The sequence below is a fragment of the Plodia interpunctella genome, chromosome 6, assembly GCF_027563975.2.
Source record: "Plodia interpunctella isolate USDA-ARS_2022_Savannah chromosome 6, ilPloInte3.2, whole genome shotgun sequence".
Lineage (NCBI taxonomy): Eukaryota > Metazoa > Arthropoda > Insecta > Lepidoptera > Pyralidae > Plodia > Plodia interpunctella.
The window spans coordinates 10337948-10391116 of record NC_071299.1 but is presented as its reverse complement, the minus strand read 5'-3'; the positions used below and the strand labels follow the sequence as shown (position 1 = coordinate 10391116).

The window sequence follows — 53169 nt, the reverse complement described above, 5'->3', positions numbered from 1 at the left end:
CCATAAAAGTATTTGTTACAAATTCATATAAAGGTTTAAAGCATGCAGGATTGGATAAGAGTTCCTGAAGCGAGCGCGGGATTGCTTCAGAATAATTATAAATTTGTGTTAGGCGGTCGACTAACACAATTCTTTGCAAACAGAAATTGGAACATTCGTAAAACAAATGATGTAAAGTTTGATCTGCAATGTTGCAATAATTGCATATAGGAGAAGACAAAAGTTTAAGACGAAACAGATGAGAATTAAAACGACCATGGCCAAGACGAAGACGACAAACTATAGTATAGAACTTTCTACCAGCAAAATCTCTTCCTTTTACAAACCAAGGTCGACCTAATTTATTATTGATTCCCGCATACCATAAACCCTTGCAATTCAATTCCCAAGTCTCCTTCCATTGTTTGTCAAAAAGCTGTGATATATTTTGTTTTAATAAAGATAGAACATCTCCCGCTGGTAGTGAGCAAGATTTTAATTCAATGCAGTTACCATAACGCACTATAGTTTTGGCGAAATAATCTACACTTTCGTTACCCTTCACACCTATGTGTGATGGAGTCCATAGTAATATTATATCCTTATGATGATTCTGACAGAGATCATAGTACTTTTCTCTTATTTTATGTGTTATAAATGAGGTGGTAGAATCAAATTTTGGATTATTAAGCGAACTTAAAATACCCATATTATCAGTAATAATAATCCAATTATCATAGGAATGTTGAGAAATGTATTCGAGAGCTGAAAATATTCCAATTGACTCTGCCGTATAAATGGAAGCATTATTAGGGAGTCTACACCCATGACCCGTTTTGGCTTCTAAATCATAAATAGCCATTGAGACAGCTGACGTTGACGTATTCTTTGAACCGTCTGTATAAATTTGCTTGTAACCTCTGTATGATTCTAATTTGTTGTAAACATCCTCTTTAAATTCAAGAGATTTATCTATAACAATTTTAATAGGATAAAATTTGCTTTCGTAAGAACCTGAATAGCATGGCAGGATTACACTTTCATAAAGATTATTTTGAAGTTTGAATTCGACAGCTTCTTTAAGACATTCTGTTAAGTTTGAAGAAGAATTTACTAACTTAGGCATTAAGGGGTGACCTGTTGAAGAACAAATTTTGAGCAGAAATTTATAGTTAAGATAACGGAATCTTATGGCTAAAGGAGGTATGTTACATTCAACTTGCATTGAGATAATTGGCGTAGACATCATAGCACCCAAAATAATACGAAGACCTTTATTCTGAATTTTTTCCAGCTTATCTATACTTTTCTGATTAGCATAACAAAAATATGCATATTCGAAATGACTTCTAACTAGGGATTTATACAACATTAATAAAATTTTGGGGTCTGAACCCCAGTAAGTAGCAGATAATGTTTTAAGAATATTAAGAGCTCGAAGACTCCTGTTGGCTATAATATCAACATATTTATTAAAATTATTATTGTTTTGAAACATGACTCCCAGAAATTTTATTGACGAATCAGCAGGCAATAAATTACCCTCATACATTATACAAATATCCCTAACTTTAATAGATTTTTTTGAAAATACAACCACTTTACTTTTTTGTTTGCTGATGCTCAGCTGGAGATAGGTGAAATATGAGTTCAACCCAGCCAGGGCTGAATTCATCTTTCTGTTTATGTCTGACATATTATCTCCTTTGCAATATACAGCCAGGTCATCAGCAAACTGTAAATTATTGACATCCAAACCTAGATTAATATTTAAGCGATGAATATACAACACAAACAGCAAAGGACTCAAGATTCCTCCTTGACTTACACCTTTATATGAATATCTTGGTCCTATAAGATTATTATTAAACTTCACATATAATTTCCGTTCATGAAGAAAATTAAAAATCCAATTTACAATTTTTTCAGGAAGTCCCAAGCTGATTAGAGTGGCAGAAAGAACATGCAAGTTAACATTATTAAAAGCACCAACTACATCAAAGAAGACACAAGCCAGAATTTTATTGTTTGATAAGGCCTCCTGAATGTCCAAATTCAAGTGACACAGACTTTCTCGAGCTGATCGACCACGGCGAAATCCAAATTGATTATAAGGCAATAAATGGTTACTCTCTACATAAAATTCAAGACGTTGTTTTAATAACTGTTCAAAAATTTTGCCAACACATGAGGTCAAAGTAATAGGACGATAAGAGTCTGGATCATTAGGAGCTTTATCTGGTTTTAGAATTGGAATAATACAATCCATTTTCCATTGTGAAGGAATTAAGGAGTTCTGCCATAGCAAATTTAAAATTGTTAAAAATGTTTGTTTATTAGAATCATTCAACAATTTCAACATTCTGTAAGATAAATAATCTAGACCTGTTGAAGTATTTTTTCTAGAGTTAAGGGCTGATTGTAATTCTTGCATAGAAAAGTCCTTCAACAAATAAGAATTATTGGTTGTGTGAATAGAGGGAACAGTAAAATTATTTTCAACTGTATCTGGGGTGTATTTATGAAGAAAGTCAGTTACCCAATTGTATTCAGAAACAAAATTTGTGGAAGGAGAGTATGAATTGTTAATTTTTTTAATTTTCTTCCAAATTTCACTCATAGAAGATAAACGATTTAGTGAGGAACAGTATTGCAACCAACTGAATTGTCTTTCGCGTCTTAAAATAACTTTTTTAATAGCCTGAACACGTTTCAAATTAATAAAATTTTCTGTAGACGGACAAGTTTTAAATAAAATATAAGCTTTATGAACATTTTCAACTGCTTGAGAACAAATGTGATTCCACCATGGCAAAGATCTACGACTTGCATTGATGCTGGGTGCAACAGAATGTTTAGCTTTGGGAGCTGAAGCTTCAACAGTACTAGAAATTATAGAACAAAAACTATTATAAGAATTGATGGGATCCACATGATTAACATTGAAATTAGACAACAATAAATTGACCTGTGCTTCATAAGTCTTCCAATCAACCAATTTTAAATTAACATGTTTTAGCAAATTTGAAGAGTTATGAAGCATATTATTAGAATTTGGTCCTAGACACAACCTTGTTAATGTAGGTAAGTGATAACTTCCAAGTGGGTTGTCACAGACCTGCCAATCACACTGTAATACTAAACACGATGAAACCATGGTGAGATCAAGACCATTAGGTCTAGCAATATTTGAACCAATTGTAGTAGGCACATTGCTGTTTAAGAGAACCAAATTATTTTTATCTATAATATCTAGAATGTCCCTACCACGAGCATCAGTAGAATGACAACCCCAATATGGGTGATGAGCGTTAAAATCTCCTGAAAAAATAAAGGGTTTGGGTAAAGAAGAAATTAAATTATTCAATTTATTACTACAGAATCTAGGGGTGCTAATACTAGGACAATAAACACTAACTATGGTGACAGATTTACTATTTAATTGAAGAGAAATTGCCACAGTTTGTATTGAGTTATCAGATGCAATAGCAAAATTAGAGAAATGAAAAGAGTTATGAATTAAAATAGCTACCCCATTGTGATCATTGCCAGAGTCATTTCTTACAACAGAGTAGCCTTTAATATTAAATTTGTGGTGTGGTCTTAACCACGTTTCTGATATAATAGCAACATGTATATTTTGATCATATAAAAATTTCTGGAAGTCAAGTCTATTACTTAATAAGCTTTGTGCATTCCATTGACAAATATTTATTATACCTGTGAATTTTCCGAACAAACTGAATTTGTCTTAAGTATATCCTTAAGAGTGTCTGCAATAGTTTTAGTATTTACAATAGTGTTATTATTGATTTTATTGTGTGTAATCACCTTTATGATTGCTTCAGTGATGAAGCTGAGCATTTTAGTGTCAGAGAGAACAAGTTTTTGGAATTCTTGTGAATTTTTTGGATTAGTAAGTGATGGAAAGGCGTTGTTTTTCAAGGTTTCAGAATAGGATTGTGGAATAATCTTGTTTTTATTTTCAATAATTTTTTGTTTTTTTACTGGACAAGTGCCTGAAATGGCTATATGATTGCCTTTGCAATGAATACAAACTGCATTCGCTAAAGAAACATTACAATTTTTGAAGCTATGGCCTTCAGTGCAGATAGAACAACGTTCTGCATTTTTACAAAATTTGGCAAGATGGCCATAACGTAGGCACCGGAAACATTGTTTAATCGGTGGAATATATGGCAGAACAGGTACACGCCACATTTTTAAATAAACATAATCAGGTAAAGACGCACAAGATGCAAACGTAATCGCCACGGTCTGAGTGGGTTGTAAGTTATAAGATTCGCCTTCTTTTACTTTACGCATTATTCTACGAACACAAATAATTTTTTTTGTTGTAGTAGAAAGAACTTTAAAGATTGTTTTGTTTGACAAGTCTGATGGAACATTAGTTATAACACCAGTTATTTCTGTAACCGCTGCCGGAATAGAAGCAGTGATGCGATGTTCTCTATGGAAAGTAGCATTGTCCAAGAATGAATTAGCCATGTTAGGATTATCGAATACAACCCCCATTCTATATTTGTTGACTTTTTTTAAATATTTTATCCCTTTTACAAAGCGAGTGAAACTATTACTTAAATACATCATATCTCTGGAACCTATTGGGACATTTTCATCCGAGCTAGCTATGAACACGACGTGCTCATGCCCTGGACTATCTTCAGGATATCTACGACTATAATCGGCGACCCTATATGGTTTGTATTTGTCCAGTGGCGACTCTGACGCGTCAGAGTATTCTGAGTCACTATCAGAGCTCTGGATTACCGAATTGGTTTCATATTCTTGCTCCTTCTTTTTCCTCTTCTTGCCGCCCATCGCTGGAAAGGTAAAAACTTACCCCGACCTCAGCAACACTTTATACAAAACAGACTATAGAAAATATATAAATAACGAAATTATATACAAAAGGAAAGGTATTTACAACAAGATTTACAAATATATACAGATTTTGCACAAATTTAAATTTTCCCAGAAAAAAAGACCGCCGTCGCTTCCAAATTCCCGCGCTTTTTCCGCATTGAAAAGACAAAATGACACAATCGATTTTCTTAATGTGTAAACTTTCCTTTGAAAAAAAATTCGTAACATTGTCTGTGGTAGGCTATTGCTAGAATATTAAATGAAATTTCCCTTTTAGTTACAATAAACGTTATCATAAATTATAAAATTCATTGCATTAATTCGTTTGTTTTCCCTTAACTCAATTCAACATTATCAATTAACTGTTGCAAATTAAATCCACAACAATTCTGTAAACCAGAAAGCTAAAGGCAGAAGCATGTTATGTGCAAGCAAGCAAGATGTCATGTCAAAATGTTAAATTACCTACATTACGCATGACACGAGTTAAATGATACTCGGAATTTTAAACAGAGTAAGACTTCGTTATATATTTCGTTTCGCCCTTATGTGAAAGAATAATACGGATGTATGAATATTTTAGAAAATGACAAAAAGCAGTAAAAAGCGCTTATTTGTCCCCATATAGACTTTATTGTTCCGTAATTGTCTCTCATCGTGTGATTTTACAAAGCTTAATCTACTATTTGTGTTGGGTTGGCTCTAATCTAGTCTATTTCGTTTGGGTAAGTTCTCGTCTGCAGCTTATTTTTTGGGTCATATTAAATGCTGGCAACTTTAGAACCTGCCATATTTGTAGTTGCCAACTGATATATGACAAAATCTGTCAATTTCTTTCTGCCATTGTAAAATGGGCCCAGGCAGAGGGTGCTGATTAAAATTTAGCTTTTTATCTTTATTTTATTAAGATTTCTTCAAATATCAGTTCAAAATGAGCGTTTTTAAATCAGCCATGGGCTACTTTAGTTCTAGTGGTGCCAATGGTGGCAGTGATAATGATTTTGTTGGTCAGTTTGTGGAAATCGGAAACATGAAATTGAGAGTGAAAAAGGTGATAGCAGAGGGTGAGTAAAAGTTTTAATTTTGATGTTCGTTTCATATATTTTATTCAATGCATAGGGACTTTACAATATGTAAAAATATGATGCCGGGGTCTACCACAATGGACCCTAACATCATATCTTGTACTTGCATATGGGGGCGTATGGTGCGTGCATCGATGTATGCTTGCTTTCACAAAAAATGGATGTGCTTATGGTTTTTCATATTTCGTACGTATTGCTGTGGCGAGTTATTAGGTATATAATAATAATTTTATCATTTTAATAGTCTTTATTCCTATTAGCAATTACTTGATTTTTGTTGATTGCTGGAAAGTTTGATGATTCGTTATCTACGTCATTGATAATGATATATTTACAGTATGAAATTTCCTCTTACGGCTATTAGTAACAGTAGAATATAAATGTTAAATTATGGATAATGTGCAAATGCAGATAGCATTAGTACAGACACAATTATAAAATCATAATAATGAACATTTCAAACTCAAGTGTATATAATTTAGTAGTTTTTCGTTATTGTATGGGCAATAAGGTATGGTTAATTAAAATTTTTGTAAAGAAATTGGCATTTTCACATCGTAAATCCCCCACAACTTTCACTTTGTGTCACACAGGAAGCAGTGAGTTACTGTAGTGGAACTTGTCAGATACAATGGTTAATATTATGGTGATTCTTGGTGGTCTCATTATGTGTTATTTAAAACAACTTGGTTGTCTGAAAATGCTTCATTAAACTTATCAATATCATAATGTTTTTTTTTCTTATTATTAAATAAAGGAAATATTTAAACAAACAATGAAGGAAACTTAGATAAATATACAAAGTTATTGATTGAAAAGCTTAGAAAATGTATGTCTATTTTCAACATAAAGTGTAAAGGTAGTAGGAAAAACTGTTGGGCACAATGTACTAACTTCTATTTAGAAGATACTTGCAATAATATAGGTTTGTTTGATTTTCAAATGAAAATAAATCAACTGACATAAGATGAATAACACCGTTTTCATCATAATTTTAGTTTTATTAATTATGTCAGCTTTTATTTTAACATTTTATAATTTGCAGGTGGTTTTGCATTTGTATTTGTTGCTCAAGACGTGTCCTCTGGAACAGAGTACGCCCTTAAAAGGCTAATGGCAGCTGACGAGCAAGCTAACAAGAATATAATTCAAGAGATTAGCATATTAAAGAAGTTGTCTGGTCACCCTAATATAATTAAATATATAGCTGCTTCCTTTATTGATAAAGCTAAGACTGCCCATGGAATGGGAGAATATTTGTTGTTAACGGACCTCTGCACGGGAGGTAGTCTTATGGAGGCGTTGCAGAATAGAGGCCAGGCTTTCCCTCTGCAGACTATACTAAGGGTGTTCTACCAAATGTGCCGGGCTGTGCAACATATGCACGCTCAAGTGCCTCCGATAGCCCATCGTGATCTCAAACTAGAAAATTTCTTAATATCCAATGAAGGTAAGTGATACATTTTACTTTACATCATAAGTAACTATACATTAGAAAGGCTAAATTTTTGTTAATATCTTTGGATAGTGTTTATAGAATCCATGTTTCTTTCCACATTATTTTTTGCAAACTTTTTCCCTTTTTTTTCTTTATGGTTGTCTTATGTCTGGCAATTTTTGCAGTGCAAATATTTGTACTGCAAAAATTGCCACCTGGGTTCTATAAAATTAATTCAATATGTGTTACATAAGTTATGGTCTAGGTAAACGGGAAGCCCTCTATAGGTTTCGATTCCCTTGTGAAATCGCAAAATAAGTTTGTACATCTGTTATAAAATTCAAATTGAGGCAAGAGGTCCTAGAAAAAAGTTCTTGACTATGTGTACAATGAAATTTTTTGGATTGATAATTTTCTTTCATAATACATGCATAACATATAACTCTTCAAAATTGGATGCCTACTTGTAATATTATCTACTTTATAAATGTAGTTTTACGCATCATGCCGACTGCAGAATCAGACTATCGTAAGTCTACTAAAGAATCCATATGAATGTCAAGGATTAGGCTATTAGTGCCCTAATAGTTAACGTTTTCGTGGTTATGGTCAACGGCGCGCCTATTCTTTACTCATCCGTTTTCCTAGTTTCTTCCGCAGCTATAAGGCGTTTTCCGGAGACGAGAGAGATTTTAAAATTCAATTTTAATCTTATGACTATGATTAGTTGTATTAGATGAGAAATGGACATTGCTAATGAAAATATGGTCACTCACGAGAGGATTTGATCTTGATTTCTTCATTCGTACGGACTGTTCTTATTTCATAGACCTCCGTGGCATATTGGTCACCACGCCCGTCCGCTATGCGGAAGTCCTGGGTTCGGATCCCCAACGCGGGATTTTTCTGTTCTGAATGAAGAATAAATCGGTCAAACCAACCATGATTGGTTGGTTTAACCGATATATTTAAAAATGTCTTCTATGACACTGAAACTATAGTCGACTTTTCCGTTGATAATCACCCGTATTCTCATTAGCAATTACTGTGATTGTTTATCTGTGATGTTGTTTGCCAGGTACAATCAAACTATGCGACTTCGGGTCAGCCACAACCGACATCTACTCCCCGAATCCCTCGTGGAGCGCTAATCAAAGGAACATGTTAGAGGAGAATGTAAGTTTATCAGTTTGTGTCAATTTTTCACGTCAAGTTTTAAGTGACCATTAAAAAAATAACATTGAAGATTATTGGCATGGTTGGGTTTTTTGGTCAGAGGCTCAACATTACAGTGCAAATACTGCGAGCCCTTTGGGCATTTTGCCGCAGTACAACGCGCTTGATGGGCTATATAATTTGTAATATATGAAGTTGCTGGCATCTTATCTCGTTTCAATTCTCGTTTCAATTTTTAAAACTTTCAAATAAAAAAAAAACTAGATGAAAATTGGTACAGCTGTCAGGCCGTTACGATGTGACACACACACACACACACGTTAAACTAGTAACTCCATTCCGTAGTATGGGGTTAAAAATACATATGGTCGACATCAAAGAAATTAATCTGCTACATAAAATAGAAAATTAATTTCGAAAATTACAACAAAACAAAGGAGTTACAACCGTTACAATGTTTCACATGAATATTTTGTAATAGTATTCTAATTATGTTTGATGGTAATATAACATCTGTAAATTATCAAATTTACAGGTGTTTGCACGTATTTTTCCGTACGTTTCGGCGTAGCTTGCTATAATTTTTCAAGCTTTCATATGTTTTTATTTAACCTGCTGCCCTGCCTCGACCGTTTCTATCGAATCTCGCAAATTCAATCTAATTTACTTCCACTTGTTCTGTGAGTTCTTGAGTTGAAGTTGTCTACGTCGTCTCAGTTTCCATGACGATGCGTTAGATATACATGACCTGATGGTGCACTAATGGTCGTCTCTCAAAGAAGGGACTCCTTGTCTGTAGCCATACGGTACAATGCAACATGATCTCAATGACTTAACACTTCTCTCAAAGAGAAAGGTTTTCTAAAAAAACTTATATATAATAGCTTCATTATATTAGTTAGTTGTTTATTGATCTATTTAGACACACTAATTCAGACGGATACGGACGCGAATCAATATACAATGCTTAGTTTGTAATGTGAGCTTTGTATCAACGCAAGGAATGACCAGCAACGTATATCGAATTATATGGTTCTATTTTTTTTGCCAATAACAAAAGTCTTAAGATTTAAAATAAAAATTGTGTGATTAATTGTGTCTACGTAGTGACAAATGGAGTGTTGGAAGTCCGTTGGAAGTCAGTTGGAAGTCTCAATTATTATATCATCAAGTGACCTGAGTGTGTTTGCCGTTATACCACAAAAATATTTGTGCAAATACTGGACATTTTTATGTATCTTTCGATTTTTTTTTCGTAGATTCTCAAATATCAACAGTCTTTTTGTCTCACGAATATTATGAAGTCTGGATGTGAGTGGAGGATGTTTATTACTCAATCAAGTCAAAATTAACTTGACGGATTTCGATGAAATTTTAAACGTGCGCAGAATATAATGTGAATTATAACATATTTTTTTTTTATCGCGAAACCGAGGCGCAGCTTTCAAAATATAAACAGCCCAAATCCATTTCAGTTGGCGCAATTCACAACACCAATGTACCGCGCGCCAGAGCTCCTAGACACGTGGGACAACCGCAAGATCGATCACGCTGTTGACGTGTGGGCGTTGGGCTGCGTATTATATACTCTGTGCTTCATGCAACATCCGTTTGAAGACTCGGCCAAGCTGGCCATTCTCAACGGGAACTACAACCTGAATCCGAATGATCAGAAAAATAAATGCTTCCACGAGATTATACGTAAGTGCTACTTTATTTTGTTTAACTGCTAGATTTGCGGCTGGATCTGCATTAAAATGCGGCTAGCGTGCCAATAAAACTTGCCTAGCGTGTCAGTAAAACTTGCCGGAAGTAATGGCGATTTGTCAATTCTTTTATTCATTTGTTAACAGTTTGCCTGTTGATTTGTTTGTCAATTGTGAACAGGCTGTTTTGTCCCTATTTCTTTAGTAGTTTGATGGGCATTTTCTAGTTGGCCTGCCTTTTGAAACCTCTGAAAAAAGTAATGAGATAGTCTTAGGATTAAGAACAGCAGACCATAAGTTATCTATAAAACGCTGAGTGTGTGAATTCGGTGGCCTAGTGGTCGTCATGACCGCTAAATCGGTGGTCCCGCGGATTCGATCTCTGGACAGGTCAAGATATGTGTTAGTAGTTGACCTGCGCCTTATGTAGTGTATTATAAACATGTAGTAACGTGGTGTAAGAATCTCATAACACAAGAGTTGAAAGTTAGTACAAGTTCTGAAGAGTTTGTTTCGTGCGAGGTCTAATAAAAATATCATTCTTATTATTTAATTGACAACACGTGATAAGATGTGTTTGTCCTCAGATGGCTGCCTAACAGTGAACCCCGAGGAGCGGCTGACGATAAACAGCGTGCTGGAGCGACTGGCGGCCATTGCGGAGTCCAACAATGTCAACCTCAAGCAACCACTCAAATTTGAGCGTAAAAAAGTTGAACAATCCGTGGCCACTAGCTCGCCAGGTAACAAGAAGTCAAGTAAATATTACACTACCATATCCTAAGATACTAGATCCGCGCGGGAAATCTTCGTATTTGTGATAAAGTTGTTAAAATACCCGCGAAAATGATAAACAACGCGCGCGTACCTCCCCCCCCCCCCACGGCGAAAAAGCGTTATGTTATTTTTGAATTTCGAATTTTCGAGCTAAAAATGGTCAAGTATTATTTGACTTTTTACACTCAAATTTTTATTTTCTTCCGCATTATTTGTTTCGGACTGAGTTCCTTTTTAGATAGAGAGGTTATTTTTGTGAAAAATTTTAACATTCCAATGTTGATTTATCGCCAAATCGAACGTCAACCAAAGGTAAGGCAATGTTGAATGAATTGTTCCAATAAGGTAGTATAGCGTTTATTTGACTTTCGTATTTATTATTATCATATAGCGGTATTTCAAAATTAATATTTCGTTGCTTCGAAGCTGAAGTGCTCATGTTAGTTAATTTAGATTTTGTATATATTTTTTTTTTAATCCCAAAGTGAATACGCTCAGTGAAATTAATTCATCAGTGCAATACTTTAGCAAACTTTAATCACACGTATTTAAAAAATACAAAAAATATATGACAGCTTTAACTTTATACAAAGTCTGATAAGGAAAGGCAAAGTCATTAATTAGGACAGTAAGATAATTAAAAATGACTTTATGAGTAGAGTTGTCAAAAAAATTTAATCACAAAATGTTTATTACCAAAAAGTCATAATTATGCATTTCTAAAGTGCATATTACTAGCTTCTAATAGTGTTAGGTACTTGTCGCTAGCTAAGTATAGTTCACAAATGTATATTTTAGGAGATTTTTGTTGAAACATTCCTGTTCGCAACGTTTAAACCCATTTTTCTAAATATTTTATATGTATCATAGGCGTCTACATAAAGGTATGTGCGTTCTCAGAGGCACTACAGTATTTTCTGAATATACCTACTCTCAATGTAGATTTATTAACAAATTTTTTATCACAACTAACTTGTGGGATAATTTCTTGTTGTATACTAACAGTTGGGTGCAAGGAGCTTATTAAAAATGGATTTTTCGAGATGTGCAAAATTGTAAATATTTTTTTTTCATTCGATTTTTTTTTAAACACAGAAGTATTATTGCCAGTTTTTAATTGAAAAATCATAACCCTCCTTTTCGCTTCGCCGTTGTGTAAATAGTGATAAATACTGATCGCCATAGATCGCTTATATATTTTATCAATTTCGAAAAGTCCATAGACTAAAACTCCTTGGGTAGCTTGGTGGAAGCGCACGGTTGAAGATAAAATTTTTGGCCTTCAATAGTTTAAAATAAAAATATTTAATTCGGACGACTGTGTACAGCTAGTCTTCGGCTTAACAGTGTGGTAGTATATTGAGATGTTGATATAACTGTCTTAGATCAGTCCTTCCCTGACAATATAAGGTGTTACGAGGTACAAGTATTAAAGTTAGTCTAGATTATATTATAAGGTCTTGACCGCAGCGGTTATGTGGTCTTGGCGCGTATGACGTGCGTTGTAGTATTTTTATCACCTATGTTATAAGTTTAACCTTCTGGGGTATCAAATATATGTTTTTTGACGTGACAACGTCTTAAATTAGGTTGCGGCTGGGAGTCACTTATGAAAAAGTGTAACGCCCGGTAACGTTACGATGAGTCACCGTGGGAGAGAGACGCAAGGCATTCGGCGGGCCTCTCTCTCGTTCGTATATTCTACCGAGAAAAAGACGTTGTCACGTAAAATCTTCGCCCGTAAAACCGACTTTACAGGCAACCATTTTTTTTTTGTGCATATGCTGAACTACTAACTATAACCAATAGATTTCTTTCGTCTTTACATTAATTTACTCTCTCATTGGGCAAATTCAATTTTATACATGAAAATTAAAAAGTAAAAAATGTAAAATTAGGCTTTATGCTGTCGACGAGCGTAATATTTACGTCGTTTCTGCAAAATCAAGCATTTTGATCAAACTTTGATAAGTAAGTATAAACTCCTGGGTGAATTTTCGAGCGTTTTATCCTTCTTAAAATTTTAACAAAGACAAGAAACTTTTTACAATTCTAATTTAAACATTATAATCTGTGTTGGGGGTAGTGTAAAATAACATTTGATTTTTTAGATTTTAGAATGGTTCTTTATTTTGAAGGAGGATAATGACGGCGTTCAAAACGCCCGAAACTTCACCTTCCTATAGTATGATCATGCGATACTAAACACTACATCTACGCAGATCATACAGCTTCTCGCCCACGTCGAATACCGCTGTGGTCAAGCATAAATGTAATAATTATTTCCATTCCTTGTCTTATTTAACCAGTATCACTTCACTTGGCTAACTGAATTAGCCGCGCCGTACGAAAGTAAACCAATAAGATTATTTTGTTAAATGACTCAACAGTATGGTGACTGAGGTGCGATCGAAATAAATTGTAAAGAAAAATGAGGGTTTTACAAAAAATATATATTCTTAATTTACCTTTTTTTTGGTAAACACTTGGTTTATACTTTATTCATAGCCATTTAATCTTTTTAAGTCAACTTTTCATCTTAATTTTTTTTTAAATAATTTATTTCAATTGGTACTGGCCAGTCATAAAAGTCACCGTCTCATGTATAGCTTTGAATCCATGTAGATATAATGTCATTATTGTTTTGTGCATATAATTTAGGTTTGATGTCGGAGCTTAGATAAATAAATGAGTATATTCTTCACAGTTTTACTTTGTTTTTATTTCATACGCATTTCGAGTCTGCACACTGTATAATACATGGCCTAATTTGGAAATGGGATTTTTAAAAGGTAATTTCTTTTTTATTCTAACATTCAGCATTTTGTGTGATTTGTAACAATGTGTGTTTAATCAGCACCTAAATGACGCTATTTTGTGACTAATTTAAATTTTCTGCTTGTGTTCAGTCTTATATTACCTAGGAAAATTTTTGTAGACCTTTCATTATTTATTGTGAGGGTATGAACCTCACAATAAATAATGATGTCCTTACGCTTACACTGATGATATGATCATAAAGGGTTGATAGTAATGTTGAAGGTTGAACATTGGAAACAACCGAATAGAGTTAATTATAATGAATGACATAGTCTAGTAGTAAATATGCATTAAAAGCATATTGTGTATATTCCGTGTTCCGTATAATAATATACTAAGTACAAATTTTGATTCAGTCAATATTAATGTGAAGCAATAATGCAATTAAGTGTTACATTAATCGATAAAACTAATCCATTCCTTGTTTTTACGAATTTTATTTTATTTAGTTGAAAAATAAATCTATTCATTTATTTACAAGAAATCTATGGTTATTGTATGAAAATTAATATATTTATACATTTTCATACAATGGCCATAGATTTCTTGTTTTGACGTTAAAATTGTCGTGATTTATCTTTCTGGCAACTACCCAATATTAACAAAAAGCCATTGAAAAGACCAAAGCATAATGTGATCAAATGATGTATATATTACTAGATGTTGCCCGGGGCTTCGCTCCCGTGGTAATTTTGAGATAAAGTATAGCCTATAGCAATATTGGATAATGTACCTTTCTAATGGTGAAAGAATTTTTGAAATCGGTTCGGTAGTTTCGGAGATTACCCGCCTCAAACATACAAACTCACAAACGCTTATCTCTTTATGATAATAGTATAGATTAACGTCGTCTCTTCTTAGATTTTTTTTCTGCTTTAGTTACACTTACACTAAATCTTGAGTGCCCTGTAAGTGCCCAGCACTTACGGTCACGAATTGTTTAAAGTTTTTCTAATATATTTTTTGTATATTCCGGATGGTCTATTGATCATGTCCGATGTACAAAAAATTCTCAAATCGTCTGTATACAGACGCGGTCTGGGATACACTTTACAGTTTAATTATATCCTTCTAGCCTTGAGTAAGACTAAGGAAAACAGAAAATGATAAATCCCTCGAAGTATTTTGAAACGGGTACGACATAAAAAAAAATACAAAAGAAAATATTTTTTTTATTATTTTGTAGGGGGGGTACTGTATCTCAAAATGTAAAAACTGAATCTTTAAAATCCCACTTCAACGGTTTTTACATGTTAATAAAAATAATTTTGCAACATATGTAAATACTAGAGAATGAATTAATAATAAAATATAATAACACATTTTCACAAAGGCGTAGTTGTATAAAAACGAGTTAATTCATTGCAGCGCTAACCTTGGATGCGTGTTCTAATTCAGTGTTCATATTTGTAAAGACCCTTATACACACTTCATTTTAATTTATAGCAGGCTCTTTCACTCATAGTTATGTATAATAGCTCTATTTCACTCTCGGCCATTTTATATTATATTCAAAATAATGCTTTATTGGTATACATAGAAAATAATAGTATTTATTGATTGCACACACACGCATACACACACACACACATAGTATTTATTGATTGCACACACACACACATCAATACACTTATAAATCAAACTTTTTCATACAATGAAATACAAAAAGTAAATATAACAATTTGGCTTTTGTTATTAACTGTTAATCTAATTTAAATTGACACTAATACTAGATGCCTTTATGTTTTTAGTAAATAAATATGCTGAGATTAAATATTGCAATTGATTGAGTAGGTAGAATAACTACAAATTTGTTATATAATTTCTTTCAAAGTTTTGGAACGATATTATAAGTATAATAAGTTTTTTTTATCCCGGAAATACTGAACGTTCTGATTTTAATTAATAATTTAAATTTATTTCCTGGAAATATTGTTAATAAATATTTTAATTTTGAAATATTCATCCTGCAATACCTTATTGTTGTTTTTTAACGTTAAAAATGTTTTGTACACATTTGCCTATAAACTGCACCAAGGTACTAATATAATTAAAAAAATATAATTGAAATAATAAATTTAAATTTCATGAATATATTCAATAAAAATTTAAGACATCTAATTATCATGTTATTGAAATTAATGTCAGCATTCTTTGAATTTAACTTTTTTTTTCGAATTTGTGTCGACGTACAAATTTTCTGAATTAATATAAGTTTACATTTGTGCACGTCGACTTTCTGAATGAACAGTGGTATCTTTGCCCTATTTATTACGGTAGCTCATATTTATAGGCACTCTGTTATCACATCTAGTATCTTGTGACTCGATAATTGGTACTCATAGGAATTTTACTGATTGACGCTTAAATACTTATCAGAAATAGAAAACTAGGATCTATATGTCGTACATATATTGAAACTAGTGATAAATCAATACATGTAAGAAACGTAAAATAATAAGTTGATTTTTTATTTTTTTTTTAAATATCAATTACTAACATCAGAAAATATTTATTTTTAAATAACACAGGCCGAATGAAACATAACAATCGTTCATCTATGGTCTTAAATATACTTAAGTTTAAGCGGGGTATATACCTTACCTACTTACTATTACAATTAAATTGTTTTGTGTCAAACACGAGTCTGTGGTGACCAACGTACACGAAATATGATTTTCTATATGATGAATAAGAATTTTCATAAAGATCTGTACAAAATTTAATCAAGATGTTTGCTAATATGTATAGGAAATCGATTTGTTTCATAATAACTCCCTTAACTGGAATTATCTTTTGTGAATTTAAATGATAAATGTAACTTTATATATTTTTTCACCGTTATAGCGTGTGAAAAAATAAATGCACTTAAATTATGTGAATTTAATCAGGCGTGTGTTTCGAACTGTGTTTATAATGATTTTACGAAAATAGAACATTTCGTCAATTATTTAATATTGATATATTTCCAATATGAACGATTGTAGTATAATTCTTTACGAACACATTTGCATGCTCCGTTTTTTTTTTTCGATGTAGATTCAATGCTTCATTTTTGTTTCATTCGAATGATCATAACTCATCGCATGTCAGTGTATGCGTTATAGAATGAAAACCTACGCCTTATATCATTACAGTAAATTATCTAAAAACCCTTATTATTTGCAGCCAAGCTAATTTATAGGCGATAATTATTTTTATTTAGCTTTTTATTTAAGGGTTCCACTTTGTTCTTCTAAAAAAAAAATTAATCAAACAATGTTTTGTTGAGTTATCATAAAAAAATTTAAAAGGGACCTATATAGTATTAAAATTGCCAATATTAATAGCCTAAAGATAGCCTGGTCGAAATAAAAATAAACACTGATGTTGGAAAATATCTTAATTGAATTATAATTATAAATTGACACAATACGGTCACGACCACTATTATATTGTTACTTGAAAAAGGTTATACGAGTCTACACGACTCAAAAGGTAGAAAAACACTCTTATAATGCAGATCACCGCTTAAATACTAAATTTTAAACAGATTTTATACTGAAAATACTAGTCGTTGAACATACTGCCTTTAGAAGTAATGTCCCGATATTGTTGAAAGTTAGTAGTAAATTTTGAACATATGAACAAAACATTTCCAACAGTTCTTATTTAATAGTGACAACTTGTTCAATGCCGAGGAGTTGTTAATCACAAAATGCAATCACATAAGGCGTAGGTCCGCCACAGTTATACTGTATTATATACATATCACGTTTTTTTTTTCTCATTTTAGGTGTATTCAACTTTTTCGGGTGCCCAATAGTATTCTCGTTTAAATGACGCATGCGACCAGCCCCCGCCCCGCACCCCGCCCGCTTCCTAATTCGGACATGCTCGCAATGATGAGTATTTTGCCTTTATTTTATTGTTCGTAATGTATTTAGAGCCTTAACCTATTCACTCGTTTACATGGATTTAGGTTCACTAACGCCCGATTTCGATAGTGATATACGCGACGCATACATTTTCCGTCGCAGTCGAAGTGTGCGAAATTTTGTACTATCTCATTATCAAATGACAATAACAGATATAACATGATGGTAATGGATGTCTGTGTAACATTGATTTTAAAAGTTTGCTTGTTTAACTATGAAGTTGATGTCCTATGCTATGTAATTGCAATTTATTTATATGTTACAATATGCTATTTTATAGCAAATGTTTCGTGATATGATGCACTTCTTTAGCAAATTATTCATATCATAAAAATCTTACATAAACCTTATTTAACAGTTTATGTACACAAGAGTTGCAAGAAAGAGACAGAGAGTAAATAGGAAAACTAGATATACTTTCAAAACAGTGAAAAAATTTTACCAAATCGTGTTTTTAATTGTAATTTACTAAGTCCACGTAAACGAGACTTGTCGCTAAGAATGTCTTAGCTTTCCTATGTTCTTGTTATTATTTATAATTTATTGAAGTGGGCAGAGATTTTAGCTTTGACCAGGTGATTGACCACGTGATTTGATTTTGTTATAGTTTTAAGAAGAATATATTTCAAAATTTGTTTTTTTTATTTTTTTAAATTGTTGAGTATTTAAAGAACGTTGTCTGGACAATGCAAAATTTATGCTCACATTTTTTTTTTACTATGGCTTAGTGCTAGGTACACTCGAAGTACTAAATCAGCAACCGTACCAACAGTATTCACAGCACTCGACAAAGATAATAGACACAACAATTTTTCAACACAAGTTCTATACAATTTTTCATAAAAGCTTCATCGAAATATATGTTTAAATGTTTTAAAATTAATACTTAGTTCGCTTCGTTAAAGACAATGGACGAATGGTCTCGCCTATGAACCGAAAAGTTCCAGATCCGAATCGTATTCGTGTCACGTGAATTTGTATACCCACCAATGTATATCGAAATGACTTAGATAGTTTTATTAAATGACTTAAAATATCTAGGTCTTCCCGGTTGTGTCGCCTGTGGCTGCCTGGGTCAGAGTAAAAAATATTTTTTTTAAGATTCGACTGTGATTTATATTGAAACGGCCGTCTTTCAGAAATCAACACTCTTTGAGAATGCTACTATTGCCTATCAGCTGACACGACTATGTGTCTTTAGTCGCCTCGTACGACGTCTACGGGAGAATATGAAGTGATCTTATTTGTAGGGTGAACCCACATATACGGAACATACAGGACCTGGGTCTACGGGGATCGAACTTGGGTCCAGTATGATGATCATTAAGTTACAGAGATGGTCGAAATTAAAAAAAAGCCAATAGCAAACCATCCAATACTTCGTCTAAGCAATCAAATATGTGTGTGCTTTGAGTGTGATGAATTCCACATCGTGGCCACGACCCTCATAACGCTTTATGAGCGATTAATAGACACTATTTATAGCACCTAAATAGTGATAAATTCAAATCGAAACATCAGAGCTCGTCTATTATTTTTTTCTTTTTTGTTCATCTATGCTTGTGTGACCTCGTACAATATATCGAATTAAAAAAAATGTATAGCGTTCCCTAATTGATGGTCTAGACGAATCTAAATTGATACGTCATTATGGGATGTCGTGTTGCTTCTTTGCTCATTTCGTGTGTGCCTAGCATTGAATATAAACCTAAGTATATATAAATATTCATATGTAAACTTGTTGTATAAACGGTCTATACACCAATTTTAAAGGACAATAAAGACGATATGCAGGGAAATTATTCCATTGTTCAGTTTTGTACATTCCATTTCTATAACTCAGCATATGGATTCTTTTAAATTAAACTTTATTATGTATTATTTTGTATATTAATACAAGGAAAAATATTGTACACTATGCTTTGATGCAAGCTGTATAATATTGTGTCTACAATTAACTTCTGTCATGTATGTACCTTTTTGTTTCTCTTACTACGAACGCGTACTTTTTGACCATTCTTGACCATTTTTGACATGTCTTTCTATATCGTGAATATACAGACATACAGACATAATTACAAATGAAAAATATTGTTTTGTAATTTTTTGGATAAAACAAATGAAAATTATTGATAACGTTTTTTAAACAAATCTCATTGTAATCTCCTTTTCGTAATAAGAAATCTTTTGAGATAACATAATTAATTTACATTATCATAATACAGAACAAGGTACTTAATTCAAGTATTATATATTAACTTATATACTTTTAAAAAGTATAGTATTCCACTCCAGATGCTTACGTACAAAGTGATGTGAATTATTCACATCATAGTATTAATTTAGTTACCATATTGTTATTAAATATTAATTGTATTAATCAAATTTTAATATTTTACCATATTTCTACTATTATAGAATTTTAGTGCATTAATTGGCAGATTTTAGCTTTAGAAACAGACAAATAATACGGCTCTTAAAAGTTTAATTATTATAGCCCGATCGCAATTTCATTATTTAAAGTTTTTAAATCAATGATTGTTACAAACTGGCTATTTATACAATAAATCAAAAACGTAATAACAAAAAATATATATAATATAATCGAGCAACTAAAAATAATACAAATACAATTTCACAATCGGCAACAATAAACATTTGAAAAAGTCATAATATTTTCCCTTATTATAACAATTACTAGTTGTTTCCTAATTAGTCCGTCTGTAACAATGATTAAATTGTATCGTATTGTGACTTGAGTTATATCAAAATATCACCAGCAGTAGGTGGTTTTTATTACATTATTTAATGATAGACAGTTTGTAAGAACATAAAATTATAGGCTTTCTTTGTACCCTACGGATACGGAACCTTGAAAATAGATCTCGTCTCAGATTACTTTCACAGATAATTAACAGACACGAAGAACTACAAAGCCGGAGAGCGACTTGTGTTTTTAATTAATGATATTGACAGACAAAGAGGGAAAATATTATTAGGAATATTTCCCGAAATTATATTAAATATCGAGCTTTTGACTTATAGCATTATAACTACCACGAATTTTCAGAATTTCACCCCCCTCTTTTCGACAGAATATACAGATATTTAAATTAAGATGGGATTTATTAAGTTACGCGGTGCTTTTTTCATATTTTTAAGTAATATTCCCACGTAATTATTTTATTTATATGCTTCGATTTAAAACGAACGTTAAGAATCTAAAAAAAAATCCTTATAATTTTTTCGACTGTTTTTATTTAATTTTATATTTTATTAATAATTGTGTAGTTTTAAGTCACAGTATTTATTTATTTATTGTAATTGTTGCCTTAATGATATAGCATTGTGATATATCGAGATATCGGTAATATTTATATCGATTTCTTTGTTATTTTTTTAATATTTTAAAATCATGAAGCATATTCTTTCCATCACAATTTTTAGCAAATTAGAAATATATATTTGTTATATAATTTATAGACGGGCAATGTTTTTACTATTATCGATTTAAGATGAATATGTAAGATAATTGATTTTAAAAATAAATAGCGAGTAATTAATGCCGTTGTTTTTATAATTAACTTTAAGTACCTATTCTTCTCCTTCTTTTCTTGTCGATGGAAATGGCCTTCTGAACTAAATGATCAAGTCAGTATTTACACATATGGAAATTAATATTTAGTTTTTTTTTAAATTTCAATAATTCAATATTGTCATATAACATTTTAAGGTTAATTTGATAATTATACAGGCGTTAACAAATAATTTAGTCAGAGACTAAGCAAAAAAAGTCTGTCGAAAAAGTGATGAAAATAAATGAGGTTGTCCTATTGGCTGGCAACACTGGCTGTTTATCAACCAATCTTGACCATTCTATTTGGTATTGCTATCGCAAAAAAAGTTGTTCGTTTAAAAACCTTTTTTTCTTCACATTCTTGACAGACTGTACACTTATACTTTTCAATTGAATTGAGTAATCTTCGTATCATGCACCACTGTTGAAGATGAGGAAGGCTTGAAGAATATTCAGCTGTATGGTGAATCGGTCACTAACCTTTATTTTTTTAACCATTCCTTTTTTTAGTTATAATAGAAAGGATATCTAAGTAATATGAACAAAATTTGACATTGCAGTATTTTTTAAATATATCAATACAGAATAGGAAGCTTATAATATTAATTAAGACTGCTTCGCCCGGGGTGCATTGTATGTATTCGAATTTTTTTATTCCACCATAATATCAGATAATAATGTGTATTGTATAATTTTGCTGGCTACACACATCGGCGCGGCGAACTCGAATAGATCGCCGACTCGAGTTTATATTGAGTAGTTTGTATGTGACCAATTTTTTAACGCAAGTGAAACCCGCAATGTACCTGTAAACAGCCAAGTTTGGCGAACTTTTAGCCGTTAGTGTATAAAGCCGGGATTAGATTCATTACAGTACTCTAGATAACATATCCTATGTGACGTCATTATAAAACCAACATATTACGGATTATATAAGTGCTCTAATAAGTTGCAAACTGAAAATTACAATGTTGATCAATATGATAGTGTGTTAACAATATTTTGAAGGGATTTTGAAATATGATCACAAAAATCCAAAAAATACTAAAACATAGTACATTATATGCAGAAGCATCGAATACATTAAAAAAAAAACAAATTCATTTACAAATATAGTTGTGAATATAGCTGCAGATTTCAAGGTCGAAAATTAATTGTGTTTATTGCTAACTTCACAGCTGTCAACAAAAAAAAAACTGATAAATAACAAATTGACGACTGTAAAGGTAATATATTTTAAAACTATTTAGGTTTAGGTACAATCAAATTCAATTCACTTACGTTTTAGTAGTAGGGATCATCTTGCAGTAAACCGACTTTGGTTGAAATTTCGATGAATTATATCTATCTAACAGAACTTAGATAAACTTCCACGCAACATCTCAAAGTATTTTTTTTACATTACCGCACCGTTCACTCCCGGCATGATTGTGTTCATGAGATTTAAGTATTTTCTAAAAATAAAAAATCACTGTATTGCCCCACATTTGGTATTAAAATACTTTAACATGTTATAATATTTATTTTAGTTTTAGAGATAAATTTTGTAATAACAAGGTGATAAAGGAATGTCTCAGCTTCTGTTATCTTATAATTTGTTGGAGATAGAGAGAGGTGTTTGAGAGAGACACTGGTTTTCAGACACCCCTGTCCCTGAGATTTTTGTGCGGGATGTGTTTTCTGTAGACATATTAAGAGAGTTAGAGAGAATTTAGAATTACATTACGAATGATGAAACATCTGAGCAGTGAACAATGTAGGTATTATCCTGTCCTGTTATAATAGTTACGAGCTCCGAACCATAATATATTTTCTCTTTTTTCAGCTGTCAAAGATCCGGCGCCGATCAGCCAAGAGGTGCCCAACTCTCGGCCGCCCGAGCCCGCGAGGCCCCCCCCGCCGTCGCGCCCCCCTCCCGCGGCGCCCCACGTCCCGCAACACCCCCCCTCGGCCCATGCGAACTCTGGTGGCCTTTTCTCGTCCATCAAAGGGGGTGCTGGCAGCTTCCTTAGGAATTTGAAGGATACTTCGTCGAAAGTTATGCAGACTGTGCAACAGTAAGAATATTTTTATATGTATTTATATGTTTCCAACAGTGTATTTCTCAACTTCGCGTGTTCTCAAATACATCCTTGGCCTATGTTGCCTAGAAGCCCGGAAGGCTTCGGGATCCCGGGCTCGTCAGCTCACAAAATAAACCTTAAATTTTGATGATTCGACAGTGATTTTGCGATCGGTTTCCCGCTTGACGTTGACCCTCTTTGGGAATGCTGTTGTTGTATAATTATTTATTTATTTTTATTAATACTTTAGTCGCCTCATACGACTATGATAGGCCAGGAGCGATAAAATGTTCCAAACCAATATTTAACTATGTATTTGTAATATTTAACTCTGATTGATGTAATGCAATAAACTCCTATGAAAATATGAAACAAACATTATTATGTTTGAATTTTTAAATCTGACGTTTTAAGCACAATATTTAAAACCCAGATATCACTGAGTTATGTGCGTGCAAATTTTATGTATTATCAGGTTGTTTCTGTCTAATATACATAGCGAGAGAGAGACAGCAAAAGAGTTTGGAATGTTATTATTTCGTAAAATTTCTAACGTTAAAGCTTTGTTCGCAGGTCGATAGCTAGAACAGATTTGGACATAAGTTACATAACAAGCCGTATCATCGTGATGCCTTACCCCTCGGAAGGACTGGAGAGCGCATATAAAACTAATCATATCGATGATGTTAGGGTATGTAAATGAACAAAGATAAAGATTATTTATTTGCACTATTACATGAGTTTAAATTTTTTTACAATGTGTTGTTAAAAGAAAAACTTAATCCTAAATTTTCACCGTCCACGGCTACATAAAGGTAAGTAAGGTTATTTACAAAAAAAAAAAAAAACATTTTTGACTCAAGTTTTTATTGTTGTCTAAGAGATCTTATTCCATTCAATGTGTGACGAAAAAATCTTGTCCGTATAGTTAACGGTTGAGCGTGTTCCCACGTCTAGAGCAGTCTTCTCTAGGAGCATTGGAGACAGTTAATTTTACCGTAAAGTCCAAGTAACATTTTGTCACCAGGGTTTCTTAGAAAGTCGTCACCCAGGTGGCAAATACTGCGTGTACAACTTGTGTCGCGGGTCGCGCACGCTGCTGGGCAAACCCGGCGCGGGCGCGGACGCGGGGCGCGCGCTGTGGCCCACCGCTGGGCTCCGGGCGCCGCTGCTGGCGCCGCTTTATTCCTTGCTACAGAATTTGTATCTATATCTCGGGAAGGATGATAGAAGCGCCCTTGTTTTGACCTGTCAGGTAGGTATTTACTGGTACTGGTCGGTTTTTACTGGTACTTTATTATAGAGAGGCGCGTCGTGTGGCCCACTGCTGGGCACACCGCCGTTTTACTCGGTCAATATTTGGATTCCAAATGTCATCAAAATCAGTCCAGCAGTTTAGCCGTGAAAGCGTGACAGACTAAAAGACCGAAACACTTTCGCATTTATAATACTGGTATGGGAGTACGTATAATTACTTCAATTATAGCTTTTGACCGCGGCTTCGCCCGCTAATTTCGAGCGTCCGCTCATAATTTATTATTGTCAATATATCGGGTCCTAAGAAACGTATCGCTATGAAATTTAAACCAAATTTTAAGTTGGATTATCTGCTATACAACTGTGAAAACCATATCGTATTAAATCCAGTAGTGTTTGCGTATTTTCAATTCTAGTTAAATGTAATTGGTATATTATAGGACGGCAAATCAATGTCCTGCGTGGTGCTATGCGGGCTGCTTCTGTACGCCAAACTGGTCACCGTTCCAGAGGACGCTCTACAGATATTCGCGGTCAAGCGGTCACCCATCCACATTGCGCCCAGTCAGCTGCGATACCTCTATTATCTTAGTAATATTGTCAGGTTAGTTTAACTGTAGTTTAAGATTAGTGTACTGTATAATTTGGCTACTATCGAAAAGTTATTCGATAGACTATTGATGGTTCAAGCTAAAGCAAGTTTATCGATAGTATAGAACAATTAATAGTATCGATCGATTGTTTTAGATTATCGATAGTTAGAAGGATACTAATAGTATAAAATATAATCAATACCATGGATTTCTCATTCTATGGTACTATCGATAATTTCGGAATTATTAATTAGCGGGCCCTGGGCTTCGATACTCAACGGCTGAGGAAGTAACCTAGACATTGTTTTGCTGTAGGCCCGAACCAGTCCTGCCGCACTTTAGACCGGTGACGCTGGTTTCTCTCACCATACAACCGGTACCACTTTTCACCAAAGCGAGGTAAATTTACAGTTTGCTAATATCTATTGGGTACAATGACTGGTATGAATGAATGATATGAATCTTTTGTTTCGCTTACACAAACTTGTTTTGTCTAGTGGTATCTTAGCGCTCTGTCAGACAGACAGACAGAGCGCTAACATCTTTTGTTCCTCATCGTGTTTTACAAGCCTATCATGTCGGCTTGTATGAGACAGATCGGGAAGTTATAACATTCTATCCCTTGTCTTGCGACTATCTGCCGTTAGATGGCGGTAAGTAGTCGTAAAAGTCATGTCAGATGCCTTTAGGCGATTTGAATAAAATCTGACACCGGTGTTAGCTATGACACACTCGATATGATGATGATCTTTTGTCTTTAGTGTTGTTTTTCTATTTTGTGTTTCGGAAATTGCCAATTAGCTATTCGACTGGGTAAAAAATAAAATGTATATAGTGACATTTAATTATCGTAAATTAAAGTGAAAGATTAATAAGAAAGAAAGAAAAATAAATATTTTCTTTCGCAATTGATCACTTTTATTAATTATATATTTTTTTATTCGGTCTCCTCAAAGTATATTAGAAATGCTTTTAGACTCCGTGACGTCACAATACATCACTTCCATACAAGCTCGATATAAAATTTTGTTTTTGATATTAGAAAAGTATCTGAATTGACTAGTTATAAATAAATAAATATATTGGGACAAATCACACAGATTGAGCTAGTCCCAAAGTAAGTTCGAGACTTGTGTTATGGGATACTATATTTTATAATAAATACATATATAAATAAACATCCAAGACCCGGGCCAATCAGAAAAAGATCATTTTCATCATGACCCGACCGGGGATCGAACCCGGGACCTCTCGGTTCAGTGGCAAGAACCTTACCACTGCGCCACCGAGGTTGTCACTATTACTTGGAGAATAGCCAATCCTAATTAATATTATGAATGCGAAAGCTTGTTATGTATGTTTGTTACTTTTTCACGCAAAATCTACTGGACGGATTTTTATGAAATTTGCGTACACATAGGGTACTTTTTAACCCGAAATTCCCGCGGGAGCGAAGCCCCGGGTCGCGGCTAGTTATAAATAAATGTTCGCAGGGACGGATGCCGGCCGTACATAGAGATATACAATGAAGATAGATTGTTGCTGTCCACGCTGCAGGACTATGATCGACTGCATGTCTACTCAATGGCAGAGGGGAAAGTGAGTGTTAGTTTTAGTAGTATTTATTGTTTGTAAAGTTTTTATCTATCTATTTGAGTGTCATAAATATAACTTATATATTTACACTATATTATACTATTAAAAAGTATACGTAAAAAGTTATAATGGTAAGCCCTTCTGTTAGGGACCGACATAATTTAAATGAGTTTCGCGGCATTCCTTATTAGCTACATGATCGTGTAATATTTTTTTAATACTTCTTTATGGCTGAGGGTCGTGGTCATAACGTAGAATGGAACGCGCACAACAACTGAAAAATACTATATTATTTAAAATTCATACAGAGTCATATCAAAACGGATATCGCCAACAATGGAGCGGGAAAATGCCGCGAGCGTCATGGGCAGATTTGCATCAGATACGATTCGGGGCGGTCTATTTGAGTGAATTATTCAACATAATTTTCGAATATTGACATTTAAGTGCATTTGAAGAATGATTGAAGCCATTAAATATTTTCACAAATAAATAACTTTTCTGAACAATCGGCTGATTGTCAAAAATACACGTGAGGTCCAACAGAAATATAAACTTCAGAATTGTGACAACCGTGTATTGATCAAAAAGTTAAGCCCAAAAAAACTTTACATATTTTGAAGAACTATATAATTTTATGAGCGACACACGATAGCGCGTTCTAAAACTGGATATCGCCATCTAGTGACACACATATTCAACTTAAATATTGGCGTTTAAACATTTTCTTTAATTCATAATTTTAAAATTTGAAATGCCTACGAAGGGTGTACTTTCATTATAAACGATTTCACTTGGAGAAAATGGAGAACTCTGAGAAAGTAATTGACTAGAAGGAGATATATATATTTTCTTCCATCCAGGTAACTCTGCCTTTGGACACGACTGTAACCGGCGATGTAACGGTGACCGCTTACCACGCTCGCCAGCAACTCGGCCGAGTGCACTCGGTGCCGATGCTGTCTGTCGCCTTCCACACTGGATTCCTGTCTTACACGCAGCACGCTATAAAATTTAACAGGTATTTATATAGATAGGTATAGTATTTTTTATTTGCAATGCTGTTACTTAGAAAGTGATTTTAGTTTATATAGTTTCTAGGTTAGGTTCAGGGTCAGTATTAACCTTTTTCTTATATTATTTTCTAGCTTTAGCCCGCGGCTTCGCCCGCGTTTATTACGTGCGTCTGCTCGTAAATTATTTTTGTCAATATCTCTGATTCTAAGCAACGTATCGCGATGAAACCTATACCAGATTTTAAGCGGCGGGAACGAGATGTCGCCCATAAATATAAACCAATCACTATGATCAGTATAATTACGACCTCGGTGGCGCAGTGGTAAAGTGCTTGCTTCTCAACCGAGAGGTCCCGGGTTCGACCCCGGTCGGGTCATGATGGAAAATGATATTTTTCTGATTGGCCCTGGTCTTGGATGTTTATCTATATATGTATTTGATATAAAATATAGTATCGTTGAGTCAGTATCCCATAACACAAGTCTCGAACTTACTTTGGGGCTAGCTCAATCTGTGTGATTTGTCCCAATACATTTGTTTATTATTATTTAATTAATCTGTCTCAGGTCCGAAATCGACGGCATAGACGAAACGACACCAGTCAACGATCATTTCTCAAACAACACCAACGTTGTAATAAGTCTAGTGGTCCAAAATGGAGAACGGAGAAAACCGAGAAGCGACCTGTGGGAAGAAGACCACTCGTTCCCGATTAGGACGCCCGATGTGCTGTTCTCGACTACGTTGGAGAGAGACGAGACTATCGATAATTTCGGTAAGTTTGTCGATAAATTTTGAGCTTATATGTGCGCGGAAAATCATTCGTTTGAACGCCCGAGTTCAAAGTCTGTTTCTGTGAAAATTAAAAGCCATACAAAGCTGTAAATTAAAAACTAAATCAAAAATTTAAGCATCCCTTCGTCTGCTAGAAAAGAGCTTATATGTTTTCTAAACGGCTGGACACATTTTACAAACATAGCTAAGAACAATATCGATTAAATTATCTTTCGTATAAAAAAAAAAACTAGATCAAAATCTGTCTGCTACGTTGCCACGGCACGGACCCACATACAGATACACAGACACGTTAAACTTATAACTTCCCCTCCTTCTGTGGTCGGCGTAAAAACGTTAAACGCTGAAATATTTCACTCTCTAGGTATTTAATCTTAACCGTATAGTTATGTAATATTTGAATTTAGTTTGTTCAATCTAGATGGCGCTGTTCGAAATTAGAACTCGACATGGTTTCGTTTTTGCTATATACCTATGTGTAATGATGCATTGATAATAAATGTCTACGTTCCGGGAGTTTTGGCTTTGATTCAGATCACCCAGGCTCGGTATACCTTTGGCCACTAGGTGTAATACGTATTAATGTGTTTACTTATGCAGCAAATCTCCACGGGAAAGGAGCTGCTCCTACAAGTATGTTCTAAATGAATGTAGTGTGTTTTTTTTTTGATTTTTCTCCCTTTTTTCGCATAATTTATTTATCCTATTGTTCTTTAGCATACCGGTTTTGGCATAATAGGTCTAAGGCATAATTGATTTTTCGCATATTGTGGCATAATTAACTTTTAAGTTAGGTAAGTAAAGTTTCAAATGCGTAAATCGTTATGCGTAAGAACTTTATGATTAAAAATCATTATGCCATAATACAGTATGCTATTTTACATTATGGCTTAAATTTTTATGCTTATATATAGATACCCTGTTTTTTTATGTCATATGCAAAGTAACTAGCTAGTGACTATATTGTTATATACACCCACGTTTATGATTGTGCATGTATTTTTATTATCATTTTCAATTCAACATTTAACATTGGAAGTAAAGCAAATGGTACTACATACATACTAGTATTATAAATGCGAAAGTTTAATCTATCAGTCTCTTACGATTTCACGGCTAAATCGACGGGCCGATTACGATGAAGTTTGAAATTAATATAGTCGAAGACCCAAGGTCAAACAAGCTACTTCGGGCTAAATCATTTTAAGAGAAAAAGAGTAGATATTTTTCTTTGTGATTTGTTGACAATAAATACACAAAATATTTTTTTCTTTCACAATATTTGCTTTAACCATTCCATGACCAGAAATCGTGTAATCATCGTAGCCTTTTAACAGTTAATTTTCCTCATGGTATCACATCCACAAATTGTTATTAGATACAAGTGCAAGTGACCTTTACTAATTCAACGTAATTAGCATTGCTGTCGAGTAAATTATTTGATATTTAACATCGATAAAAGTACGCAAAAATATCGCCTACTTAATCTTCACAGTGACACAAGATTATCCGCCAAAAGAGCCAGAGAAACTCGCCCCCGCTCCCTCGCGTCCTCCCCCTCCGCGCCCACAGGCCGCCCCCTCCCCCGCACACCAACCCCTCCCACCCGCCGCGCCTGCATCAGATACCGCGGACTTCCTTAACTTGAGTACTGGCGCGGTGGCGCCTCCAGCGGAGTCGAAGAAGAAACTGACAAGTGACGATTCGTTCGACTTCTTCGGCATGATGGAAAAGACTGATGACAGTTTTGGAGACTTCCTCAGTTCTAAGAAGGAGGAACCACAGGTTAGTAAATAATCTTTGTTAATGGATGAAAATATTATTAGGACTGTATTTAATAGGTTTCGGAGGTGATGATTTCATCACCTCCGAAACCTATTAAATACAGTAACGTGTATTCGTCCATAAAAAAGGGAGAGAGAGGGCGAGAAAGAGAGAGCACGCGGGAAACATAATCAAAGGCATAATCATAGACAATACTAAAATGTTGCTACTTCAACGATGTCGAGTGTTTTTGCGTGTGTTGCTAAAACTAGTGTTAGTGTTTATTCAAGTCGCTAAAGGCATTTAACATGACTTGCGAATACCGTCGTCTAATAGACACATACATACCATACATACACTATGTCCGATGCGTTCGGGACTTTGCGATGCGAATGTAAAAATGAGCTCAAAATTTAAGACTTGGCTGTGCGATGCGAATATAAAAAAAGAGCTCAAAATTTAAGACTTGGCTGTTATTTTTTGACGTCAACCTATCTTAGGAATGTTCTTATTGACTATCACCTGCCTTTGTATCCATTAACGGCGATACGATTATATTTTTCATCTCATTATTGTCTAGTTGAAAAGCTGTGTGACGTGTATCACTGTCAACTCTGCATACTCCCGGGGTTGTGAAGCCGCGAAGCCCCGGGTCAGCGTAAAAAAGACCTTACAACTTTGAAGATTCGGCTGTGATTTTACAACCGGCCGCCTGCCTAACGTCAACCCTCCTTGGAAATGCTTATGTTGTCTATCAGCTGCCTAGGCTGTGTGTCCCTTAGTCGCCTCGTACGACGTCCACTGGAGGAATTGGATTGGTCCTATTCTAAGGCGGAACCACACGCCACTGTGATATGTTATAGAAACCATTTAAAAATATCTTTGCAGCCATTCTCATCAGAGTCTATATTCGGTGCTCCGGGCGGCGCGGGTGAACCCGTGGAGCGGCCGCTAGCTAGCGACTTCGACCCGTTCGGTCTCAACGACCCGCTGCCGAAGCAGGAGCCTCTGTTGACACCACGACCTGTGCAGGAAGAAGGTATTTATCATCGACTAGCTTCATAGGCTGCGCACGCGTTCATTACATGCGTCCGCTCATAACTTATTATTGTCAATATCTCGGGTTCTAAACAACGTATCGCGATAAAACCTTACCGAATATTAAGTTTAACCATCGTCTACACATCTGTGAAACGGCATCAAATTCCATCCAGTAGTGTTTGCGTGATGCGCGAACAAACATACAGATAGAAATACAGAAAAAAATGAAAGATTTTTTGAATGGAATAATTTTTCTAACACCTTCAGTTAACTTTGCTCAATCACATGTTTGCGCGCACGCGATATGACTAAAGAGGTCATAATGCGTGGCGTTATACATAGATTGTATTTTGGTAAACTGCTTTCTGTTGTTTGCAAAAAACTTTTTTTTGGCCTGTCTGTGTTGGGTGCAAAAAATGAAACAGTCTAAAATTATATGTACTTTTTATAGAAAAACAAACAGCTTCATCGAGAGTTATGGCTAGTAACTTACGCGATATTTTTGATGGGATAAATATTAGTATGGAAGCATGATTCACTTTCCATCAACAGTTCGATCGCAAAGCGTGCCACCCGACTCGACCAAAAAGGATCCGTTTGCGGACCTCGGTCTCCTGGGGTCGCTACCGACAACGCGCAGCGGCGCCGCGTCGCCCGCGCACACGCCTCTAGCTAACGCGAGGTCGCCCGCGCATCAACCAGACTACAGGTAAAATATATTTGTCATCATCAATCATGTCATTTCTAGATTATTGTAGCTGTATTTTGTTCGACTTTTCAAAAAAAATCCTTCAACTTTATCGAGTTTCTGACGACCTGCGGTCATCAAGCCGGACTGCTACACTGGAGGTCCCGGGTTCGACAAGTCATGATGGAAAATGATCTTTTTAGATTGACCTGGATCTTGGATGTGTATCTATGTATATGTTATAGACTAATACCGTTGAATTAGTAACCTATACAACACAAAACAACACTAAGTCTCGAACTTACTTTGGGGCTGACTCGATCTATGTGATCGGTGCCTATATGTGGCCGTCCAAATCAAAAGGGACCTTTTGGCGCCCGGCATTTACGCCATTATAGCAAGAACAACGGCAATAAAGACTTAAATGCCAGCCGCCATAAGGTCCCTTTTGATATGGACGCTGCCACATATATTTATTTGTGTAAAGCCGCAGTCACTTCGAGCCCGCGAAGTCTCCCGCGGACGAGAAGCCCAAGAAGCCGGCGGACGTGTTTGGCGAGCTGCTGGGCAGCCAGGGATATGACTTCGCCCGGAGGGAGGCGGGACCCAAGACCATGAACGCTATGAGGAAGGAGGAGATGGCCAGGGATATGGACCCTGAGAAGCTGAAGATACACGAATGGGTGAGATGTTTTGCGTTTATAATTTACATACATACATATGGTCACGTCTGTTTCCTATGGGGATAGGCAGAGGTACGTTAGTCTCTACAAGGAATTTTCACTTGCCACGATTCTGACAAAACTATCTTTCTTTTCAAATGTGTTAATTGCTAACACTAGTGTCCGATTTTATACAAGTCATCTAAAGGCATCTGATATGACATACGATTACCTACCGAGTGGATCTAGTCGGAAATTAGATGTTACATACATTCTGTTTAATACCTAATCCGTTTTCTTTTTGTACCTATAATGTCAGCTATCTAGTCTTGGGTGTTGCTAGTGTTTTGAAAATAATCATGTTTAAATAAATGTATAATGTATGTGGAGCTCAATGGCGCGGTGATTAGCGCGCTCAGCCTTTGATAGTGACGGTTAAGACACTCTAGCAATGGTCGCTCATTGGATGGGTGACTAAAATTATCTTGAGCTCCTCTGTGCTTCGGAGGGCACGTAAAGCCGTTGGTCCCGGTTGTATTTGCACTCGTTGAAACCCGCCAATTCGCAATGGGCACGCGTGGTGGGTCATGGCCCAAACTCTTTATCCATCCGTCAGGAAGGCTAATGCCCCAACAGTGTGGTTTAAATGGCTGTTGATGATTGATTGATGATATTGTGTGTCAGACGGAGGGCAAGAAAGCCAACATCCGTGCACTGCTCTGTTCTCTGCACACCGTGGTGTGGGAGGACTGTCGCTGGCACAAGGTGGACATGTCCCAGCTGGTGTCCCCCGCGGACGTCAAGCGGAACTACCGCAAGGCGTGTCTTGCCGTCCATCCTGATAAGGTAAATTCTTCAGTCTCTAGTTCTACTACATTGTTTTCTAATGATTTGATTATTTGATAAAACTTCAAGCTAAACCGTATTGAATTTTTGACAACCTCGGTGGCGCAGTGGTAAGGTTCTTGCCACTGAACCGAGAGGTCCCGGGTTCGATCCCCGGTCGGGTCATGATGGAAAATGATCTTTTTCTGATTGGCCCGGGTCTTGGATGTTTATCTATATATGTATTTATTATAAAATATAGTATCGTTGAGTTAGTATCCCATAACACAAGTCTCGAACTTACTTTGGGGCTAGCTCAATCTGTGTGATTTATCCCAATATATATATTTATTATTATATTAATTAGAATTTCACGATGTATTCACCTCTGTTTTACTGATAACTAGTTTAGGCATCAGATTATGTGTAAAACTAGATTTAGTATTAATGTTGTGTACACAAATTAAACGTATTTTTTATTTATTTTAAGTCTAGTAAAGGTGCGTGTATACCAAACGAGCGAATTCAGTCTTCGTCATCCCTAGTCGTCAGACTATTGGCACGCATAACATCCTTGATGACATCAAGGCCCCTTCTGTCAGGGCCAGGGAGCGGTATTCCCTACATACGCACACTAGTTATAAGACCTATATTTGTTAATTGACGTCCTTGGAGAAAAGGCTGCGGTGAAGTTTGTTGCGCCGCTTCTTCTTCACCTGCGCTTTGGAAGCCGGCAGTAGACTTAGTTTAAGTAATTTTTGATGTCAATAAGTGATGTATATCATCCTAAATTGAATAAAGAATTTTGAATTTGAATCTTTAAGTTCATTAAACATGAAATGTTAAATAATTGTCGCCGTCCAAATCAAAAGCGACCTTATGGCGGCTGGCACTTAGGTCTTTATTGCCGTTGTCCGAATACAAAACAACGGCAATACTGGCGTAAGTGCCGGGCGCCATAATGTCCCTTTTGATTTGGACGACCACAATTTTTGTGATATAAGTAACGACAGAAATTTGTAAAATTTCCGTAACATTAATTTTTCCCTTTCAGCAAATGGGCACCGCTAACGAAAATATAGCTAAAATGATCTTCATGGAGCTAAACAACGCGTGGAGCGACTTCGAGAACGACACTAAACAGCAAAACTTATTCCAATCCTAAGATACGCGTCGACAACACTAATCGATTTAGACTTTTTAAAAGTTACGTGTCACTGCAGTTATACACGCGATGAAGCATTTCTCACAGTCATTATCATTTTAATTGCGTTTTCAAGATATTTTGTATAGCTCAGTGCTATGTGGAAGAATCCATCATTCTTACGTTGCCAGCCCCTTCGATTCTGTTCAAATTATTTGTTTTAATATTAACACTAAATTGCATGTATAATGTATATATAGGCAGTCTGCAGTTAAGCAGTATTGAGAACCTTAGTTGACTGTCAGATTTATCGTAGGCTCACATGTTTTAAGCCATGCTTCTATGCCCTGTGTTTCTTTCATCCGAGTACATTCAACATCTCATCAACCTACAAAATCATTGCAAAATTACCCCTATCACCGTGGATTAGAGTTCTAACGGCTCGATAGAAATATATCTATTTTTAAGAAATGTAATAGATTACATTGTCATTCGCACAGTACCAGTTAAAAAACGCTTAATACATGTTTCTTTAACATTATTATATCTCATTCTAGTTCTATCGAATTAGGTTTAGCGATTTCGTTTATAAGCACAATTATGCATCTACAATTTTGTTACGGTAATACTTAAATATAATTTTATCTTATGTTTTAGGTTATATTTTTTATTAAAGTGATAAATAAAATGAAGCTCTAGAATATTATACACTGGATGAATAAAGAGTAAAATACTAGTTAGTAAAAAATAATTCACAAATTAATACTGTTCAAATGAGCTAAAACTTAGTCAAATTTGATGTCACCTTCTAAAATATCTAGAAAGAAAATGTTAATCGGAAAATATGGGTATAGAGTAAAGTTCCGCACCACGAAAAACAGGTGAATTTATAGTCAAAAGTTTCATACATATGTAGGATATTTTCAATGTTAACGCTTCTGATACATATATATAACATAGTGGTGTATATTGAAGTGTATATTCAGAGTCGTAGTATATTCGGTTTTCGCGGAAGTCCTAAACGTTTTGCTGAATTGTAAATATTCATTTGACACATTTTTTTTTTAAACTCAATTTAAAATTAAACTTAACATAATATTTTAAATTAAGAGGAAATAAATAGACGGAAAGGGCAAGACCGACAACGGATTCGTTCTATTCTCATGTGAGATTTGTGACTGAGACGGACAGAACACGTAATTACTAGTCTATATATATAATATAGACCAATAAGCTTTACTAATTTTTTGCCTTTTATCCATAATTATTTAATTTAACCACACATTTTGTTTCGCAAATTTAGAGGACCTCCGTGAAATCTTTATTATAAGAACACGTTAGTAGCCCATAAATTACTTTTAATATAAATATAACAAATGTTTGTCCATTTATTTCGCATGTGAAGTAATTGGACTGTCTTTAAACTGTTGTATTTCGAAATTATGGCCCAAGAAAAACCGTGGGCGTATTCGTATTATAAATATAAATAAGTGATTATGAATTATTGTAGTGCATCGTTCGAGTCTAAGGCAGCGTACACATCACAACTGTTCCAGTGTGTACGCGGTCTTATATAGAAACGCCGAGCGTTTTATTCTATTAGTATAAGTTTTTATTTCGGTGTGTGTATATCTTTTGTACATTCCTATTGCGTTCTATTGTATGTATACTTTGTGTTACTTATTAAAAAATATTTGCGCAGTTGATAACATGTTAAACTACTCAAATATCTTTGTCTATAAAGAGTAGAAAATAAATTGGGGCGCAGTGTTCACTTAGCGCTGGTAACACTGTGTTTTTCAACCAATCACAATCATCCGATTTGAAGTTGCATCTGTTAAAAAATATTTGTTAGCCGAAAATTGTCTTGTCCTATGGGACTACTGGGAGGAAATCGTTTCAGCTGTCCCATTATGGGACAACTCAATGGGATTTGTGGGATATACGGTAAATTGCAGTGTAGATGGATTAACATAATAATGCCAGTAGTTTTTACGATTTTAAATTGGATCACACCTATAACTTGTCTCGAATTCTGCATTTTAACCAGTAACATTTATTAATAGACTTCAAATATCCGTTGTTCGCACGATCTTTCAATATCAAATTGAAAAAGAGAGATAAGAACAATATTGCAATTAATATAAGTGGTAATAGTTCCGAAATTTTAACCTTTTTTTTTGTTTTACTTGAATAAAAACGTCGGTGTGGTCCCTTATAATAAGCTAGTGCAATTAGTTCCTTATACTCAGAGTATTGTAATTGTGTTACTTTATTTTTGTATGTAGCGTAAGTTTAGGCCTGTCCTTATATATTGCGCTTGCGCAGACGTACTTATGTTTCAAGTGTATATGTTGCTTTGATAATGATGTCCATACATTACTAGATAAATGGAAATAAATGATTGCAAACAATATTGCTCTGTTTTCATTGACAAATATGTCTACTGCTTTTATTTAGTTTCACCTGTCCCAAATTAGTCTACGAATAGTAAACCGTTGTGCTTCGTCGTCGGGAGCCGATTCTGGGTGCAGTGTGGTAATCGTTGCGTTACATGCCATTGGGTCGCTGCGTCTCACTTCGAATCGATTCGATGGTGAGAACTGAAATGCAAACCGCACTAAGCCCTATCTTGCAAGTTAAATTTCACCTACTTCAAGTAATCCACGTGGCCTCAGTTTCCGTGACCATGCACATTAATGATAAGCGTAACCTGATTGTGCACCCAAAATCGGCTCCCGACGTGGAAGCTCAACGGTTTACTGCACGATTGGAAAAATCGTGTTTAGCCTAAAAATAACGGTGTTCGTTGTTCATTAATTTTTAATATTATTATGTATAATTTTAACTGTGGAACTAGGTATATACTTTATAAATATTTTTGAGTTTGAAAAGTGGAGAGATTGGAAACAACTAATATCGAAAGTAAAACAACGGTTTAATTTATCACATCGTTTAATGCAACTGCATCAAATAAAATTATGGAATGAAACAACACTTGCATTACGCCATAAATAATAAATATAACTGTACATTAAAATTAGAATATATTAAGATTAAAGCAAAACTGTGTTTATTAGCGGAGAAGTTTAAAAAGTGGGTTGCACCGTCAACATTAACGTCAAGTACGCCATTTTGTCAAAACGTCAGTGGCACGCCGGTTAAAATTAACGTCACATTTGACAGTGCAACTCACCCTAAGAATAAATAAAAAAACTAAAGTAAGATGTGCTTCAAAATTGTTAATTTACGCTATAAAATATTTTATTTACATGATTATTATAGATATGACTAAGAATAAACATTATTTTAATAAGCCGTGAAATCAATAGTACTTATGAAGTAAAATCTAGTACTGTATTAAATATACATGTGAGAAAGTTGCCGATGTGCTAAATAAAGGTAGCTGTTGGGTTTTATTTTGTACTTTTATTACAATTTAGGCTTATTCAACACGATCCTATATAAATAACTCGATATAAAACTATAAAAAAGCAATAAAATTGTTGATACGCCGACCCCAAATAATATTCAAGGTTAAAACTCACAAAAGTAGCCAGCAACGTATATATAATACGAAAATATTTTAATATTACGAATTGACTTTCAAGCCTTAAAATATGCACCTATTACTGCAGGCATGTTCTGATTTTATGACCTACTGCTTCATATACTTTTACAAAAAAGTCTTAAAGCCTTATTCGTAAAATATATCGTTCCACGAGAAAAGGTACCTTATCGAGGGCAGTCACAATGTGTCAAAATGCGCATGCGCATCTATAAATAAAAATTACAGTTCTCGCAAGGTAATAATGGTAAGTGGCCGAATCATCTAATATGCATATTTTGGTCTCTAAAGACATAACGCTGACTTTCAGCGTGCTAACTTATATCGAGATTTTTTTTAATTTGACATAGGCTATAGTCGTAATTGATCAAAATTTTACATACAAGAATACAAAAGAACAATATTTCACCGACAGAAAACCCTACACAATTTCGTCTAAAATTACATTATAAATTACATCGTTTCCATAACCATGGCAAGTAATGTAACAATTAATTTAGTGAATATATCCAACGCTTACCCTTACAGAATACTTAAATCAATGGACGAAGCATTTTGTACACAACACCTTGCAGATACACCCATTCACACATATTATTTGCGTTATTTATTATCTTCTATTCCTAATGAATACGTTCCATAATTTACATTCTATATTTATTTTAAGGTTAAATAACCCAAGCATTTCCAGTCTACTCAAAAAACGGCTAAAGCTCATAGCACACTTCTACCGAACCGCTCCCACCCGGCAAGATCACGTTCATTGAGAAGTGAGCTTTAAAACGTCGTCTGTAGATATTCTTTTCAATGACAAACATTGCCAGACTGCTGTGGACTTGTCGATGTAAAGTATGGCTTTAAAGCTGATTTTTCAATGAACGTTGTCTTGTCGAGTGGGAGCGTTGCGGTAGACGCGTGTCTTACCGTTTTCTAAGGACTCAATCATAGATGGTATTTGTGTAAAACCATCTCTGGACATAATTCATAAAGGCCCAGATTTAGACATTTAGCAATAGTCACAGAAAATGAGGATATAAGAAATATTTTTAGAAATATATTATAATTTATCGCACGGGAATAGAGGTTACATTGCCAAGATTTGTGTATAGTTCAATACTCCGGTCCCACTTCTCAGATGATGAATCACTGCCGCCATAGACAAACAGCGGCATATGTACAAAATACGTCATCATGCTATTTAATAAAATTTGTAGCTACGGTCCTTGAAGACTATGATATCAAGGCATCTTCGTGACTAACACATCTATACCTATATTTCACAATATATAGATCTATATTACATATGTGTACATGAAAAATGTGCGGATTCTCTTCAATAGATAATATATAATAGGTATATTTAGTGTTACGTAGAATTGATATCTCGAGTACTTTACATCTTAATACAGAATTCAATATGTTTTATTTGTACGTGTCAAATAAATTAAAAATGTCTACAGATAAAATATCGAGAGAAGTTTTCGTGATGTAGGGCCCGAATACACATTCAAGTTATGATTTCATTAAAATTTGGAAAATCAATCATTTATTTATTTATAAAAAATCCGTTCCATATAATACCAACGACAAGATAGACTTTTTGAATTGTCAATAAATATAAATTAATAGCACTATTATTACTTTAAACACAACTTTAGTTCGTATTCATGGCTTATTATGAAAATTAATGACTTGGAATAATAAACTTTACGGTCATTGATATAAAGTACAAAACAAACAAATACATCATATACTTTGAAGTTCAAACAACTTTGCAATTTACCGCAACAATTACAAAGCATTAAACATCTTCAATTCTGACCGAAAAAATATTACACCGTACAGACAGAGAAAACTGTAGACATTATTTTATGTTTTGTTTCGCTCATACACGAATGAGAAACACATATTAGAAGATACGGCACAGAGGGTTAATACAGCGCCGTTTGCCATTTTGTATGAGATAGGCCTGAAATAGGGAAGTTGCCATCGAGTCAAATTAGATACTTTTTTCCATGAGTCTTAAAAAAAAACAATATATAATAGTGCGAAATCTTGGAGTCAACAAACATTTAAATTATACTTTAATGAGAACTAAAAATAGTAAATCTTACGGAATAAAATTGATCAATTAAAGTGACTGATTATCAAGTTTCATTGTGTCAATGCATTTTTACATTTTACTCGGTGAAGGAAAACGTCGTGAGGAAACCTGCACACTGGTGAACAGTTTAGTTCACTAGTGTGTATGCGACTTATTGCCACTAGATGGCGGTGACGTAGTGGTAAAAGTGCCTTTGGGCGACTTGGATGGAATCTGACACCAGTGTTAGCATAACACTGGTGTGATGAGGATGATTTATACATTTTATTTTATCACGTTCGTATATCTTATGTCACGTTAGAATATATGATGTTATTCTAAGATATAGGGCAGTATTATTCGAGCAACCGGTGATATCATTTCTCCCTCAAATCTTCGTCCTTACAACCCAGGCAACTACCCTATTTTATGGACATGTTTTATCTCATTCGTTTATCGCCAACTTTTCTATACTTTTCTTTGTCATTGCAATACAAAAGCACATTAAACATCATCAAATAAACCCCTCGGCGGAATAGTCATCTTATTCCTATCCGACCTAATAGCAGTCTGCGTGCTATCTCCAAATCGTTGATCCAGTTCGTCCTCAAGCGTCTGCGTTCTATACGGCGCTTCACGTTGATACGAAGTATTCGATCGTTCCGGACTAGGAGTTACGTAGTAATCTGAGTCGACGTCATTTAGAAGGCCCGTGTGGGCTGAAAAGTGACCGCCATAGACAATATCCGATAGAATTAATGATGTTATTGCACAGTGGGGTGAGTTACCTGCACCGATGGTATGTGAACATTTAGGACAGACAAGTGCAGAAATTAACATATAGAGAAATCCATAAGTTTTTACCGCATATCGGCATAGCTTGGGATTTTATAGTGCTTATATTAATTAAGAATAAAAAAAAAGTGATAATGTCCGACTCGTTTTGATTGTGGCGACATCTTAGAGATGAGATGCTACTCAAGTATTACTACTACTGGATAAGATTTCTCAACAGATGACAATGCGTCTGAACATTTCCCGGTTGCTTTGCTCAGCCGTTTAGCATCGAAGCGTAGGGACTTCTAGATCGATAGACAAAATCCCTAGCTACACCAATTAAATAAAAAGTGGGAAATAAAAAAATCATGCCAGAATCAGAAATAAACAATTTAGTATAAGATAATACATGAGAAAGTTCCAATGTTACTCACATAAATATTTTGGTGAAATTTGATACAATGATAGATTTTAACCTCAAGTAACCCTTTTATCTAGAAAATTCCAACATTAAATATCTAGAAAATTCCCACATTAATGAAACCCCGGGCGAAGCTCAGTCGTCAATATTTATTTTCTCCAGTTTGGTAGTAGTTTTTTTATGATATTGCAGGGTAAGTCACCAAATATGTTGTAATTTGAAATCTATCATGTTATAGTTCTCTCTCTCTCTCTCTCATCTTAGCTTAGCTGTGACGCTCCGAAGCCCGGGGTAGTATAAAACATTAAACTTTGGAGTCCTAGATTAATTAACAAGTAATTTCAATTTTAGATTTTGAATCTTTGACACCTGGTCCTATTTCATAATGATGTCCTTACTTGAACCCACCGTTAAGACTAGATTTAACACAAACTCCATAGCACATCTGTCCCTCCACCAACACATAAGCCCACATATATGACTTTATGAACATCAACATTCACAGCATACGGATAATAAAACTAAGCGAAGAAATCTATAGCTAAATTTCACTTATATATATTATGCCCTCGGGAGAGCATAAAATATATATCATTTATTTATTACTGACGAATCATATATATATATATATATATATATATATATATATATATATATATATCTGTCTGACTCATGTATAGCAATTTTTATCGAACACCACTTGATTCCGGTGAAGGAAAACATCGTGAGAAACCTGCACTTTTAATATCTAAAATTATCATCTTGTTTCTGAAATGAAAATGGCTGTGGCAACTATAAACAAAGTCGTCGTGTTTCATTCCACATCATGATCAGCAATAAAAAAAAACCAGTACGATAATAAGGAGAAAAATCGAAATCTATGACAAAGTCTTCTGGCATGATAGGGGTCTAACACAGTTCAAATTTTCTTTCGGCATTTCTAACAATAGTGATAGTCTAGTAAATAGTGGTCGTAACAAAATGCCATTACATTGTAGCTATTTGTGAAATGATAATTTTTTTGAGAAAATTTGAACGTGAGATTGAACTTGTGAAGATTAAATTTCCGAATCGTTTATTTGATATTTTGCTTTTTCAAAATCAAAATCAAATCATTTTATTCAGAAATTACAGGCGTAAACAGGAACTTTTTCACGTCACATTCACAATTAAATGATATTTACAAAAGCTATAAACTACTAGCATTTCGGAACGACCACTGCTGAGAAGAAACGCCGAAAGAAAACTCATTCAAACAGTGTTGGTCCCTAATATGCCAGAAGGGCTTACCATTTTTTAAATATAAATTTATGTATAATTTTTTATCAGTAATATAACAATGTAAGTACACAATAAAGTACATGGTCAAAAGGTATACTGAAACATATTATGATTGTGATCAAGTGCTGATGAAAGTCATATGTTGTGATAATAAAGTTATTGGTGCAAAAGTAACCCGGTAAAGTATAAACAAGTGTTACCTCCGTCGCGCTGGTCCCTGCCCGCGAGGTAGCCCGCGTACCTCTCGCTGTGGTCGCGGCGGCGGTTGATTGCTTCCTCAATGCGCTGGCGCTTACGTTTCTCTACAATACATACATCGTGTTAACTCGTGTTTAATCTCTAGTAGTGATTAGTGACGTAACCAAGAATTTTTGGACGCTATATCATAAAGATTTGTTGATGTTTTTTTTTATTATTATTAAAGTATGCTATTGCTGCTTATTATGTATTGGGGGTGTAATTATCTATGTATTCTATGGAAGCGGTGGTGGTGTAATTCTTAAGACCCCCGCCTGTGGGTCGAGAGATCCCAGGTTCGAATCCTACTCGTGCCACATGAGTTTGTATACTAATCTGACTTATGTATAGTAGTTTTCATCGACCACCACTTGCTTCCGGTGAAGGAAAACATCGTGAGGAAACCTGCACACTTGTTGATTATTAACTTGTATGTGAAATGGAGAAGGCAATGGCAAACCACTCCATTAATAATGCCAAGTTGTTACGTGTGTTTCATATCATGTAATGACCACGACCCTCAGCCATGAGGGATACGACTATGAAGAAGATCTATGTATTTTCCGCACAATATAGTATTGTTTATGATATGCTTGACAGAGTAGACAATTTGTCAGAAATGACGATGAATTTTAATATAACGAGTTGTTACTATTTTGTTTGTTCACCATTTTCACGACAAGTCTCGTATAAAATACCTGTCGAAAAGATTGTATGGATATATACAGGACTTGGTCTCAAATATGACGTATTTAAGGCGCCACAAACGCGCACACCGGCGTCACCAATACATTTTTATCAATTTCTTTTAGTTCTCAGCGAAAAAAGAAATTTTCATATACCGAAATTCGCGCTACTACGAATAAGAATTCACTTGTGCACACTCACCTCTCTTCACAATCTCTCGTCCCTCGTCAACCAGATCGGTTGTCAGTTCGTCGTCGCCCACAAACTGCTGGAACCCGCAAAACGACAACAACCTACTGCCCAGGGAGAACCACGTGGCCAGACATAGTACCACCACCAGCATAGGGAAGTAGATGTTGAAGCCTTCAGCTATGATGCCCAGGACGTCCATGTGGCCCATTATCTAAAAATAGTCAAATATAAATAAATAGATTAGGACAAATCACACAGATTGAGCTAGCCCCAAAGTATGTTCGAGAGAAAGTATGTGTTATGGGATACTAACTCAACGATACTATATTTTATAACGTATACATATATAGATAAACACCCGGGCCAATCAGAAAAAGGTAATTTTCCATCATGACCCGACCGGGGATCGAACACGGGACCTCCAGTGTCTGCTACACTGATTACCATTAGATAACTGTGAAGATTTAGTTTTAAATATTTTTTTCACGTCAAAAAGTGACGAATCATCCTCAATTGAATAAATAATTTTGAATTTGAATTTTGTATAATTGTGATAATGAAAAAAATGTACTCACTTGCGTATAATACGTTTCCATAATCCTCTCCTTGATTATATGAGAGTCCATATGGATAAGGCTGAGGAAATTCAAACACATAGCCGGCGTCAGCCTACAGACTAACATACCGGAGAATATTAGACTATATTCGTTGGTCATATGGTGAGGGGCGAGGTAGTATAAGTTGAGTAGACGGATCTTGAGGACCGTTGAGTATGCGCAGTAGAACATGTACGCGATTATTATCGTCGATATTGTCTGGAAAGAAGATATTTGTTTAATGCCAGCTACACACTAACAAAGTATTTCAGAAACACTTTTTCAAGCCAGTAGTTTGGGGCTTGCGAGAAATTACTATCTATATGTGTATATAATATATAACTCTTGCGTTACTGAGTGACTGACTGACTGACAACGCACAGCCGAAACTACTGGGCGTAGATAGAGGAGCACTAAGAAGAGATTTCCTGAAATTCCCACGGGAAACGGATTTTTACTCAGATACGAAGTTGTGGGCAAAAGCCAGTTTAATATAAAATTTGACGTGAAGGTCTAATTTCTAATTTCTTTAAAAATTAATTCAAATAAGAAAAATTAATTAAGAAGTCATATTCTAAATTGAATATTTATCAAAGTTACAAACTACTAGTATTTCTATACGACCACTGCTGAGAAGAAATGTGAATGGAAACTCATTTAAACAGTGTTGGTCCCTATCATGCCAGAAGGGGCTTACTAGTATAACCTTGAATAGCACACCTATCCCAAAATGTTAGTTATCCCCAGTTCTAATCCTATTCTAATTCTCTAAATGCAAATGTATATTCTTCACGCTTTATCTTCTCAATCTTTTTGATCTTTAGGGTTCCGTAGCCAAATGGCAAAAACGGAACCCTTATAGATTCGTCATGTCACTTTTTTTACGAAACTATAGCAACTATACTGTTGAAACTTGGTAAGTAGATGTATTCTGTGAACCGCATTAAGTTTTTACACAAAAATAGAAAATAAAAAACTATGAATTTTGGGGGTCCTCATACTTAGAAGTGAAACTCAAAATTGAAAAAAAAAAAACAAATTTATACGTGTAGGTTATCTATGGATAGGTCTTCAAAAATGATATTTTGAGGTTTTTAATAGAATGTTTTTCTAAACTGAATAGTTTGCACGTGACACACTTCCAAAGCGGTAAAATGTGTGTAGTCCGACTCGTACTTGGCCCCTTTTATTTTAAATAAATAGTTAAGAATCCGAATTCAGAATCAAATTCTTACCTATAATTATATTATAGTAATTCCCGTTCCGCGGTGGTGGTGTAATGGTTAAGACGAACGCCTGTGGATCGAAAGGTCCCAGGTTCGAATCCTACTCGTGCCATATGAGTTTGTATACAAATCTAACTCATATATAATAGTTTTCATCGACCACCACTTGCTTCCGGTGAAGGAAAACATCGTGAGGAAACCTGCACACTGGTTGATTATTAACTTGTGTGTGAAATGGAGAAGGCAATGGTAAACCACTCCATTAATAATGCCAAGAAAGTTGTTGTGTGTGTTTCATTCCACGTAATGACCACGACCCTCAGCCATGAGGAATACGACTATGAAGAAGAATTCCCGTGGGCAAAAACTAGTATTACATAAAAACAAATCTTACCACTATTGCAGCATAGTTGCAATTGTACTTCGCCGCGTTGACGATGTTAGCGAATATCGATAGCACTGGAGTCTTGCAGAAGAAAGTCAATTCTGACCACACCACCGCCACAGACATTACGCAGGTGATCACTGCCATTGCTTTCAGGAAGTGTGGCTTGAAGAAGCACTCCCAATACCATTCTGTGTTGAATATAAATATTTAACCTCCCAATAAAGGTCAAAGTGAAGGTAATAAGGAGATATAAAGTAAAAAATTGGTCCACAATTAACGGAGAAATCGTTGAACATACATAAAAAATATATAAATAAATATATTAGGACAAATCGCACAGATTGAGCTAGCCCCGAAGTAAATTAGAGACTTGTGTTATGGGATACTAACTCAACGATACTATATTTTATAACAAATACATATATAGATAAACATCCAAGACCCGGGCCAATCAGAAAAAGATCATTTTCCATCATGACCCGACCGGGGATCGAACTCGGAACCTCTCGGTCTCTGAGAGTCTGTGGTCACTTTACCACTGCGCCACCGAAGTCGTCGAATATATACGCCGAGGTACATACCACCCACACATATAACCTCCTTTTTTTGGAAGTCGGTTGAAAATACTTCTAATGAATTTCCAAATTTTAAAGTTTATGAGATACACTATAACAATATGAATTCTGAGCCATTGGATGGTAGCCCGCGTCACAACTTATGTGTTAGCAATCTGCAGGTTACAATACCGGTGATCCAAATTAGAAACTTTCTAAAGTTAATTAACAAAGTCATTTTATTCTCAGCAGCGACCCCTACATAGGTTTTTTTATGTTTGTACCTGTGTCCCGATGGAATATGCAAGTAGACTAATAAATTGTGAGCAGGTTCTGCTGTAACACATGTTTACGAAATAAATTATTATGGTACATAGTCTAGATGCACACTCACCCAGCATAGGCGGGTAGAATATCCTCTGCAGCCTCGGCCGTGGTGTTGGGAACGTGTGCTGGAACCTCGCGTCAGGGGAACGCAGGTTCGACGACACGTCTTCAAGGTGGAACACACGCTCTAACATCAATCCCCATTGGGTTTCTGTCCTTTGCAGCACGTGGAGAGCCTTGATCGTCTGTATTAATGTTTTTTTTAAAAAAAAAAGGATATTTTGCACTGTTTTAAAAAATTTTTTTTTCAATAATAGGATAGGTATATTATGATTTTTTTTATTAAGTTTTCTAGTGAAAGTACAAAAATAAAGTAACTGTGTAAATCTGAATAAAAACGTGTTTTTTTTTTCCAAAAATTAACATTTCACATTTTGTTTGAATGGTCAATCGACTATACTCACTTTGATTGTTTGGTCAATCGACCATGCGCGCCTTGGTTAGTTGGTCAAATGACCACGCGCGCTGTGGTTGCAGGTCAATTGACCACACGTACTGTGGTTGGTCGGTCAATCGACCACACGGGTTCTCACCTTCTTGTGCAGATTGACGAGCGACTTGAGCGCCGGCGGCTGCGGGGAGCGGGCGCGCGGGCGCGAGCTGAGCCGGTCGCGCAGCTGCGCCGGCAGCTTCAGCAGGATCGTGTCCACGTGCCGCTGCAGCGGGTGGCCCGGGCCCACTGCTGAGTTCACTGCGCTCAGAGACTGTGGGTGGATATCTTCGGTTAGATAGAAAGACAAAATCTCCATTTATTATATATATTTTACTTAACAATTCAATCTAATAAATTTTTATTTAACAATTCAATTCAATTTCGGAATTTCAGATGTATAATACTATTTAATATATTTTGAACCAACGAAGAGAAAAAACTTTAAAAGAAAAACATCAGAATGTGTAGCTCAATATAGTTATATAGAAAAAACATTGATAACAAGAAGTCATTATATTCAAACAAAATAAGTCAAAAGTCACGTTTTTATGCAAACACGATATTCTCTCAGTCATAAAAAATTAGACATTATGTGAACGATATAATTATTAAGAATAAATCTATTTAGCGATCTGTTTGATAACACCGTTATCAGTAGACGTGACGATTTAGGGCAATAGATGTAAACACAACATGTTGACGATAAATATATATAACAAGATCTTTGAGATTCTCATGTGATTTATAAACTTTAATAAATGGTTTAAATAACAGTGAAAGCTGCATCAAAATCCGTTGCGTGATTTAACAGAAGAAAGCTTAGACAGACAGACACGGCAGGCGACTTTGTTTAATACAAAAAAAAAGAACCTGTCACTTTAAAAAAAGAATTAACTGTCACTATTTCAGAATCATAAATATCAATTGTTAATAAGCTAGTGGTATAAGCTGTTTAAAATAGCGGTATCAGTCTTCAGAGTTGCGAGACTCTTGTCTACCCCGTAATTAATAAAGAAGCACTATTTGTTTAAATCATTTTTACATAGACTGGCAAATTATGTAGGGAACAAATGTCTGGCTATGCAGTTCCAACCTGGCCCTATCAGAAGGAGGCAAACCAAAGAAGTGCTGGCGTGATGTCGTCGAGGATGATATGCGTGCCAATGGTCTGACAACTAGGGATCACTGTGCTAATTGGAGACAAAAAAGTAAGAAAACAATCTCAGGGTTCCAACACTCAACGGCTGGGGAAGCCTGTAAAACACACAGATAAGCGAGAGACTTGATCTGTTTAAATAAAAACTCACGTCCAAAATATCATCAACAGACTCTTCCGCCTCACACTTGTCGGTGCTAAGCTTAGCGATCTTGAAGTAAGTGTAGGTCAGCGTGTAGTTCTTCTTGGAGTTGTTCCACAGATTCCTCGGCACCTCCACCAGAGCGTACCCGAGCAACAGGATCAGGAGAAACAGACCCCAGGTGTTACTTGCCGAAGATGCTATGGCCTGGAATTGAATCATAATTTTATTTTCTACAACTACAATACAAAAAAACAAGTAAATAATTATTTGTATTTAAGAAATATATATTGAAATAAATGCTTTTTTTGATTACAAATTTCAGTACATTTCATGATGAAAGATGTGGTCTAGGGTGATCCCTCGACCTTGTCTTTGGATCTTCAAAGCAATACACATTTTTTGAGCTTCAGAGTTGATCCCTAAATTATAGGAAACGAAATATCTATGTGACTTTGAAAGTCAAAGTCGCATAGATATTTCGATATATTAAAATTAAATAATAATAATAAATAAATATATTAGGACAAATCACACAGATTGAGCTAGCCCCAAAGTAAGTTCGAGACTTGTGTTATGGGATACTAACTCAACGATACTATATTTTATAACAAATACATATATAGATAAACATCCAAGACCCGGGCCAATCAGAAAAAGATCATTTTCCATCATGACCCGACCGGGGATCGAACCCGGGACCTCTCGGTTCAGCGGCAAGAACTTTACCACTGCGCCACCGAGGTCGTCAAATTAAAATTAGAGGTCTCCCTATTAATAAATGAGCAAACCTTAATTTTGGACCCATCAAGATGTACATCAGGCTTCAAAGCGATGTAGATTAGTAGAATGCCGCATATGAACAAGTACGAGCCGTAGTAGATGGCGTTATCCACCAGCGCTGACTTCAGTTTGCCTTTGACAGTGAAATCGCCGGCCTTGCTGTATGATTGCATCATTGGCATTATTAACCTGAAAGGAATCTTTACGATATGATAATTGCATACAAAAACTAACTATAAATAGGCATTTACAGTTAGGTTAGTTGGTTGGATTTTTATCAAATAATTATCTGCCCTTAGGGCTTTCCTTCCTCGAGGACAATTTTCCGCAGTCAAACCTCTTGTCTGGGCCCTTTGCGGAGTCTGATCATTCCAGCCAGCCCAGCGCCCTTAGGGCTTGTAGTAAATAAAAGAACAAAGTAAAAAAATTACTAAAACATTCTTACATGGCTCTCTGGGTTTATTTGGTAACTCAAAGCTAGTTAAAAATTTTTCATAAAAAAAACCATTATTATTAATTCCATTTATCAGCGTATTAACCAGTAGTAATGCTGATAATGGCTACACACTATCAGCAATCTCCAATGCCATTTTGATTCACTATACATTGCATTGTTTTTGTGCAAACTCTTTTTTACCTCTAGGTAAAACCAGCAATGTACTTTAAAACCCGAAACTGTTGGCCGATATTTTATTTCTGGCTTAATAATATTACCATGTCAAGCATTGTGATGTCCAGTACACCACTCTCCAGAGGTTTGGGAATATATTCTTCCAGGACTGCTGGTCAGGGTCAATGAGGGGTGGAGCGAGGGTAGTTGTGTTATTGCCGACCTGTGTCACATTCTCCTGAGACCGTTGGATAGTCTGTAATTGGAATTTTTATGCTAATGCATTGCATGTTATATGCTAATAAAAAATAAGTAAATTTGTTTTGGCAGATTTGAAGATATTTTAATATAAATGATTTTATTTTGTATTTAAGGGTTCAGTAGAGTTCAAGGACAAGTGTATGAATAATGACAATCAAAAGCAAAACTGTAAGACTACATTCCAATCATAAATAGGTAATTTAAATGATTAACTTGCAAATTTCGGAATCCAATTTAAGTGAATGATAGATTATCCCGATCGAAACAAGTAGTGTAGGTACTCACATATGTTATATCCAACGGCAAAATGAACATGATAACAAATGAGAAGTACCATGCTATTAGAACTGATACAGTAACTATTATGTGATTCCTGTAACAGTCCCCATATCTATACAACAGAGTAGACGCCAATATAAAGGCGGCTATTAATTCTATCACAAATAATGAATACATTGTCACTGTCTATAAATTTTTCTTTGAGGTTTTCTGTCTCTCTCTCCACGCTCTGGCTGCCTCGTGTTGAAGATGCTCAAATCTTATTTGTGTGCTTGTCTTCAGTGGTAGTAATTTAGGCTTCTCAATCTCATAGTCTGATGGACATTCCTCATAAAACAAAACTCCTGTATCAGGCAAAATTGGATCGAAGTCAATACTCTTGTTATCCGACTCTTTGGCGTCACTCATTTTAAGTAGAAATTAAATAATAATATGCGAGCATGTTGGTAATTTATGCAATCAAAATTAATTATAATAGGTACACAAAAACCAACAACACAATCTGGAAATTCTGATTTCATCACAATCAAACGAAATCAATTCGACATTTGTATTTCTGTTATAAAATTTCTCGCAGTGTTCCTGTTTAATTATTTTATCGTTTTATTTTTTTAGCATTTCGTCAACGTTATTGATACGAAATGAAATATTTTCCAGTTTTCGTACAAAGGGAACACAGCACGGAAAATTGACATTGGAAACGTCAATGTCATTTTCATAGAACACAGATTATAAAGAACGAATATAGCTGTAAAGACAAAAATAATTTGTATTCTTTTCGTTCGTTTTATATATTAACTGAAAAATTAACAACTATTATAAACAAGCTATTTCCCGCAGCCCCGCATGCAGCATAAATGTGGTGCCTGTTTCCACAGGCATCACATTTATGCTGCATACACAAGATGATTTTTGTTTCTAGCTCAGGCACCCTTTGTTTTATTTTAAATCTTAATTTAGCTCGATTGTATAAATTTTATTGAAGTAACATGAATCAAGACATATTATTAATATATTATTATTGTTAATAAACCACACCACACAGGTTTGGCGAACTGGTCCACGATAGTGTGGAACCCGAATTTTAAACTAGGTGCGGCTTTGGTTGAGTTTTTAAAGCGTCTTGTCGCCTGCATACATTGCTGGTTTTTTATTGCTGTAAATAATAGCTCTCATAAAAAATACGCAATGTTCATTTATTCGTGTCGGCACCGTCAAAATTGTAATAAAGCTATGGAATAAACATGATACTGACGCCGAATTCATGCTGACATGAATGAAAGTACATTGCGAAATTGACTGCCTTAAAAAAAAAGAGGAACGTATTCAGGTCTGCTTTGTTCAGTACTTACGTAATAATTTTGGTAACAATTCGTAAGAAAAGAATTCACAACTAACTATAGTGGAAATAAATGGAATGGAACGTGGGATTATCGGCTTGCCCGCGATGGCGATTGAATGGACCCTTATCTAGCTGAATCCATTATTTTCCATTCCTATGTAAAAGTGTTTGAGGTCGGATCTGATTTCTGATTCAGGGCTAAAATACTGAGTGCACGTATTAAGTGCCTAGTTGGAGAGATAAATTCTTCTTTTCGAATATTTGATATCTTTATTAATTGTTGCGCCCAAGTCCTTCTTGGCGTGTTAATGCCATTCCAACGACGTAGGTAGGTATTCAAATTTGTTTTTATTTATTAATTAGGTAAGAGGTAGGTACTATATAATATGCAACGAAGTTCTGAATAAAATCAGAGTTACCTAACAAGGACCAGGTTTATGATAATGTTAGGTATAACTTTAGAATGAATTGAATAGATTAGAAAGGATAGCTTACAGATCAAGAGTACATTTTCAATTCACAACGGATTCATTTATGTATCATGTAGTTAGTTTTTAACTCTTTGTGCTTGCGAAGGTACCATTACCTACAATTTTAGATTGCGTCCTATAGGACGTCCCATAATTAGCTAAAGGCCTCATTAGGTAGGTGCTTTTTTGGTGTCAGTTTTTCTGTTTCTTTTAACTTTGTGTTCAGAACGTGACGGGTGCTTTATTGAAATCGTAGAAAAGGGCATGAAATATACGCATTGATCCTGATACCTGACATGTCGGTGGGTGAAGAATGGACTTGGTGGCATTTATGCGTAGACAGAAAGCTATCCTGTCTTTCTTCAAGGAGTCTTTCGTGGTCTCTTTGAAAAGATAGATAATTTGGTAGAAAGAGCGGTAAAAATATAAATGATAACTAGTTACTTACAGGGCCGGTGTAGGTACTTAGTAAGGTTGTAGAAATAGCAA

The 53169-nt window shown here is 35.0% G+C and overlaps 2 protein-coding genes and 1 long non-coding RNA gene across 5 annotated transcripts; 2 read left to right on the top strand and 1 right to left on the bottom strand.

The window, feature by feature from the left end:
- The first annotated feature begins 348 nt into the window (after positions 1 to 348).
- LOC135309735 (uncharacterized) lies at positions 349 to 2127 on the top strand. The gene is made up of 2 exons (XR_010369921.1): positions 349 to 1182; positions 1909 to 2127. It is a non-coding gene; the product is annotated as an uncharacterized LOC135309735 (long non-coding RNA).
- A 3564-nt stretch (positions 2128 to 5691) lies between these two features.
- aux (auxilin) lies at positions 5692 to 37223 on the top strand. 2 transcript variants are annotated; one of them, XM_053746999.2, is made up of 20 exons: positions 5692 to 5930; positions 6997 to 7401; positions 8468 to 8565; positions 10041 to 10266; positions 10859 to 11014; positions 23188 to 23419; positions 23999 to 24116; positions 24453 to 24680; positions 25123 to 25286; positions 25591 to 25674; positions 26769 to 26874; positions 27735 to 27892; positions 28455 to 28663; positions 29284 to 29316; positions 30179 to 30468; positions 31336 to 31486; positions 32041 to 32197; positions 32664 to 32859; positions 33523 to 33684; positions 34718 to 37223. In XM_053746999.2, exons 1-20 carry the CDS (start codon positions 5798 to 5800, stop codon positions 34826 to 34828), a joined length of 3417 nt encoding a protein of 1138 aa, XP_053602974.1. In that variant the 5' UTR covers positions 5692 to 5797; the 3' UTR covers positions 34829 to 37223. The 2 variants fall into 2 exon arrangements, with proteins under 2 accessions (XP_053602974.1, XP_053602975.1); XM_053747000.2 differs by lacking the exon at positions 29284 to 29316.
- Positions 37224 to 37744: 521 nt separating this feature from the next.
- Positions 37745 to 51552, bottom strand: LOC128670960 (uncharacterized protein). Of its 2 annotated transcripts, none has more exons than XM_053747001.1 (11): positions 50875 to 51552; positions 50433 to 50584; positions 49727 to 49907; positions 48945 to 49142; positions 47738 to 47908; positions 47212 to 47389; positions 46270 to 46451; positions 44629 to 44868; positions 44063 to 44264; positions 43138 to 43239; positions 37745 to 41177 (listed from the first exon to the last, which is right to left on the bottom strand). In XM_053747001.1, the coding sequence occupies exons 1-11, from the start codon at positions 51043 to 51045 to the stop codon at positions 40963 to 40965; spliced, it is 1992 nt and encodes a 663-aa protein (XP_053602976.1). In that variant the 5' UTR covers positions 51046 to 51552; the 3' UTR covers positions 37745 to 40962. The 2 variants fall into 2 exon arrangements, with proteins under 2 accessions (XP_053602976.1, XP_053602977.1); XM_053747002.1 differs by having other exon boundaries at positions 37745 to 41144.
- Positions 51553 to 53169: the final 1617 nt, after the last annotated feature.

What these genes read in the sequence shown, in the direction of transcription:
- aux (XM_053746999.2), top strand. Translation starts at nt 5,798, where the DNA reads ATGAGCGTTTTTAAATCAGCCATGGGCTACTTTAGTTCTAGTGGTGCC. An exon ending in ATGCTTCCACGAGATTATAC is followed by an intron (nt 10,267 to 10,858) that starts GTAAGTGCTACT and finishes GTTTGTCCTCAG; the next exon opens with ATGGCTGCCTAACAGTGAAC. An exon ending in ACTCAATGGCAGAGGGGAAA is followed by an intron (nt 26,875 to 27,734) that starts GTGAGTGTTAGT and finishes TCTTCCATCCAG; the next exon opens with GTAACTCTGCCTTTGGACAC.
- LOC128670960 (XM_053747001.1), bottom strand. Translation starts at nt 51,045, where the DNA reads ATGTATTCATTATTTGTGATAGAATTAATAGCCGCCTTTATATTGGCG. An exon ending in GCAACTATGCTGCAATAGTG is followed by an intron (nt 44,869 to 46,269) that starts GTAAGATTTGTT and finishes TCTTCTTTCCAG; the next exon opens with ACAATATCGACGATAATAAT. An exon ending in CAGGGACCAGCGCGACGGAG is followed by an intron (nt 41,178 to 43,137) that starts GTAACACTTGTT and finishes GTCACTTTTCAG; the next exon opens with CCCACACGGGCCTTCTAAAT.